The sequence below is a fragment of the Corvus moneduloides genome, chromosome 5 (genome assembly GCF_009650955.1).
Source record: "Corvus moneduloides isolate bCorMon1 chromosome 5, bCorMon1.pri, whole genome shotgun sequence".
In the NCBI taxonomy this organism is placed as follows: domain Eukaryota; kingdom Metazoa; phylum Chordata; class Aves; order Passeriformes; family Corvidae; genus Corvus; species Corvus moneduloides.
Window position 1 is genome coordinate 29935863 of NC_045480.1, and position 72089 is coordinate 30007951.

Genomic DNA, 72089 nt, shown 5'->3' on the forward strand with positions numbered 1-72089 from the left:
TTCCAGGATGATCCAAAAACAGCAATCCTACCCATAATAGCTCCTAGTCATAATGGAAAACTGGCAATGTATTATATTCATGTTTTTATTCTATAGAATTTTTAAAAATTATTAAGAAGAATAATACAATGGAAAAAAGTTCTTCCAATTACCTCTTCAGATGAACAAGGAAATAAAACACCTTAACTGAGTTTTGATAAGCTCTTAGAAAAGTGGTGACTTAGAAGAATCCTGAAAATTTGCAAGAGGTTTCTACAGACCTACTATGTAGCATGGAAGATAGAAAAGTACTTAGATGTCTCTTGAAGAGTTATCTAGTAATAGTATAGGTACCAATTAAAAACTGATGTTTTCCAAATGAAGAAATCTGATAATAGGTATTAAATAATTTGACAAACCATCAGGTACAATTGTTAATCTGATAAAACCAGATAAAAGCAAATAACACCAAGGTTCACAACTGTGTGCCAGATAAAAGGAACAGAAGAGCAATCCCTTTCAAGCAGTACAGCAGTTTGATCTACTCTTTTGGAGGAGAAAGAAGGAGGAATTTTCTACATTAAAAAGTTGAAGTTATTAAAAGCAAAATCTCTTACAGGAATTTATCACAATTTCCATTTTTTAGTCACATCTTTGTATAGCTATCTAAATAGGGTACACAGACCTTACCCTCTGCCGTCAAGAACCTCTGCTTTAAAGAGGATATGGGAAGGTAGAAGACCACTTGAATGTCTTCTTTCAGAAAAGGGGAGAAAGCTATACAAGTGCATTTTAAAGAAAGAAATAATATAAAAATCAAGCTTTTCTTTGATGTCTTTGTAAATAATCTCATTTTATTATGTATTATAATTATGAAACTTTTTTTAGCAGATAATGAATTTAGACTAGATCTTCCAAAACCAGAATTATTACATATATTTAAAAGTGAAGTTCACACACTGACTGTAAAGCAATTTTCCACTTCAAGGAGCCATCACATTTCTTTTATTTAGATCATATAAATTGTGTAATTGTCCTTCTCAGACATAGATGGTCTTGCTTACACTACTTATTCAGCATTATTTCCTGTAAAATCAGCAAAATACTGATGGAAGATTGATCCTTCAATCAGCTGATACAGTTTTGCAGTGTTAGTACCACTTCTAAGCCATCCTCATCAGTCAAAATAGCTTAATAATGCTAAAGCTAACACATTGCATTTTCTTTCTTTTCTGCTTGTTCACTTAACATGCTCTCTGTTTACATCCACTGATATGCAAAGTTATGCTGTAACTATATTTTACGGTAATATGTTGTAAGATAACATTGATATTAAATACCATCTCCTAAAATCAAGTGTCTGAATCACCCTTGAAAACCTGTTCCTATTCATTTTGTTCATATTGTCCCAAGAGAATTCACATTCTGGGTACCTGAATATCCTGCCAGTATAGTTCTCTACAGTACCTCAAGCCAAGTTCAGGAAAAAAACCTCAGCTGACTTTATCAGCCAAAATCCACAGCTCAGTTAATAGCTTATGAACAGGAGTCCAGTTTGAATAAAGAAACAATTCTGTATCACAGAGCTTTTGTATATTTTGATTGTGATTACAGAGTAGGTCATTTCTCAAAATGTCAGACAGTTTCTTATCAAAATGAGAATGACACAAGATGCACTCTGTCTTGTGTGACTTTGAGTCTCAGACAAAGTCACCGAATTCAGTAAATTAAAAGTAAATTGTGGTGGATATATTTTGCAAGATTTATTCCTTCCCTAAAATCTGTGCTCTAGGTTGCCTTCAATGCTTCAAAGTAGTGAACTACTAGCAGAATTATTACATGCGGACAAAATGCATCTAAAGTTAATCTCTCTCTTCTGCCTGGTCTTTTTAGCACCAATAATTTCACCTAAACAACAAAAACAACAACACAAAATACAGAGAAAATTTTGCACCACTGAAGTTTTGAAATTACTTGGTCAAATGGTGAGTAAATGTAGAATTCAGAGCCAGTGCTCAGTGTGGCATTTAAAATGTTATCTTTAAATCTTCCTGGGTTCTTTTCCAGTTCATACACAGCCCCCTAATAATCATGCCTGGATGCCATACGTGATAAAGCACAAATTTTAAGTTTAATTTAATGTAATCCAGAATGTTGCAGTTAGAGGAGAAACACTAGATGTTACTCATGGATTGTATGACATTCTTTTTAAACATCTTCAGGCTGTGAACACATCAGTGAACGTGTCAGACTGGAATACACCTGTCCTTTCAATAGTACTGTAGGTTGCAGTTTAATTACAATTACTTGCCACAAACTTTTGGCTTAAATTAGGCTACTGATAAATATGGAGCAAGTATACTTTCAAAAGCTGCTAGTAAAATAAAGTAAATAAGGTGTTAAGTTTCAAGAAGAAATTATTCAGTTTAACATTACAGAAGGTAATAAAGAAATTGTAATACTGTAAAAAAATTAGAATGTACTATCATACACTAATGTTCTCAGCAGACCTAGGAACCATTATTTTCAATGAAAAACTGTGATAATAGAATTTGAGATGGAAATACATTAATTTTTTCATATTAACTGAAAGCAGGGTTAACATACACAAATGCTACTCTGAAAATTTAACTGCAACTCCATTACCACATTTAACTCTTATGTCCACAGGATTTGGTCTGCCAAATAATTACACACACGTGCATGCATACACAATGGATTTTCAAGAGGAGTTTTATTCAAAGCCTGTTAAAGCACCTAATTTCATATTTCACACACGCATTCTCCTTAGGAGCAAGACAACACAGAATACTAGATTAAAAATAAGAAGATCAAAGATAGAATTATAAAGATATTTTTTTTTAATTTCCGGTGTTACTCAGAACTGTGACTCTCATAACTAAAAAATCTTATACCAGTACATTTTACCTTAACAGTATTCTTCATGCATTCAGACACATACCTCCCTGAGATGCTGAGTGATGCGCAATTCCTTTAGACGTTTCCTTTCATTATGTACCTTTTGTCTACACTGAACTGTTGTTATTCAGCTATTTGTGCAAAGTGTCTCTCCTAGCAAAGCAGATTAAAATCACTATCTAATCAGGCAACAGGTATTCAAAGCTAGTTTAAGTGAATGTCAAAGTGCAAAGCAAAATTAGTTACATTATTGTCACCTGCTAAAGAATTCTTAATTATTCCCAGTAGTAATGAAAGTTCAGAGAGGCAGCAGAGAGCAGACTCCAACTTGACCAGAAAGAAATTAAGTTATTTAATAAATACCTCTCTAAAATAAATTAATCAATAATCTATGTCTAATCCACTGCATTATCTAGTTATGAAAATTCAGTTTCTGAGGTTCTAAAGAAAGACAGTTTTCATTTTAGAGAGAGATTTGCCAAACTAAAAGCTGTATAAGGATTGTGGAGAGGGCTTCAATGGGTCAGAAATATTGTTGGTCCATTTAAGTGTTATTTAAATTCATTACCTTTCATTTCATTTATAATCTTTACTATAGATTAGAACAAAAATGGTATATAAAATTCAGAGGGTGACATCAAACTTCCACAGATAGTCCACAAAGAGATCTTAATTTCATATTTTGCACCAGTGTTCAGTTCTATTCCTGGGAGACATTTATTCATAAATATAATCTTACAAAATGGAAAAAATTACTTTGTCCACCAAGTCTGTCCCTTTTGGTTTTCTTATCTTAGCTCTCCTGTGTTCATACAACAGCCATTTATCATTTCTTTGTTTGAAACTTATCTAGCACTTGGCCTAACTTTCTGCATTCAGCATAACAGCCTGATATTTTGTAAAAAATGGAGTTTGTCCATTGTATAACACTGTTTAAATTAAACTTTCTAGTCTTTAAAAAGTCATGTATTTTGTATTACAACTTACTGTGACCTTGCCCTTGTGAACAAGTTACCTGATGTTCTATTTCTTTTGTCATATAAGGAAAATTTGTTTGAAAGAAGAGCCAACTGGTTCTCATTATAAACAATTAAAGGATAATAGGGCCATCATGGTTCGAAACAAAAACACTTATGCACCTGAACGTGAGACTGAAAATCTGCTAGTCAAGGCCCCAGCAAGCACAGGCAAATTCATAAAACATTTTAAATGTGGAATGGTCAGTGGGCATCCAAAGCAAATCTTTTTCAAACTGACATCAAACCCATGCATTACCTCAAGGGAGCTCTCTCCTGTAATCTTTAATTAGCAACATATGACAGAGCAAATGATATGACAGGAAAAAGTTGTACTGAAAGATAACACTATTCATTGCCTATAAGTGAGACTAAGGCTATTTTAATATTTATGTTGCTTTGAATTTCATACAGTACTGGGAAGTGTCAGGAACAATACAGCACTAGTTTTCTCACTCCCACTCTCATTTCCCTACCTACTCATCCTGCACTACATGCAGGATGGCCAGTTATTACAGTCACTGACAGTGGGACAAGAATAAAACGAGTTCTATCATTCATAGATTCAAAAGCTGGACTAAGAGCATCGAAGAGGAAACAGGTTTTTAATATCCATTTATACCATTCAACAGGCACATTTGAAGAAACTGGTCATTCCACTTAGACCAACATCTCAGGGTAAATGTGATTTCTGTAACTGAAACAAACCAAGCATTTCAGAACTTTTTAATATATTTCACATTATTCATTGAGGATATGATGCATTACAATTTGGTTTCTAGCCCAAGAAGTTAAATACTTTGCCTTAAAAGAAAACCAAGCAAAACAACAAAGCCAAACACAGAAACCACAAGGTTATTCCATATTAAAAATACTGCATTTCTTTAGTACTTTTCTCTAATTTATATGAGTAACTATATCCTTATCACTTAATTATCCTCAAACTGACTGAACATGAAAAAAAATTCAAAGAACCAACAAATTATACTGTATTCCTGAACTGAAATTTTGCCTTTAACTCATGTCAATGTCAATGTCAATTAACATGAAATTTATTTGTACCTCTAATCACTGTATGCAACAGTTTTAATGAAGTATATCACCCTTAAAGGCACTATTTTTCTCATAAGGTGGGACCCATTAAGAAAGCATAACCTCAAACATCTAATAAAATATATTAAAACCATTTGGCAGTGGTTTTTATTCCATTTTGACTGCACTACATATATTTCCAGAGATAAATATTCACCCCAAATAGAAACTGAGTACAGATTTGAAAGATGTAATGGAAATAGACTGCAATGGACAACCTCTCATATATAATAACATTAAAATTATCATAAAATATAATGAAAACTAACAAGTTTCATGTTTTTTGAAGACCTTACTTTTACAACAGTTTCAAAAAAATCCTCAAGAAAAGCATCAAAAACTGCACCTCTCATGGTAAGGATGCCCACAACTAAATTCTTGCATGTGCCCTGTTAATCACAAGTGGGTGTAGGATTAGGACTAAGGTATCCACAGAGTTTAAACACAGAGCTGAATATTTTCTTTCAAAACGTAAATTAACTGAATAATCTCTTTTAAGTCTGTACAGTATATGGTTCTGTGATTGTTAAAAATCAAATCCTAAATGTTATCCAAGCTTCCACTGTTAGTTTAAAAGCTCAAAACATTAAGGCTCATTCGGTTGAATACCACAGCTGTAGAAACAAGGACATCTATACTCCAAACACCCAACGATGGCTTTAAAATTAATTTATTTCATAAATTTTGCATGTCAGATAATTTTCAGAATTTTTACCTGAATAATCTTTTATGTGTGTATCTTTCTGTAATAAAAGATATTTTTGCAACAGTAATTTTTACCATAAATGGTAGCAATCACTGAAAACAGTCATGAGCATCCTCTTGTCTTAATTTATGCTACTATCTTTAAAATTAAATTACTGTCCTGTTTTCTTCCCACTCCCACTTTGTGATGGCTACTTAGTTCAAAATCAGATACAATAAAATGAAGAGGAAACAGAATTTCGTATGTGAACTTCATCAAATAATTCAGAAGATAAAGAATTCCACGTCAGCAATCAGTTTGAGTTCCTCTCAGGTATTTTTGTCTCAGAACCTTGGGGGACAGAAGACTCAGTGATTCTTTCAGACTTGAGAATGATAGCCAATAATAGTTCCTTCCAGAATGGCACTTTGAAAAGGGGGGGGCCGCGGAAAAAGCACACCTCTTGGCCATTGAGGTAGAAGCACCACCAGTGCTAGTGTCTACTGAGAGAAAGAGTTATTTGTTTCACTGGCCATATTCCTAAGCCAACCCCAAGAGAAATATTTTATTGAACCAATATTAAACCTGAGAACATCCAAAACTCCAAGAACCATATTGTTCTTTTAACATGAAAAATTAAGACTCTGGATTGTACCTGAAGTCTAAATAACAGTGGGATCTGAAAAGAAAGCCTTTTGTCAGATATAATGAATATCATTATGTCAGAAATAATGAACTATTTCCTTCTCTGATAGAATGCAGAGATAGCAAAGCAAATATACACAATGGGTTCATTTTCCCACCCATACTGTAACACGCTGGTGACATCTACAGCTCCAAAATTTCTAAAGCAACATATCATCATCCCTCTCACATACACCCCTCCTTGAATAAAATGTTTAATTAAGAAAATTTTTTCTTCCCATCTTTCCATACAGAAGAGATAATTCTTGCACTTAACCGTAAGAACATTAAATTATACATAAATGGATCTTTCTATCCTTTAAGAAAAACATCAAATATCAAAAAATATCAAATGTGCCAGTGTAATTTATATCTTGGTACATTACCTGTAGAAAAGTAATTCTTCATACCATATCTTCTCCCTGTTTTAAAGAAAATTTTTTCTTAATATTCTAGAATGCTGGCAGATCCTTTAGCTGTTATAACTCAGAATACTTAAATATAGTCCAATAATGCTGCACAATTCAGTAACAATGTAAACTTTCACACATTTCATAATTAAAGTTTAATCCTGTGATGCTCTGATTTACAAATACTTCTTGGGACTGTTATTGTTTTTCAATACTGGTTTGTTAAAAAGGTAAGAAAATTCACCATGAAATTTACATTATTTCTTTAGAATCATAGAATCATTAACTTTGGAAAAGACCCCTAATATCACCAAGTCCAGCCTATCATGACACTATCATGTCAACTAAACCACAGCACTATGTGTCAGGGTCAAAGAGGTCTTGAGTTTATTGTGGAGCAGATAGAAGAAATGGTTGCCTTTATTTTGTCCATTAGAAAGATCCATTAGAGAACTAGAACGTCTGCCAAAGGTCCTTCCTCTCACACTCTTTCATCTGTGTTTTTTTTCTTGAGGAACACGATTCTCCAGGGCTGCCATAGTTACAGAAGAGGAATCTGTACCTGGCCCAGCTGGAGACTACCCCCAGGAAACACCTGAACATCCCAAAAGGAGAAACATCCAAAGGAGAGAGCAAGGTGGGCAGAGGAACACCCATGCAGGTGGGTCACAAACCCCTGTCCTGCCATGAAAAATGGTTGTTGCTTGTTGTAACCGCTGGACTCTGCCTAGCAGGCTGCTGCTCCCTGAGAGCCCAGCGAGGGCTTCCCAGGGCCATGCGAGCAGTCGCATCCCGGAGTCCATTTCGGGCAGCCCCGCGATCTGGCTCCGGCAGCCGGCAGCGTTACAACGCAGTGGGGGTAAAGAAGGCAGAGAAGGGTCTCTCATGAGAGTTTGAGATGTCTTTAATCACATCTCGTCCCCCCGATGTTCAGAGGTGGAGAGACAATGAGGTCTGGGTGCGGGGTGGTTTTGTCAGGGGCGCAGGGGCGGTCCCTGGGCGGGGTTGGGGTACAGGAACAAATAGGGAGAAACCGAGGGAGTGGCCAAGGCTAGGGCAGGGAACAGGGGGAACATGTGAAATAGGAAAAGCAATGGATTAACAGATCCCCACAGTTGCTTTTCAAAACAGCAGAGAATTTATGATATATGCAGTTTACTTTTAAAACAGATTTCAGTAACCAAACCTGGATGCCTACATGAGCAGGTATTCCTCCAACTACATCTAACATCTAATATGACCTAACACAATACACTGCATTCAGATACAGATACAATTTACAGTTACATTCCCCCCAGTCTCCTTAAATTTATCTGTAAAAGCTTAGATCATTCATTGCAAGCTTAAGGTTTCCAAAGTGAAACAAGTCTGGAAAGAATTTTTAAAAACTTATTTTCCACGGGAAAATTTAAACACGAATGGAAATTGAATGGAAAAGGTGGGAGTGATAGGAAATGAAATAATTTTACAGAAAGGAAAATATCCTCCAAAATGCAGCCTCACAAGACAGATACATAAAGTGCTGAACACTGTTCAGCTAAGACAGAAGAAGAACTGTAAAGTAATCATTACAAAAATCTATCCTCTTGCAGCCTTTTTTAGCTGTTCATGTGAAAAATGCTACTGTGTCCCTTTTAAAGAGAAGGAGAAAAATAAAAGTGCTAATTACCTGTAAAAGCTACAGTTTGTAGGGAAGACAGACGTCAGAACTGACTGTTGATCAGAAACAAAACATCTGCTGCTACTATCATTCACATTCATTTGGAGTCTGCATTTTTAATGATTAGCAGTTTTTTAAACCTTTTTTTTCCTCTTTCTGCTATTGTGAGCTTCATAAAAGATAGAAGAGCTAAAGCGGATGAATTTTCTTTGAATTACATTCAGCTGAGAAGTCACAGCAGTGTCAGGTTTTCACCTCATGTAAGATATTTACCTTCCTGGTGTTCGGGGCTTGGTTTTTATCATGTTTTGGGTTCATTTTTTCCCCTCCCTCTCAGGGGAAGTCTTGGAAACCTTCATTGCACTGCCTATTTAAAATAGAAAGCTTTTTTGATAGCTGTTGTTAAACACTTCTGTGCTATACTATACATTAAATTTGAGTTCTTTTTCTTATTTCATTCTTTTCCTAGGCTCTTTTTCTTATTTCATTCTTTTCCTAGGCTTCTTGAGTCTTCTTGAAGTGGATTCATTCCTACCATGCGATGTTTGCATTAGTACTCAATCCTACTTTCAAATGAAAAAGCCTCAAGCCTCAATAGTTTCACAGCATTGTCCTCTGATATACTGAAGGAAGAATTGGTAAATCAGTCAAAATACTTTGTTCTGAAAAACTTCATTCACTTTCTACTGGTATTTGGCCTAACTTCAATTAGTGCAAGGCCAAGCAATCACATTTTTGAACTGACTAGTCATTTTGGGCAGCTCAGTGAGCATTTTGAGAGCATCTGTTTATATCACGCCTTCACAAAATGCTGAAAACCTTGACAAACCTGGTTCTATGGGGGCATTCAAACTGGACACCAAAACAGTGAAAGTGCCTTGTAATTACACTGCTTTGAGCAGGCAATTTCGCTTTCACAATTCTTGGGTCCACTTGGGGGTTGGGGGAGAAGCACAAATTGACGCTGTTTCCATGACAGATGTACTTTATACTAAGCATGGTTGATTTTCAGTCATTTTAGGTACTTTACCAGTGCATATTTCTGTCAAATGTAAAAATTAATCTTTTAATATTTAAGAACATGATTATGAAATGCATCTTCTCAAATAGGGTAAAATAAAACACTTCCTATCACTTACATTTTTTCAGTAGTGCCTTCATTGCATACAGTCACAAAACTGCCTCAGATAAAACCAACTTTATTACTGCACATCAGCAAAGAAGAAAAAAACAAATAAAATACATCATGTCTTCTACATTTGCCACCAATTTCACTCTCAGCAGGGACAATTTCTGTTAGCATTCAGAAAGTATTAACTACGCTACAGAACTGCAGGGAGGAGAGATCCAAAATTAACTGTACTCCAGTGCATTTCCATGGTTTGTCAATTTTTAGGTTTTTTTTAAATCATCCAGTCAGGAATGCAGTAATGAGTCTGACCCATTATACCCTAGATTTAAGAAGACATCTATGTGGTAAGATATTCAGTTTATTCAATTATTTGCATTAGAGTTGTCCCATATTTTCTCAGGTTTCACTGAACCCCTATAGCAAGACCTGACATTTCAAAGACTAAAATCAAATGATTGCATAAAAAAATACCTGCTCTCAAACCAATTTGCTATGTATGCTACAGCAATAGCCATAAAAAACCAATGAGGTCCCACCATGGTGGGCACTGTATGCATAGTATGAAGAGTCTGTACTTGAAAACAGAGCTGTTCACACCAAAATAGAGAGTGAGGGATTGGGCACTGATGAAAAACATGAAGGACAAAAATTAGAACCTTAAGGTAGTGTTCCTCATGTAAATCAGATCTGCATACAGGAATAAAGTCTTGAATCTCTAATTTGAGGTTGGAAGGGGAGCATGTCCAGGTGCAGAAACTAATGTTCCTATTTGTTAATTTACTTTTCACATTTCCATGAAAACAATCTTTCTGTGTATGTCTTCAGGGAGAAGAGAGGGAGGGCTGAATGAGGACAAATGCATGCATTCTCACATAGAGATACCTGAGTAAGCCGTCCATGACTTCTAAGGTATGCTGCCATTCCTGTGTTAAAGTCACACTGTTCTACTTCTTTTTACTAAAAAATTTTGTAAATACCAGGTTACCTGTGTGAATGCAAATTAACTCAATGTTAACTACTTCTAAAAGCCTGCTTGAAGTGTTGAGATGCTGAACACAAACAACAAATATACATGCACAGAGATGTTAAAGATACCTGTTGGTTTGCTTTAAAGCCTTCAATGTCAAGTTGATAATAGCTGTGCATCTGGGATAAGAGAGAGTTGCTGTGACTCAGTCCAATGGCCACACTGATAGACTTGCAAGGCAAAGCTGATAAATGATTGATCTTTTGGGGCCCTACATGGATGTGAGTGTTACAACCCACCCCAGAAGGCTAGGGTAACCCAGATTCTTGTTAATAGATCCCTTGGGTTTGATTAGAGTGAATTGACACTGAATGATTGGTGTTTATGAAAAAAAAAAATATATATATATATACACACACACACATATGTATATATGCAGGGTTTACTTTAGAACAATTTGGTTGCAATGCAAAGTAGGTATGTAGCCATTTTGGTTATTATTATCTATAGTAATATAGCAAAATGAAAACATAAAAATAACACGAAAAGTATAAGGAAAAGAACTAAAGAGGCAGAAAGCATAAGAGTAGAAAGATATAACCACATGTGGATCCAGAAAAGTGGGCAAAGTCCTTTACTGATCTTAACAATGTGTGAGATGCTAACCATTAACATCTCAGTCTTTCACAGTGAAATATATTAGATATATTAATCTTCCAATGTCATCAGGTATCTTCTTACAGCTCACTTCTGTTGATAGGTTGGGAATTGACCTTACAGATACAGAATTTGTCACCTTAAGAATTTGTCCCCTGGGTACCTCTGCAACAGAAACCCCATTGTGCACTATACCCAGTTTATAGAGATATCTGCTCACAGGTGTACACATATATAAATCTAATTGGTTTAGTCTCAGAACTGAAAAACAACAAAAAACTACACCTGTGAAAAGTGTAAAAAATTACTAAAAAATTAAGATAAAACCAAAAGGAAAACTTTTTAGATTTCTCATAAAAAATCAGTTATTTTTGAGACTTAAAATTAAATTCCTTAAAAATATGCAAAGATTGAATTTCAAATTAGCCTCCACTCCCCAAAACAGCATTTTAGTATCGTCTTTTAGATTATCCTGCAATGAGCAGCTTTACTAAAATCATTCAAAGCTGTAGAGATACCCATAAATATCCTTGTGAATAAAGAACCTGAGTATCTTATCACCTAGGTGAGTGATGTAACCAGGATATCATGGTCACTCTCACATGCTTCCGTTTTGCTCTAAAAATAATTTTTTGTTTCAAATGAAAAAGCATCAACCAGAGAGACAAGCAAAATCTCTAATTCTCGAGTTGACTACTTTCTTAAACTCTGCCTCTTACCCCCAACCCAAAAAAAACCAAAACCCTCAGAAGCCATCCCCAGAGAGCTTACCATCTCACTGAGAACACTATCCAAAAACAGGCTATAGTGTTAGGCCACTGGAAACAGATCAGTCGTCCTCTATTCCCTGGCTGAAGTTAACCATAACACAAGCAGTAACAGCACAGCACTGGGCAACAGATTACACCTGTAAAATAAAGCCTTGCTCCCTCTATTTAGAGAAAAAAAAAATATCCTGGCTACAGAAAACTCCTGAAAAGGATACAAAATAAAAACTAAATCCTTCAGAGCATTTTCAGTAAGGAGTTACCTGAAGTTGCTGATTGTGTCCTCCTCTCTGCTGACTTCAGTTTTACTTTTCTTTCCTGTACTGCTGAGATATCTGTGCTAACAAATGCTGACAGTAATTTTTTGTAATGGTTTGCATATTCTTCATAATCAAGGTCAGACAGACAAATGTAACATGGTGATGCCTGGCACCTGAATGCTGCAAACACCTCCTTCAGGCTGTAAAATGAATGTCTATTTTATACTTATTTAATATTTTACACTTTAATGAATGTCTATGTTATACCTTGGCTACTATTTTGTATTACTGATTTGGCTGATAAAATTTTAACTTATCTAATATGGAGTTTCTTTATTTGTTCCTTTGCCACATATGCCTGGAGGACATGACAACTGACTTCTCAGAAAATACTGAATAGCCATGAGAAAAAAACTACATTATTTCAAAAATCCAAAACCCTTAACTAAAAAATTTAGAGGAAACTTGTAATTTTCACTGTGAGATAAAAATCCTTAAGTGAGAATTATTTATATGTAGCATTTTGTGCTTCTGATTTTGACTGATCTGAAGATTTATACAGAACTCAACAGCTCAAAGAAAACACAGTAGCAGAAATCTAATTTCCCCACTGCTTTCTTGTAAGATATACATTTAAATGAACAATTATTCCGGCTTTTGGTAGTATCAGTACAAATCATTCACTTCTAAACACATTGTAAAGAAGGGTAATAAATTTAACTCCTGTTTTATTGTCAAGGTAATGAGTTGAAACTTGAGAACAAAAAAATCAAAATTAGAAATAGGTATATTTGTTTTCATTTACTGACTGAAATTCCATAGACATTCATATTTCACAACTGGCCAAATCTAACACCATTCTTCAGTTAATATATCCTGTTCTTTTTAAGGATATACTTATTTTTTTCATCTGTAATCAGAACACTTCTCTGACTCCATAGGATATCCTTGCAATATGCATTTCACTTTTTTTTTAATTTGTACATTATTTTATTTTTATCAGACACCATGTCAATCTTCACTTGAAAAATCAGTTAAATGGCAAGAACTCACTCATGTGGTCATGTCACTCCCATGGAAGAGTCACATAAATAGTAAGTCATTTACCAAAAATCTATCCTCCTTTTTCTTTGAACCCACGTTCTATCAGTCAGATATCTCATTGATTAGTCTGCAAAGAATCATTAATTATCAAGTAACAAGATATTTCAGGTGTTCAATTAGCCACCAGATGGAGGCCACATAGACTCAAAATGCAGTAGAAGCATAGGGTCATTAAACGTGAAAAATGAGTACAAGCTTTGTAAAGTGGCTGCAGAATACAACCTGTAAATCAAGCCAAGATCCATATGTGACTGGACTTCCACAGCATTTAAATTAAACTCACCATATGCTTTTAACCTGCAAAAAAAACAGTCTGTGGTTTCATCTGTATGATTCTGCTCTACCAATAAAACTTCTGCCGACATTGTTTTGCAATGTAAGGTTTTGTAGAAAACACACACGGATAATAAAAATTCTGCCTCACCAATCTTAGAATAGAATGTTTGACTCCATTTTAAACACAGTTTTCTCCAGTAAATGACCAGTGCTTGCCTTATTGGTAGGGGTCCTTTTAAAAGAAAATCATTTCAATGCTTAGATGAAGCAGTGCTTCCATAAGGCAATACAAAATACTTGGCACAGATTCACAGCAGAGTGCAGTAATCAGTATTATCTCACACAATAGAGAAAGTGAGACAAGCAGGAAAAAATTTCTTCCTATTCATTGCAAGTCTAATAAAAACGTGGGATTACAATTCATGAAACTTTGAGCCAAAGCTAGTGAGACTTATTTGCAACATAATCATATTACTCCAGGAATAAGAGGCTGAAGCTATGAGAAGAAGAAAAGACAAGAGATAGGAGACCAGACTTGCTGCGGCCATCACTGCTAGAGGGATGAGAAGGACTGGAAATGACAACAGCCAGCAGAGGGGATTAAAAGTTCCCAGAGATATGATCACTGATCTACTTCCCTTCCTCCCAGAGGCAGCAGTAATAGGCAGCTTGACTCTCCTGGACCTAGTGTAGAGAGCAGGCACTTTGCTGCAGGCAGCAGCCTGTTCCCCAGTATCATGCACATGTTGAGTCAAGACCTCTCCTGACTCGGCTTGGCCAGCTCCACAGCTGCTACACCTTGAGCAAGGAAGCTTGAAGAAAAGATTAAACAGTACCCCCTATTGCCTGCTTTTACATTCCCTACTTTAAGTAAAGCTACAAGTGAGCACAGTGAGTAGAGCTACGAGTGACCTTTCTTGGCTGTGATGAAAGTAACAGTAAAATGTGTAAGTTTTGCACCGCAGTTTGAACCACAGTTCAGTCACCGAAAATTCAATTCCTTGTGGGCAGACCTGGCTAAGCAATCCTAGGCCAGAACTAGCTCATGTTTCAACACATCACTTCTTTCACTTCTCAAAATGCAGAGCAGCCGGACACCAAAATCAGAAATGGAGAGGAAAATGAAGTCTTATGATTGGGTTCTACCTTTTGTTTCTCATATACAATCCTTTGAGGATCAAGATGTTGTACAGAAGGGGCAGTGCAAAATGAATTCTGAGTTTATCTGCAAAGAAAGAAGGTTTTTTTGTTCCCTGTAGGAACTTTAAATGTCTCTTTTCTTACTGAGCACTCTGAAATATTCTTTTCCATTGCTATGAACACCAAAAAAATTGTTACTAATGTCCAGTTTCTGTAGTCACACAGCCACGTAGTTCAATTTCAAACACGAAATAGTGACAAAAAGTGTTTATCCTTCTTATTTTTAGAAATTATGCAATTTTAATTTCATTTTATGCTTTGTCTCTGGTGCCTAATTCCTGCTGTGAGAGTGAATACTGCTGGTCTATAATTTTAATTCTCCTGTAAAGAATAGTATTAGGACACAAAGAAATTGAAGAAGAAAACATAAGTTTTAACGACATTTGATCATAAAAATGGACAAAATTTTAAAAAAAAGAAAAAGTTCCCCCTGAAAAAGTATGTACATGGATATTTATCATAGTTTTGGGGGGAAAAAATCCATAAATCCATATTATAAAATGAAGATTTATCATCAGTCTACAACTGAAGTTCTCATTAGAGCCTTAAAATACACACACCCACACTTAAAAGGCAGTATTGTCACTTCATTGGAAGGACACATGACCTTATTTTGGAGCAGGGAAGCAAACTGGGGTCTTCTATATCCCAGCCATTCTTAGCCAAGATACAGATGCCTCTGTCTCTCAGAAGAGAGGTGATCAGTGGTTGGTGGATCAACCACATCACTACATTACCACTACTCATCCTCTGTTACACTTGTGCCATCTGTCCACTCACCCACAGGACTATTTTGTTAGGCAATCCTTACTGATGGAGATTGTGGAACACTGGAGAAGGCAAGAAGTACCAGTCCTACTTCAGAGCATATAATTCTATGTGCTGTGCATTGTTTAGACTACAGGAAGCAATTGCATGTGTATTATTTTCTTCTTAATTCATAGCTATCTCTCCAGATACTGTTAACATGACCGTGACTTTAAACAGATTTTACAGCCAAATAACATTAAAGTGTGGCAATTAGTGCCTTTTAACACTCACGGTCTGATTTGTGAAACAGGATTTTAAGTAATAAGCCATCTGTTGCTCTCAATTTTAATTGTTGCAATAATTATGTATTTTTAATTGTGATCCTAATTTAGATCACAATTTATCACCAGGAAATAAAAGGCACTATTTATTTTCATCAATTTACTGAGCTACTTTTAATATTTTAATCTGTTCTGTTACAAAGACCAGTTCTTGATGAAATAAAAGCATACTTTTGTACTTGAAAGAAGTCTGCACACAACAGAAGCAAACCAAAATTATGTCAATAAACCAAATTCATCTTGAGGCCTCCATTTCTAGAAAACACTACTCAAATATTTGTGTCAAGCAACTGCTATGCTTGCTAAGACATGAATAACCAATAATCCACAACGTATATAGCCAAAATGACCTATAAACATTACAGATTTCTTGCCATTCCAGAATTTAAGCCCACAAATGACCAGACAACTACTCACAGGTTAAGAAAATCCTTTGACATAAAGAAAAAGAGGGAGTTGCTCTCTGTCTCCTTTGTTTCCTGGTAATGTGAGTAAAGCAGAGGAAACAGGTGATCACAAATGGAAAGGTTCCTCAAGAAAATATCCTAAAATCTCTGCTGTTTGGAAGGTGACACACTTTGGCCTATTCAGTAAAGATCCCCTTTCCAGGAACACAACCCAAAGTGATCTGAAATTAGACACAGCCCTAAGCTTAAGAATCAGATCACAATAACCTCTGCACAGCTTTAGAGAAAAAATATTATGCTAAGACCAGAGTCAGACTATCTACTAAAACAGGCAGTTTTAAGGGTAGAATATGGCTGCAAACTTCCTCTTAAAAGTCATGAAAGTTAATGTATTCCAGAAAGAGGCTGTATTGACTAGAAAACATACTTCAAACTAAATAGCTATATATCTGCTTACTAAAAAGCCTCTATACCATGCCTCCTATAATGCCATGACAGAAACTGAAGCACAAGAGCATAATATTGTATACATTCTAAAGACATTTAGCTATTTAAAAGTGTCTTAATTGCAAGACAGTATCAAAGATGTATAGGTTGTGCTTAGTAAATCTACTTTATATTTAAACCCTGAAATCTTGAGATAAACTTTATCAATATTAAGAAGCATTTGACCTTTGTTTCAGACCACAAAAAAAACTAAAAATATGCAGCCACCTAATTGAAATGAGGATGTCAGCATGAACCTTACTGTAATATAAAATAGTCCCTGTCTGAAGTCAGAATGGAGAAATAGAAAGGCTTAAGCTTTTTCCAGATTTATATTCTCAATGTTTCCCTTCATAAGCACAGTATACAGTCTCCACCTATCTATCCATGAGCAACAAATTCAATTTTCAGTGAAGAACACATTTTCCATATGAAAATCAGGACATAATGGGGATACTTAATTTTATTAATAAATTAAATATCCCCATGAGAACTGCAGCAAATAAAAGGAGATCATGTTCAAACTGATGACCAGATTGAAATAAAGAGAGCTGGTTTTTTTTTCTCAGCTGGATAATAAAGCTCAGCTAAAATACACCTCATGCTTCCGCAAAACTCTGAAAATTATTTCTACTGAGAAAAATTTTCCTGTTTGATCATGGGAAATACCCTGAGCCAATCAGAAAACACAAAAACCACTAAGCAGCTTTCACATAAATTACCAGATTTACCTTTCAAGCTGAATGCTAGTTTCACCATTAAAAGTTATAAATTACTCATGCTGAGAGGTATTTGAGATAGGCATAGAAAAACTCAGAAGGTTTCTGTGGTAACCACTGATAAACACTAAGTTTGAGTGGAATCTCCACAGGCTCAAGCTTAAAATACAGCAGCATTACAGGCAGTGGGCAGTGGAGAGAGAAGAAATCAAGCCATGAGAGGAGCTGGGTTGAGGTTATTTTTCCCTTTCTGTTCTTTTAACAAGGTTAAATCCAGTCAAAGCTCAAATACAAAGCAGGAGTGATTTATAAACATTTTCTGTGCAATTGTACATTTGGAACAACTGAAATAATCGTTAAATTATTTGTTTTATTCATATTCAGAGACAAAACAAACAAGGCATGACTTTATTATTTTATTTATTTTAGCCTTGTAGAACTGAAGAGAAATGAAGTGATAATTTTTGGTTCCTCATTTTTTAAGTCCTGTGTACAGGATTTAAACTGTTGCAGTGGCAGAGTGTCTATGTTGAAGTATAGAGCAAAACACACACAGTGCACACTTGTCTCTGCCCTCAAGATCTAACTAAAATTTAATTATTACATAGTCTATATGCTTCACTTTTAACATTACTTTTAGCTACATCTTTTAATTTGCCTCTTTGTCAGACAAGTACACAATCCAGGGGGAAAAAAGGGGGGGAATTCTATTATGCCTAATATCATTATTTGTTAAAAAGTACCAAATCCCAACAACAGCCTATCCCAATTTTTTGAAGAAAAAAAATCCCAAAGCAAAACAAGAATCCCAAAACCCAGCAAAACAGAAAATCACCACCACAGCCTGGCAGTGGAGCACAATTATAAACTTGATCCAGACAAAAGAGTAAGACAAGTATTAAAATATTCACAATCACAACTATACAGCTCATGTCCTCACCATTTCTTTTATAGCAATTTTTTCACACATGCACACTAATGTGCCCCACCTGGCAGGCTGAAACATCCACTTTTTATGCTACCCCTGAGCTCCAGAGAGAAGAGACCAGGAGGCAGCATCTATAAATTTTGCATTGCAGTGACTGAAATCACAGTTTTGAGACGTTGGTTCTTCTGCGAGTACTGAAGCCACACATGAGAACTACCTTCATGGTGCTTTTGAGAAATTTTAATAGCAGAGGCCAGTGAAGTTATGAGACAGAAACATCTTTATTTTAAGAAACACTTTTGCAGTGATTTAATAAAAAAGAATCAGCGTAGAATCTCATTGCTTTACAGTGTAACTCTTTACTAAGGACCAAATCCTCTCTACTTTATCCGTATGATAAAAATTGCATTTCTTTTTTTCTGGCTACAAATCTTAAACAGACATAATCATCCCTTTGGTTGCACACCTCTGAGAAGGAAGGAGTGTTAGTGTTTTTGGTAGAGCAGCACAGGCAATGCTATCACAACAAGATTGAAAACATTCACTTAATTGCTATCCCACTTCCAACATCCGAGTCATCCACAAAGAGGAGTAGCCACCTGTCCATCCCCACTGCACTCCCAAAGCACCACGTGCCTGCTGAAATCAACACCAGGAGGAAGTTTGATTAGTGCTTGGCAGTATCAGAGAACAGAGCATTCCCTATTTTCCCCCAAAGACAGGCAGGAAACTGGATTTGCACTAGTCTCCACAGGGCTTGTGGCAAAAGTAAAGGCGCCTGGCAATGTTTTCACTACCAACAGATTAAGAGCCAGGTTTCTCTGGCAGAATTGTTACTGATATACGTAGGGGTAATTTAAAAAATTGCTGCACAAAGCTGTCACTGCTCTGGCCATTTCTGCTGCAAGCAAACATTACCTCCATGAACTCTTTTCCTCTTAAGTCTCTCCTTAATGTTTTAAGTTGATTTTTCTCTCATAGGAAAGAATATTTAGTTCCAGGCCTGTATGCATTTAGAAAGTCTTGCCAAACACGGAATCTTTTGATGGTCCTCAAAGCAAAACTGCTTCTCTTGGGAAAACCTTACATTGGTTGAAGCACTGGAAAAAGTAAAGAATATATTCACTTTGATGACATGTGAAATGTAAAAAATACATCAGAATTAGGAGATGTTGCAAACAATACAGCTTTTACAATACCAAGAAAAGTACCCCAACGAGCAGCAGTCACACACACATCAGGTTTTATCTTTTTTCTTCTCACTTGCCTTCTGCAATAAACAGATAATCTTTGACAAATTTTGCCTTCTGGAATTGCACAAACACTAAAACTATGCAACTTCAGGGTTTATAAATTTACAATAATGATATAAAATGTAAAAATTATATCTTAGGATTTCATACTGCTGAACTTATAGCAAACTTTTCTTTTACTATGCATATTTTTCTGGCTAGTTTTTTGAATGGCTGGGTGTTGAAAATATTTCTGCACTTATTTAGTGATAAAGTGGCTGTTGTGCTTATTAAATATGTCTTATTTAACATAAAAAAATGTGTCTCAGTGCTAAAATTGAAAACATTTAAAGAAGTAGAAGCATAAAATCATAGAATTATTTAGGTTGGAAAAGACCTTTAAGATAATTGAGTCCAATCATTAGCCTAACACTGCCATCTTCAGCACTAAAACACTTGTCCCCAAGTATCATCTACGCAGTGTTTAAATGCCTGCTGGGACGGTGACTAAAACAGTTCCCTGAACAGCCTTTTTCAGGTGGTAGTAGAGAGTGATAAGTTCCCCCTGAACCTCCTTTTCCCCAGACTAGACCCAGCCCCCTCAGCTGCTCCTCACAGGTCTTGTGCTCCAGCGCCTTCCCCAGCACCAGTGTCTTTCTCATAGTGAGGGGCCCAGAACTCGACACAGCACTTGAGGTGTGACCTCACCAGTGCCGCGTACAGGGGGACGATCACTGCCCTGGTCCTGCTGGCCACACTATTGCTGACACAGGCCAGGATGCCATTGGCCTTCTTGGCTACCTGGGCACATGCTTATTCATTGCTAGTAACCAATTGCCAGCTAGATGTAGCTCCATGCACCGCCACTCTCCACCCACAGCCTTCCAGTCGATTTTTTATCCAGCAGAGAGTACATATATTGAAGATATGAGCAGCCAGTTTCCCCAGGAGAATGCTGTGGGAAGCTACAGTCATAATTTCATGCTAAAATTTTCAAATCATAAATTAGCATGAAGGAAACTCCATACTGTCAGCTAATTCAAAGTCACTGAAGAGAATCAATGCAGTTAAAAAGTTTTTGAAGGAGGTCATAAAAGGTACCATTTTTGCATCACTTTCTCAATCTTGGTTTCTTATACAGTTTCCCAACTATTACTGAGCCTGCGCAGAATTATCTAAAGCAACACAGGCTGGGTAAAGACGAAGTACCTACTAGTACTGGCAAGCATTGAAGGGTTAATAATGGTGCTGGATGATTACCTGGGGAGCACCAATAGGTGAAGAGTTCTAAATAACTAAACAAATTGATTCAGGGGGCTCAATTAAATCAAGACTTCATCTCAGTCAGTTTTTTTCTTCTTTTCATTTTCTCTCTGTTTCTTTCTATGCATATACACAAAAAGCATTCTTTTCTGCTAGAGATATTTTCTTTTCCATTGCATCCAGGCAAACCCCACTGGGACTCTACTGCACTGAAGGGGTGAATGACAAGTTACCTTTCCCTCTAGTGAGACTACCAGCTTCTCCAGCAGCTAGACTGATAACTTATCAGGAATCCTGCACCACACAACCACAGGATTTTGTAGTCTGAATGCAGACTAGAGAAGAAACACAAATCTTTGGACAAAGCTTGCTCTCTACTGTAAGTGTCACAAACTATCATGTGAAATCATCCACAGAAGGCATGAGACACAGGATAGCAGAAAAAATATTTCACAAACTCCTCAGTGACAAGAAGAAAATGAAATTACAAGCACAGGTAATTTACAGACAAAACCAAAATGAATATGAAAACTTTATTAATAAGAGCTTTAGCTTCTAGCAAATACCTGATAAAGATCAAACTTGCTGACAGCTAGCATCAGTAGTGGTCAACAACCAGGTTACAAAAGGTATAGAAATGGCTAGTGATTCTTAGTAGGTTACAAAGTGCTGATGAAATTCGGCCCCCAAGACTAACTGTCAGAGGAGTCAAACTCAGTTTTACTTTTGAAAATTAGGATGGGACTAGCGGAGTACAGACAATCCGAAAAATTACTTGGGTACCCTTAAAATGCAGTAAAAGTGGGTAAGAGCAAGAGAATTATAGACCAGTTAAATATTATTTCTTGGGGAAATATTGTCAAAAAATTCTAAAAATAAGCTGTAGGCACAGAGAAGACTGAGAGGCTCTATGAAAGACAATATGTTTAACTCATCTCATATCTTTCTGCAGGAGATTTATAGGTTTTGGTATAGGGGCAGATGCAGTAGGAGGAAGATATTTTGCCTTTATCCAGGTTTTTGACACTTGTTTAATGTAACATGTTCACACCACAAAATAGGGAAAAATAGTTAGAATGATAATGCTGCCCAGGAAGAGTCATCACTAGCTCATTTTCAAATGGGGGAACACACAAAGCAAGGTTTTGTGTGAGTCTGTCCCACTATTGGTACTACTCAGCATGTTTTTAATGATTAGTATGGGAGAGTACGTGCATTCAATTTGCAAGCTGAAAGCATCAGCAAACACATCAGACAGCAGAATCAATTGGGATTTGAACCACACAATACATTGGGAGAAGGCACATAGAAAAAGATGCAGTTTACTAAGGATGGAGGCAAAATTCCATACCACACTCTGTGGAAGCAAGGAAGATACAGTGAATCATAATTTGATCAGGAATCATGAACATCAAGCTGCTAAAATACATACACACAACAGAAACCTCATTTTAAAGTGTGAAATAGCCCTCCTACTACCCAGCTGAAAGCTTACTAGCAAAGATTAGCACACTTTCCAGTCTGGTCACAGCAACAGAAGGATATAAATCAAACGGCGGTAGGACAGTTGAGTGGTGAGAATGATCAGAGGTTCAGAATACAGAATGCATTTCCTGAGAGAGTTCTTCAATAACAAGAAAAAAACTTCAGTAGTAAGGAAAATTATATATTGAAAGAGAACATGGAATTTTCATCACTGGTTATTTTCAGAAGGGAGTTGAACAAATACCTATCACAAACACAGTTCATCCTACCTTTGAGCAAGGTCTCTACTTCAAGTCTTGTTTTCTGTAACAGACTGATGTGATTTCTTTTACAAGGAAAGGAAATTGATAGACAGAACTGCAGATGAACCTCATCTCCAGCTGGGCAAACTTTTACTGTGTAAAATCCGTTCATTTACAGCGGCACATGAAGACATGCACATTGCCCTGCCAACAGGATTTAAAAGTGGTCCTATTTCCTCTCCCTAGGAGAAGAATAGAAGCTGCAAAGAGAGGTTACACATACTTAAAATCTCTATATGCTAAACACTAAGTAAGCAGCTTCCAGTTATAAGAAGTTACGAATAAGTTACACAGATTTAAAAATGAATCCACAAAGCTGTTACTAAGACAATGGTTGGAATTTTTCAAAGACAGAGCTTTATTATACTTGTAGTTTGCATTTCTGATGCGAAATCTTCCGGTCATATGACTGAGTTACTGTATTCCTCTCCTTAGCAATGCAATTGACATTAACTATTGCTTGTAGGGCTCATCTTCTCTCAAAAATCAATACCAGCAGACCGTTTAGACTCAATTAAATAAACTGTGGTAGTTCTTTAATTTTTCTAGTGATACCATGCAATTCTTCTTCAGATGTAGTAGACATTTGGTCTCAGTGCTTTGGAAAATAAAACCAAAAATTAGTCACTTCTTGAACTCCCATTTGGGAACAATTTGCTTTTCAGGTGCTATTTTCCTGAGAACATTGTGAAGAAAAAAACCCACATATGAAAGGGCCTTCTTTATATAACTGCTTGCAAAATAACAGCTAAAACAGGTTTCCAGCTCTTTTCTGTAACCCTTGGTGACTCAAAAGTATGGCAGAAATGTTACTGAAGCAGGTGATTTTCCACTATGTATATTGCTTATAGAAAAATTGCTTTGAAAGTGCCTAGGCTGAGAAGCTGATGTATTGTTTGCTTGTCAAACAGCTTGAAGAGCTAGACAATACCATTAGACATGGTATTGAAATGATGAATGGATGGATGGATTATCCTCACCCGCTGTGTGTTGTTTGCTAAAGATATTTTAGTAAGACTTTCCTGCTCCTTTCTGTTCTAATTGTCTCCAAAATATGCAGCCATCTAATTTAAAAAACCAGACCCCCAAACCAGAAAATTAAAAATCCCAGTAACAAATACAGGTAGAAAAGTATACTGCATATTGCTTTGCTAGAAAAATTTTCTATATGACTTCAGCTCCAAGTCACCGCTGGAATATGAGATATATTCCCCTTTAAGGACCTGATGATTAAACTCTAAATATTTTGACCCCTTGTGACAGTCCATTGCTATTTCTAGCCTTAGCAGTTTCTTTTCTGCTTCTACTTCTGTTCATTTCCCTCCCTAGACATGAGCAGTTAACGCTTCATGGTTTCCATTCAGTCTTTGAGTGCAGTATATTTTATTGTCCTGATTTCTTAACATTTGCTATAATTTTCTGTCTCTTACAAACTTTATTTTGATATCTGAATGTCTTCACATGTGGGATAGCTCTTCTATTATGTTTCATCTCTTTTCAACACTAAGTTTTTCATATCGAATAGAACAGAGAATAAATGCTAACACTGGAATGAAAAAATAATTAAGAAAAACACTAAAGGAAATGACTCCTCTATTATCTTTAACTGGGCCATAGACAAACCTGATGTCAACACCTATGAAAAACTAGATAGCAAAATCACTAAAAACTCTCATTTTTCAGTACTGTAAAACTTTACTATTACTTGGAACTTTATCACATGAAGGTAGGCTATGGTTCACAGCCATTCTGGTGAAGTTTCTCAAAATAAGCCTCTATATTTAAATCAGTTAATGCATATCCATCTTGGCATCACTTTCCTAATCTTTCAAAAACTGTCCTCTGTAACAGGGTTGAGAAATCATTCACCTGGATGAATCTTCATAACAGGACTAAGCACCATTTGTATATCTGGTGGGATGAGAAGGTTTGGAAAGATGGACAGAAGAGGAAAGGCTTATACAAGTAAGGCTCATAGGGACACTTTCTCTGTTCTTACTTTCCTTTGCTGCTTTAAAGCTTTCATTAAGGTACTAGTAATTATCTGAGACCCAAATAAACTCAAAGACACAATATTTGAGAGACATACTCATACATTGTAACAACTTTGGAAAGGAAATCCTGGACTTACCACCTTTTATCGCAGCCCTGTAAACTTATTTTTAGAATGTCAATAGGCCCAACAGTCTATCAGAAGACCGTATTTCTGATTGCAGTTGTCATTCCATAAAGGTAATAGGTACCTTTTTTATCACTAGTTAATGCAGGTCTCTATGTCCTCATTATAACTTAAGAGCATCAAATGTCAAAAGGATACTGAAATTAAAGGAGGCATAGATTTTAATATTTCCACCAGAGAGATATTTGGTCATTTTTAACAGTAAAGTAGAGAATTATTCAAAGTATGATTCAAAAATAGACTGAAGACACGAGTCAACCTCTCTTTTGTACAATTCACTCCTCTCTGCCATTACCACTGTAATATTACCTTTAGTGAGCACTGAGTGGTCTGCTGGGTTGCAGCCTAGTGAAAGAATTATTCATATAGTTCATTAACCCACAAATCCATAATAGATCTTTTGTTATCCTTATACATATAATGAAAGTTTGCCTCCTAACATCATAGACTTACTCAAACCAGCTGGTTGTGTTTGTATAGTAGTGATATTTCAGTCTAATAAATCATTTTCTCTGCTATCCTTCAGTTACCTAAGGGCTGCAGTATATATTACAAAGTCTCAGCCAGTAAGATATTTTAAAATAAAAACCAGAGTTAAGAGTACAGTAGAAGAACTGAAACAGTTTTTCACTCTGCAGAAATAATAGCAGCTCAAATTTATCCTGACTTTAGGACAACACATGCAAGACCCCTTCCTCCATAAAACAAAATCTGTGCTAAGATCTGAAAGACCAGAGTCCCTCAAACATTTAAATTTAGCCAGTGCACTTCTCTCATGGGGTATTTGCCTCAGAGCTAGATATCTAATACAGCATTTTCAGGAATTCTTAGGCGTGTCTCTCTAGAGGAGGATTCATCCCACAATAAAACAGATGTTGACAAATTGCTTTCCTGTCGTTTTTTAGTAGAATGACCACAAAACCATTTTGGTTGGAAGGGATATTTTGAGAACATTTAGTCCACTCTCCCAGCTTAAGCAGGGTCAGCTGGAGCAGGTTACCCAGGACAGCTTGAGATCAGCATGTCTCACCTACACATTTGTTTTCATCATGTCCAGCAGCATCTTAAGAAAGGTAGCACTGAGCAGCTTCATATCAGCTTCAAATCAAATGCTCTGTGATCACAAATGCCTCTGTGATCAAATGAGGCATTTGATACCAAATGAGGTATACTCTATAGCCCTAAGACCTGGGCTACTGAGAGTCTGTTACTGCACTCCTACAGATTTCCAAGCCTTAACAGCTAGAGATCCACTTTTCATTTCCTCTGCTTTGACCAGTTTGCCAAAATGTACTTTTGCTAGGCGTTTAATACTTTGCAAGCATCAGAAGAGTGATGTGCTGGAACTCAGAAGAATTTTTTAGACCAAAAACCTAATCAGATTTGAAATGGAGGCTAAACTACTTCAAGTGATAGTGTCAGGTGGCTATGATTACAATGCAGGAGATCTATAGATCTGTTCTTAGTGGCCCAAGCATTCTCTTCAACACAGCAGTCCTCTTGTAATCCTGTGCAAAACTGAACACCTTTGGTGCAAATAACTAAAAGACATGAACTTCTCCCCTTCTAAAACAAACTAAACCCTTGTTATCAAATGGTTATGAAAGGCTGGCTTTGAGCATTGTCAGACTAAGGAATGTATGAAGGCTAAGATAGGAAAGAAGACAAAATCCACAACAATGTATAATAGAAAGGATGCACACACATCACCTGCTCTGTAAAGGGTCTTGGAGTACAAATCCTGCAGGAGGGCCTTCCCTGAAAAATATGAGTTAACTCCCTTCATCTCCAAGCTGGAGGCTTAAAACAGTATGCAATGCATCTTGCATTAATGTTTCCCTCCTATTATTTAGCATGGTAGACATCATCCAGTTCAGCATACTACTATGATCCACATCCTAGCACCTAACTGACCCCCATAACCACTCACTGCCTAAAAATTCTGGCCACCTACCAGTGAGCTGCAGAGTCCCTTTTACAAACAATGCACAATAAAGTTCACGAACAAGGCTCAGCATTTTTGAGTCTTGTCTCAACCTGTTGCCCATGGTGCTGACTTCACTTTCCCCACAAAAATGAGAATTTTTAGTGGGAACACATAACTCTCATTAGCGAAGTCATCTAGCCTCAGTAAGAAGTAGGTATAGATCACTGTAGTATTCCTTCACTCCTGCATGACCTGCAGTATGTTTGTATTTATGTGAGTGAAAACAAATTTTGGCTTTGTACAATTAATCAGCAAATATTTATTGAAAAATAGTTTCCGTATGCTAATTCCAAGCCTTCTCTTTGGCTCTTAATGTAAATAACAGAAACCCACTTGACAAACATATTTACACCCTACTTGTCTAAACATATTATCTGTCATCATTCCAAACCAGCACCCATCAAGCTGAATCAGGACAGGCCATTGATTTCCCCATGTTTAACTCTCTGCATATTTGTTTCTACATGATACAGACACAAATCAGCACACCCTTCAAAACAAGAGTGGAGTTTTTTACATATATATGTATTATTGCATATGTGGTACTGGTACATTTGTTACTTCCATCATTTATGCTGACAACATTTATACAGAATGGAAATCTGTAATGAAAGAGTTAGACCTCTGTCTCAATTCTATCCTTAGGTCCTGGCATCCCAGAAAAAAAAATCGGGAAATATATCATCATTCTCTTTCACAGTACATCTTTTCTATATTGTCTTCTTTAGGTCAATACTGTACTCCCATTTGTAGCAAGGGAATTAGGGGAAAATAGATTGTTAAGGGTTTGATTAAATATTTAATCAGAATATGCGCACCTCTAATTCCCTGGACAGAGCTCAAGAGACTATGAACTCCGCAGAGAGCTCAGTACATCAGGAACAAGATCAATGTTAATTAGAGCAAGATATATAAACTTCTTCCAAAGTGTAAGACACATGATAAGGAATTCAATGCATAATTTTAGGAGACTGCTATAGATAAGTTGAGTCCGGGGAATTGAGTCCACTTTTGTTCGCGTTTCCATTAGTAACAGAAATATTTATTCTGAGGTACAGCAACATCAGGCAGTAACTAAAATGCACAATAAGAAATTAAGAAACACTTCCATCATGTGGCCATTAAAAGCCAAGTAGTTTTTCTTCTGTTGGTGATTACTATAAGTACCTATTCATTGCAAAGAAATAGATTTTCTGCTCATGCAACAAATAATGGGATATCACTGCAGTAACTGTAAAGATTTTTTCACTCAGAGAAAAAGATATTTTTGTAGAGTAGCATTATGCTTAATAAGAAAATACTCTGAAACTGTCCTTTTTCTTAGGAAATGAGCCACACAGTAGAGGTAACTGTTAAAACAGTTAAAGGCCAAAAGAACTAAATAATAAAAAAAAATCCTAAATGCATATTTAATATCATGGGTAATTTAATGCCAACTTATTGACATAAAATCCAAAACATTTTTACGTCCTCAGCCATGATCAAAAAAATAAAGCTATAGGTTATAGACTAGAAAAGTCACTCTTCTTGCACTAAGCTTTGAAGTAAAAGAGAAAAACTGAGAAGAAAAACTTTGCATACAGTTGTGAGAATTTACACAAGGTGACCTGATGGATGCAGGACCATCTCTTTAGATACCCACTTTACATACTTCATTAGCTATATATTCGTTTTGCTTTATTGTTCTGGGACTCATACACTCCTAAGTCAACACAGGTATGTACACAGAGCCATGAGTCTGTGTTGTGCTGACTTTGAATAATTGCTACATTGATCCAATACCACAGAACTACAGAAAAAATTACAGTAGCTGATGACCTCCTTGTAACAATCTGTCTTGTCTTGTAAAGTTTATATGTTAAAAAAATGTTTCAGAGGGGAGTGCTCTTCCTGGGAGCAGTGTCTTAACAAACACAGAAGCACCGCTTTTGGCATCAAAAAGCAAATTAGATTGAGAGGCAGACAATGGAAGGAACAATACTGAAAATGATTTTAAATACTTCTGCTTGGATTCACCACATTTCAGCAGAATAAAAAGCCATCATCTGAACCTATATATGTCATGAGCTGGGGTTTTTTTGTTTTGGTTTGGGCTTTTTTGGCCCATCCAAGCATTAGTTCAGTTACATGAAGATATGCATTTTCATTCAGAGTTTGAAAAATTATGTCAAAGAGAAGAGGCAAGTAATTGGGCTATATCTTAATATATCCTTAATGAAGTCACAACTTCAAGTACAAATTCAAGCATTTAAGCTGCAACTCTGTCAATGGATCCATTGTTAGTAGTGCTGATAATAGAATTTATAAGAGCACTGCAGACCACCTCTGTGGTATACATAAACAGAGATTCAAAATGGATATTTAATTCATGTGCTTGGTGGTTTTAACACTGTTGACTCTGCTGCAGAGGCACATTATGGATTTGGGGCCCTCAGACCAAGTGCCCTGAGAAAAAGATGGCCTTCATTCCTATTCGCTGCTATTTAGTATGGTGCAGAGCACGTAAGTACCAATTACCAAAAGAAAGAACACATTTATTTTCACTGTAAAGTCCTCATATATTCTTTGTATAAGGAAATACTGACTAAAATAAAAAACTATAAAAGTTACTGAAATTTTAACCTGATATCCTACCCATATATTTATTTTGTGATTTGGTGCAAATTTAAAAAGTCAATTTCAATTAGTATTTCTACATGATAGTATATTAAATATTGTAAAAATACACCTTGAATTTATTTTCTTTTACACAAAAAAAAAAAAATCTGAGGGTATTTTGATAATGTTTTTATTAATTAATAAATTTATGGCTTTTTTTTCCTCCGTGAGAATTATCAGTTCACTAACTTGCACTGTTGCTATAATCTAATCTCCAAGAGTTTATGTTTATCATTACCAAAACTGACAAGTGAAAATAATTTCATCCAGAAAACTTCTGGTAAGCTTTCTGATGGTAACTTCTGAGAGCAAAGGCCAAAGATTGGGACAGGAAAATTGACTTTAAATTAGAGTTGAAATATCACAGCATCTTCATTACCTAGCAGTTACAATCCTATTCCAAAACAGATTGCTAAAGGGATAACCAGAAAACTTCTTAATTAAAATCTTATTGATGTGCTGTATCTACAGAGATAATTAACTACAACACCAAGTTTTGCATACAAAAACATATTTGTCTTGCCAAAGAAATAATTGAGAAAAATTACTTGGTGGCTAAGACTTGATGTAGATATTTTTTGTCAATTTGCTTCTATTATCTGCATAACATCTTAAAGAGCCTCAATAACTGCAGATTTTTTTTTTAACTAACCAAGAAACAAAATACAGGAGAGTAAAATAAATGTGCCCCTCTCCATAAATTAATTCAAGGAAGGTAAATTCAGTTGAACTGTGAAATGGTCTGTATAACTGACATTTTAGGTGCTACCCACATTCATCAGCAGAATCTGTAATATGTTTCCCTATTTTAAGCAATCAATGACCTACTAAATGTACTTTTATATTTTTAGCACAAGTTTCTCAAAAATTGCATGCAGACCTACCCTTGCTAGAATGTACATAAGCCTCACAAGAGAGCTACTCACCATTTTTAACCTTTGAGCACTGGCAGTATTTGTACCATTGTGTCAGATTTTATTTTTGCTGCCAGACAGCAAAATAAAAGGCAAAAGGATATATTGTAGAATTCATCCATCTTTCAGTGGTTATTTTAAAAAAATTAGTCCTAGAAAATACAGTATCAGGAAGTACTGAAAACACATTCAGTTCACAGATTATTCAGGGTCTGGTAAGAAACAAAGCTCAGCAGGAGACAGAATTTAACTACTGGCTGCTGAATGCATGAGTATCTTATGTTAATTAACACCAAGATGCAGCACATGGAAACACCTCAATAGTCTTATGACTATATTTGACTCTTACGATGGTTCTACTCTAAGTGTAAATACTGGGAAATATTTTCTAGCAAATGTATTATCATATCAAAAGTCCAGAAAACATACAGACTTGAAGAAAAGACAATTTTTCTATTTCAAACAGGTAAGCATGCAGTGGATTCTACATCCTTCTACAGTCTTTAAAATACTGACATTATGACTCAATATTGTGAAAATTTATTTGGACCTGTAGATAACCTTAGTGAATTTTACTGGAATGTTTTAAGCATAGGCAAGGAGAAATCAAACACATTTCTTTTTTCATATAAGCGCTCACTTATTCTTCAGGGATTGTGATTATTTTTAACAAGTTAATAGTTACGCTGTGTTAAAAAAAAAATTTAAAAGGAATGGATTTATTGGTGTAAAGCAATTCACTCATTTAAATTTATAGCTAGTAAATTCATTACCAAATAATTTTCAAGGCTTTAAAGACAAAAGTCTTAATTGAGAGCTGATTATTGGTGCAAGAAATATAATTTTCTTAGAAATTTTTCTTAGAAAAAAAAAAGGATTGTAGAAGTCCATTATATCCATAATAAATAAGCATTCAATGAGATAGATAAGATGTATAGCCAGAGGAACCTTTTTCTGCAGTTTTTATTTTGCCTGTGTCTTTAGTCTTCACAAATACAACACTATGCACTGTATCATCTATTTGAATGCTCTAAGAGCAACCTAACTGCAGTTTCCCATTCCTGATAGGGATGACAAAGTCATTATCTGAAAAACTTAAACATCATTGGAGCAGCAACTGACAATCAGAAGTAGACATTTGAAAATGGATTCTCCAAGTTTTTGAAGTAAACAGCCATACAGCCTATTCCATATCTACGTGTTCAAAATATAGTTAGAAATCATCAACAGAAGCAACTAAGAACAGGTATTCCCTCTAAACACCTTATTTTGCAGTTATTGGAACTGTCACATAGATGGGGGGAAATAAAAAAGAACAAACAGAATATTCTACCCCAGTGCCACCGAAAGAACCCACAAAAAACCAAAAAAAGATATTTTATTCTCCTATACCTTACAACGAAGTAAAGATTTACTGACATCAATAAAACAACCCTTTTTTTTTAATTAAAACCATTTTACTGTTCTTGATAGATATACGCATATGTATAACTCATCTGGGTTCTGGAGATGAGCAAAACACAAACACTATCATATGGACGGGAAAACGTGAGGTGATCTGAGAAAATCAGGCAAAACCAGGAAAGTATTTGAGGAAAAACCCACTACACCCCAACGACAATAAAGGAGATAATATCGGCATAAAAAAAGCTGCAGACCAACAAAATTATTCATACAAATTTTCACTGGACAGAAATATCAAGGGGCTCCATTTAAAACCTCTCAAATATGAAAGATCAGAAGAGGGCTGGAGAAAATTACACATGATCAAGTTAATATTTTTACAACTCCCAATAATAACATTTCAAAATGGTAATTTTAAAAGACGTACAAAGAAAAATATTGCAAAAGATGAGCATAGAAAGGATGCAGTCTGCTTAAAATTCACACTGCAGAAGTACAAATTTGCAGATTACACTCCTCCCAGAGCACGCCTGATCCTGAACTGATTGAAATGAAGAGTGAAAATCACAGAGGTGTCTGAGACCATTAAACACATGCTAAGCTGTAGTAGCTTTTGTAAGTACAGAGATTTATTTCATGGGGCACAACAATAATCCTTGGTATTATAGGAAAAATAGCTCATTCATCCTACTCTTCCTAACTTTCGGAGACCAAACCAGATTGCAAAGTTAATTCACCTAAGGATTTAGCCTAGACAGACTAAGAGTAAATAGGACTTCAAGAAGTTGGAGAATTTCCTGAGGAAAAGAGAAGGAAAAAAATGTTAGGAAACTTTGTGTACTTTCATAACTGTCTTTCTTCAACAAGATTCAAACCAAACGCTTATTAGATGCCTGTACCTGAAGATGAAACAGGAAAATAAACTGTTTCCAGTTTTTTCAGATCTGATGGAATTTGGCTGGCTTAGCTTAATGAAGAAAGATGGTTATTAACAGCTCTGTATACCCCGGTTTGGCATGTGATATCTTTTACATTTCTTCAGATCCTTTCAAAACAGTAAAGACATGCCGTATACTGTCCACCATGATATTACAGGAGCATTAAGGGATACACTGTTGTTTTTAATCATATTCCTGTGTGGTGACATTAATCCAGAGGCTGTGTTCCAGAGAGGTTCTCAAAAAATTTTTGAAAACTTATGTTACTCCTGGTGAAATGCATTATGGGAAGAACAGAATTTAGTATCATTGTTTTCACTAGAGTGGAGAAGTCTGGAACTATGTTGAAACAGATTCAGAAATTTGAGAAGGACATCTTGGAAAAAACAGAGTAATAGTTGTATTCAAGGACTTTGAGATAAGTTTGAGCAGGGATAAGCACAGTCACTTTGGAGACAAATGGATTTACTAAGAACGGCTGTTGAGAAATAGCAAATGAAACAGTGAATTATAATAAAATTTTAAAAGAAAATATATCAGAGCGCAAGGGAGGTAAGAGAAAGAGACAATGAGCAGAAAAAAAATAGGAAAATAAACAGAGCATTATTTCAGCACATCCAGCTACCCTCAAGCTGTTGGTATATTTTACTTACTAAGTTATTTGAGGAAATATTGAAGGACAACTGGCAGAGAATGAAATTATGCCACTCAGTGTTTAAATGTTAAATTTAGTTAATTTTTTTCAGCTCTATTATATATAACTCTAAGTACATCAGCTGAAAGTTAATGTGCTGATTCAAGTACCTATGTATATGTGTATATATATATTATATACATAACCCAGCTGATATGTTTATTCAGAGCAAGTCAAACAAGCCCATCACATCAAATTAACCAAAGATTAATAGGCTTTGAGCACAGAATATATGCATAACCCAGAAAGAATTAATTAATCAAGTATACACTGCATGATGCTCACATACATTTTTCTGAGAAAACCTTAAGTTTGATGATCTGTGACAAAACTGATGCTTTAAAAAGCTATGAAATTTCAGAAATTCTTCCTTCCTCTGCTGTTATGACTTACGAGTTTTCTTCACATATGTATTTCTTGAGGTGCAAAAGTCTAAAAAACCTGTGGATCCAGGATAAACTTCCTACAAACTCAGTGAATATCATCTGGTAAAAGTTATCTGAACATGCCTTATCTACCCTACCTGGAAACAACCATTGCTAGATACTTGAAGAATGGATCAAGCCCTCCATGTGTATAACAGGGGTTTTTTTGTTTACATACAAAGCTGGGTACAAAATTGAGTAGTTTCCTCCATCTCTTTTTCCCAGGTTAGTGAAGTTATTCATGTAAATTCCCTGACTGGGGAGTTTATTTAAAAGATATTCAAAATAGAGTTCCCATTTTACTGTTTGGACAGAAAAAGCAAAAATATTGTAACTATCAAAAAATGTGAAAGAGCATTTTGCAACTACATATTAAAAATCAGACACCAGGCTCAAGTAAGTTCTCACCAGGATCCAACACATTTTACCTATTTTAGTTTCATTAAGTTGAACTATGATCACAGCATTCTTCATGGCATTCAGCAAGGCATAAGCCATATTTAAACTTTTTGTTCACATCTTAAGAGAAGGAATTAATATGGCTTGAAAAGCTGGCCAAAAGTGAAAGACTAACCATATCCTAAAATGTAAATATATGCTCTCCTACAAAAAAAGTCATAACATAGCTAAGCACACCAAAACTATGCAAGATTAATCTTTGCAAGCAATAGAAAGAGCACATTGGGTGAAAATGTAGACAGATTGTCTTGTAAAATGGGACATTTTGCAAAATCATTTGCATATGGAAAAAATCCAATTTGGGGCCAAAGAGAAAGGCTGGTATTTTTCATATCTTTCATCTTAAGCAACACAGCCTCCTTGGTTTACCTAATTTTGTTAAAGAACTAAAGATTAATTTCTCCTAAAAATTCTGTGTGAGTGATTTGCCTTTACACAGAGAGCTGTGGAGTGCCTGGCAGCAATTTGTGGGTAATAGACTAGAGATGCCCATTTCAGTAAATTATTTCCTTAATGACCCTTTGCTTCACAATTTGATTAATACTGCTGCTTTCATTTTCCAGTCTCTGCAGCATTTTCTGTATAACCTGACATAAGTCAGGAATCCCTAGCCTTCCAATGCATGGTGCACTCCCTGGAAATTGACAAATAGAAGTAGGATTTGTTTTGTGAAATTACTTTCAGAAACAAGAGACTCAGTAAAGCAAGGTCTCCCAATACACACTGACAATATGGAAATCTGCTCTCAAGAAAGGTTTTTATACCAAGTATTCAGTTTACTCTACTGTTGGAATTCCATTGAAAATACCTGAAAAAATTATAAAAAAAAAAAGGCAAAAAAAAGAAAATAGTAAAAAAACTGTTTTATTTCGGGACTAGGAGGGCAGAGAAGCTATGAATTTGTAGATTTATTAATGTAATAAGCATTAGAATTTTTCCATGTGTATACAAGGTTGAGATATAAAGTTAGTCTTAGACAGAGGAGAAAAAAAAGGAAGAACATAATAGTAATTTTGTTCATAGAATTTATACAATTTTTTTCTGTTATTGTCTGGAAAGACAATGAACAGCCAAAAAACAGCTCACTGAATAACCCTTCCAGGTAACTTTTTAAATAAATATCACTTCAGGTAATAATGTTCTGTTTCTTTTCTGTATCCCACCTTAAGCTGATTTCATATACTTGAATTAAGAATTTTCTCTCACTGTATTAATTGAACGATTGTACCTCACATTCAATTTCTTTTCTGAATCCTGTACTTTTGGAAAATATTTATTCTATGAATAAGGAAGAAAGTCTTGAAAAGTTATTATGGTACATAAGCTACATATCTACAGTCTGTATTTGGTTCACAGTTTTAACATTCATTTTCAATTCTGTCTGTTAGGAATTTTGTGGAGGTCTAGAAGGGAGACATGAAAAATAAAAATCAAGTAAGCAGAGTGCTAGACAATAACGTGTGGTTTGTTTAAGCTTGTGTGATCTCCAGCGCTCAGTGTCCTCCTGGACCCAAGCAGGAACACTCACTGGATCAGAAACAGCACTTACAACAAATGCCTTTCCAAGCCATTTTTTTGTTGTCCCAGTGGTATTTCTCAGTGTTATAGCACATTCCTCATTCCAAGCATCTATAATATTTAGAGCCTCACCAGCAGCTCACCCCAAGGAATCTCCAGCTGGAAAAAAGTTTATAGTTTCCTTATGAACTTTTCATTGCTCATACTCTGTATTAATAATTGATAAACCTCAAGACTTCACTCTAAACTTCTAGCTCTACTCACAGTATATTTCTCTTTTTAGTCCTCAAAGAATTTTAATCTGAGCTTTTTGACTGTTTGCTGTATTACAACAGGACTTATACCTCTCTTGGACTTAATAACTGAAATTTTAGCTGAACTTATATTCATATTCTTGATAATAATTACATTACTTATGGGTTTCAATTTTAAAATTCCTATAAAAAAAACAATATGCTGAACATTGGGGAGGATGACCACTTTATGAATTCAATATCCTATGAGGCAAAATTTGCACAAAAGGAGCTAAAAAGTGCTCAGTATGTCTCTTCCAATTTTAAAGATCAGAATTATCCCTGTGCTTGATAACTTAGTCCTTCAATTGAAATAATTTATATCAGCATTAAACACATTTTGGTTTTAAATTCTAGTTTTTGCTTATGTTCCCATGCATTTGAAGATAAACAGGTAGGGAAAAAATATACAGGAAATAGTAATTCACTAAGCAAACAATACACTTTTCCCATGCCAGAGAGGATATGGAGTTACACAAGGCAATAGAGATATCAAAGTAGTCATTCATAGGACTTTAAATATCAAAAATGCACTTAGTTTTTTCATGGAAAAGAAGTCCATTTTCTTCCCAGACCTTGGTAGCTAGCAACTTCTGCTGACCAGTACAATGGGAAGGTCGAGCCAGTGGCCAAGTTTCAGTGTATCATCCAATGCCTCTTGCCTCTGCAGATAACCACATCTCTTAGGAGTGCCAGTACACAAGAAACTTTCCTCAGGGGCACCTTACATTTCAATGAGACACAAGACAGGGATAGCTTGATGACATGCCTGTGATCTATAGAAAAATAAAGTAGCTGATCTTTTTAATCTCTAGTTCTACTTTGTTATTAAAACTGTGCATAAGCTGTAGGGGAGGGAGGTAAAGGGAGTGGATATGTCCTTTGAGACCAAAACCTAGCTCACAACTTCAGCCTGGCTGTGACAACAAATAGAAAAAGAACAGAAAATAAAATACCTAAATAAAGTCAGGATAGCTTCAGGTTCCTAGAGCTTAATGAAATTCTGTTCTCAATCCTGAGCTTATTGCCTTCAACAAACTCACAGAGAAGAGTCTAAAGAGGATTTGAAAGATTTCATTAGCCCACAAAAGGACAGAGATAAATTTACAGACAAATTTCTTTTTAGAGAGGAAAAAAACCCATCAGTTGTGTAAGCCGTTTGAAGAGAAGTGACAAGCAATAGACACCACCATTTTTAGGGAGGAATCAAGGGGGGAAAGTTGTGGGTGAGCGATAGATCAAGATAGGCCTAATTAAATATGAATAAGAAGCCCGAAATCCTGAAATATGCTTCTTAAATTCCAAAGCAATTTCTGATTCCCTGAAAGAGCCACTGCTTCTTAAGGAGATCTTTACTCAGACGTACAAACTGGTATGAAAACTAGTCTTAATGATTAACACCACTGAGATCAAACCAGTCTAAATTCCTGACCCAATGGAGGAGAGGCAGCAGATGGGGGATATCTTTATATCTGCAGATTTTTTAAGCACTCACACATGATATTTCCATAGGCAATGAGGGTAACAGCTGCATGAATCTAGTTTCAAACAGGCAGTCATCTCTTTAGTCCTTATGCGTTCAGTTATCTGAAAGGACATACAGAGAGAGTGGGTTTGATCCATTTTTGTTCCAACACCACTAAATGTTGTATTAATATCTGGATAATAAATTTCATATTCAGATTTCATAATCTGTTAATTTGTAAAATTAACCTGTACTCCAAGTACTTTTGGAACGAAAAATTAGAAATGAAAAATTATGTTTATAAACCAGAAAAAGAGCTCAGGAAGATTCAATGGAACTCTCTCCTTCATAGTTGTCCCAGGGTAATAAATGCAAGATATGCAAATACGGGAAAATTTCATAGACAAAGTATCTTTCTCCTGGATGGAGAGCTATACCTCAACAGAAGGATCCCACCTCTCCTTTCTCATATTGTCCTTAGTAATGAGGTGGTAAGAGTGAGGTTATATGGCAGCATATGGAAATTGATACTGAAAACCAAGGAACAGCAATTTTAAAAGCACCATCTATTAAATATGAACAGGAGTTGGTTCAGAGTATCTTCTCTAGCTGTTCATGTTTCTCTCTACATTCACATATTGATCTTATATGATCTATTTGGTTGTCAGCCTTAAGCCACCTTCTGTGTTGTATAGGCACATCATCTTTCAGAATTACTGTTCCTCTGGACAATGGGGAAAGACTTGACACAATGTTGGTGCTCACACCAACAGCTAGACATTAGATGTATAACCCAATTTTGCAAAAGCCTGATGAAAATGTCAGACAGACAAAAAATATAAAAACTGAAATGAACCCTTCAGCCATATCAGTGGATATATGTTGATATTACTACTAAAATTGAGCTCCACAGTTATAGAAGATTGTCTGCAGTAAATAAACAGAAGCTCGTGGTTTCCAGGCCTATTGTTCTCAATTCAAAAGAAAAGCTGTTCTGTTCAGTTTTGATTTTCCTCCTAAACTCTGCAAAATTTTATACATTTTTTTGATGACAAATTCCAACAAGATCCAGTAATATATTTGTGATTACTCAAAATCTGAATTGACCCCAAACTTAGAAACATCCCATCCAATCTAATTTTAAATAAAATCTCATAAATACAAGATATGTTAAATACTAAATAAACCAAACAGCAGTCTTATTCATGTAGCTTAAACCTGGAATCCCTCTCACCTTGACAACTTGGACAGAGTATCTTTTATCAATTCCTTGTAACAGGGGAGGTAAAGGAAAACAAATTTCCAGGTTAGAAGGTTTGAGCAACTGATGGAGGATATCATAAGATATGGTGACTTCCTAGGCGTTTCCTGTTTCATATTCATTTAGGAGTAACTTTGCGTGAGCAAGTGAACATGAATCAATTTGTCTGATGAGCAAAATACCTTTAGAAAAAAAATATGGTAGATTTTTGTCAGGGGAAAAAGAGAGCATCTTTTGAAATTACACTACTGGCTGCTCTTGTGAATGAGGGAGTTGGGACCATTACAGGGACTGACAGAAGATAACACTGTTTGTGCTAGAGCACTTTTCCCTTTAACAACGTGAATCCTTTCTTCTATGCTATGTTTTCCTGCCACTCACATATACCAAAACAAGTTCAGTTTAGTTTAATTAATATTATATTAAACATGCAGCACCAGAATATTGAACTGCAAGAGTGTCATGAAGGACCATGAGCACAGCAGCCTCACTAATGTTAAGTGGGGGAAAAACTAAGACCAAAATGACACATCTGAAATAAGGAAAGATATTTGGGGATATAGAATGATAACTGGCTAAGCAGCTTTCTTTCCACTCTCCCCAGCCACCTTTTCCTTTTTTATTAAAATGCTGAATTATAGATACAAGTACTACATCCTAAGGGACTCAAAGGAGTAAGAAAATTCAAACTGCAATGAATTTAAAGCAGATAAATTGTGGGTATTTACATTTCACTTAGGAAAACAAAATGTCCTGCGTAAGTTTGGAAGCCCTGAGCCTCAAAGGTCGTACTTTTCTATCCCATCATTTTAATGGCAAAAGCAGTTAACAAAGTAGAGAAAAGGAAAGATAAATCACAATAGACTCCAGTATTTTCTACTCTCTGAAGGATTAGTAGATAATTAGTAAGGCAAACGAAAAACACTTCCAAAAAGAAATGTTGCTAATGGAAAACATGGCTATATTTTACAGATTTAAGCACCTTGCATTTTCTGAATATTTATGCAGCAAAACAAACACAGAACCCATTTGTGACAGAAAAGGAGCTACTCAGGCACTGCAACATTGGGTTTATAAGAAGTTCAGAGTAGAGAGAATATTCTCAGTTATTTCAGTGTCATAAGGAGGGGAACATCGTGGTCTATCAAAATAACAGTGTCAGAGCAAGGGTGTAGGACCAGAGGACAGTGGGAAGAAATGCACGATTCAGATTCGTAGATATTCTGTGCAACAAAAGCAAGAGAACCTGCACCTGTCTGCCTGACCAGACATTTCAGTATTGGGAAATGAAAGTACCTCCACTGTTTCAGAACTAACAAAAAGCATAACTCCTTTACCTGGAAGAGAGAAGATGCAATGATCACCTTGCAAGAAAGGCAGCATGCACAGTCCTATGTCAATGCAGAAAAGGAATAAAACAGAAAAGAATTATATTTGAAGACTGTATATCATGTGCACAGATGCATGAACTTCTATGGATCAGAAAACACAATTTTGGCTGAGTGATGAGAAGGAATGAGAGTTTTCCTTGGAATCAAAAAGCTTCAATAGTGTAAAACCAACTTGCCAGCCTGATATTAGTCTTCCTTCATTAAAAAATCAATTTGCTTTTCCACTGGAGTCAACACACATCAAATCAGCCCTCACATCTAAGGATTGGACTCATTATATCTAAAGAAGGTTTCAGGGAGGAACTTATATAAGTGAAAAAATTAATTTGAGGGAAAGCATAACACTGAAATTGCACAGAACTGAAAATCTTCCTCTCTAAGCAGCCTACGTGGCAGCAAGGTTCCATCAGGGAGTTTCACTATTTGAAAAGAGATTTCTAATATTTTATTTTAGAAATTTTTTACAGAAACCATCATTCTAAGACTAAAACCAAACTGGATTTCAGACAAAGTACTAGAATTAACTAAAATCAAAATATGAAAACATGTACAGAAATAGAAATTTTAAAAAATAAGAATGTTAAGAAACCCATGTTCTCCCTCAAAGATTGTTTCTATACAAGGTTTTAATCTACCCTTTCTAATAACTAGTAGTAAAGTCATAGATGTCCTTCCACCACTTCAAAAGGTGGGCCAGGTTTGTGACAATGAGCCAGGCTACTGAAATCCAAAAAAAAAGCATTAAGTGTGAGAAAAAGTGTCAAAAGAAGTAAGTAGTCACAATTGTCCATATGCAAGGAAAAAGTATATACCAGACACTAACCTGACCTCAATTCCTCAATTCTCTGCTGAATTGGTTCAAGTTTGCTCCAACAACTTCATTTCCTCAACTTCCCATCTGTGTTGACATCTGTCATGAAGCACTTTGCTTTTTTAGAGAAGACAAGGATTCAGAATAGCTTGATACTCTTACCTTTGAAGTCAGAGCTGAGTATCTTAAGAATAAAAGATTACATGAAAGGTCAAAAACCTTCTTTATCAAAGAAAAGTAAGTTCTTACATAGAATTTATATGTTTGCCTCAAAGTAGAGTGACAGGCCTACATGAATATTACAATTACAGTTCCCACGGTCTTATTTCTTCTCCCTTTCAATACCCCAAGCAACACAAGAACTATTCAACTTAAGGTTTTTGAACAGTGACAGCCAAAAAAGAAGAGCCTGATCTGAAATCCAAGGAGTTGGATTTTAAGTTGAGTAAAGATTTAAGTATAAGTTTCAACAAATCTTGCAACATTTTGGATGTGAAAGCTCCTAACAGCATATCAAAGACTGGATCTATAATTGCTTCTGACTCATACTAAGTGAAAGCACAAGACAACAATGCATGACAATGGTTTATATATATATGTGTCTATTTGATTGCCACTTACCAAACTCTAGACTCCTGGATGACAGGAAAACTTCCTCCATAGCATTCTCCAAGGCATCTAGTCATGCCACATGCAACAAAAGAGTTTTATGTAAAAGAGAAACATCTGAAGGTAAAGGTGAATAAGCAGTCTCAAATGGCCCCAGCCTTACAGAGCACCAGGCCACCATGTGCAGAGTTTGGGATACATCTAAGACGGGGTCTTCATATATGACAGTACTTCTACAAGCTAGTAGCAGCATGGGCTTCACAGAGTTCTGGAAGACTAGTTATGAAGCCTTTCTTGCAAACTGTGTAAGCTCCAAATAAAAATATTTGTTAAAAATTTCTTTTCTTGTTTCTTTCCATGGACAAGGAATAAATAGATCCAGAATCAAAGAGAGATTTCTATCAACTGGTTTTTTTCTTGTCTTTGTTTATGCAGTGTAGCTGTGCTAGCTCTTCATGGAATAAGAAAGCACATAAAAACCAGAAAAGATTAATTAAAATGCAAGCAAGCAAAACTGAACGCTCTTTTTAAAAATGGAAGGATGTTAAAATCTATGGCAACTGGAAGTGTACGTGCTAACAACACATTTTACATATGCAACACCTGAAACAACTGCTGTAAATATAGACATGTCCTTTCCCACCATATTGCAACCTGCAAAGTTCATACCCTCCTTTGTCTGCAATTAGAACCCAATCCAGGCATGTTTTTCACCCTGATATTGACAGGAAGTATTATAGATGAATCTGAAGAAGTTTTAGGTAGTATATTTACAGGGTGTTTTAAAACACAAACCACCCCCGTTTAGGCATGAGTGAAAAAAAGGAGCAGGTACAGAGGTATAAAAATCAGCAGTAATAAAAAAAGCCAAATAGCCCAGGGGAAAAATTCTCGTGCAACAAAACCAGGTAGATAAAAATAAATTAAAGTATCCTTTGTTTTCTGTTTTTCCTCATAAGGTAAATAATTCTTGCAAGCAGAGCAATGGCAATAACCTTTCCACTTTAGAAATTGAATATTATTAACTAATTCATTTTTAAAACTTAAAGTCATAATAGAAAAATTCCTCTTGATTAAATCCACATGAAATATAAATATACTTAACTTTTACAAAAACCATTCTGTCAATATAAAATATTCCCCATAAGAGGAAAAGGCGAGCATTTTTTCTAACCAGTAGTATACTGAAATAATTTACAACTTGGCCAAATCGAAAACAAAAGTTTTCCAATGTTATTGAGAACCAAGAGGCACCAGCTTTTTCCAAGTTTAAGACTTTGAGAAAAGTTCTTTAATACTATGTCACATATCTCTATCTCCCAACATTGAAAGTATCTCTATTCTTAACTACACAGGCACAAAATCTATCCACAAGGACTGAAGCAATTTCACCTGCATCACATCATCCTTTCTCCATGGCTGAGTACAGTGCTACGATTATTGGAATGTTTCCTCCTCTCTCCCATGAATGTCAGACTTGAAGTGTAGAAAAACATAAAAACACACTGAGGAAAAAAGCCACATACAGCTGTACATATTCAATACTTTCATCTACTGGAGGTGATCAGAGAACCAGCCATTAGCAAAAATCCAAACCTGGGCATTTCTCTTTTGTTTTAATTTTTATTCTGACACCCATCCTCCCCCCCAAGTTTTTTAACCAAGTCCAGGGCAATGGCACATATGTACAAGGACTATGCTCACTTACTCATAGCCTGTCTGAAAGGGCTGGAGGTGAATTATATTTCTTTGCCTACAAGATTTCTTCAAATAACAATAGGGCTATGGAATATAAATTCTAAGATATTATCAGGAGCATATTTAAATGTGGATTTCGTACAGAAAGTAATACTGAAATTTGTGTTTGTGTGATGCTTTGTATATGGGGACACATAAATGCTTATACTTCAGTCTGAAACAGTATTGTAGAAAGAAAAGTCAATTCTTTATTTCTTGTAGTATAAATGCAATAAATTTCTCAGACTGTCAGTTGCTTGGGAAAACATAATAATAAGATTTTGGGCATATATGCTCTGTTACAGAATTATAAAAACACGGATTCTGTATTTGAATCTTAGGTTCCTTTCTTCTTGTTCATATTACTAAATTATTATTTATTCAAAGACTCAACTTCTCCAATAAACAGTATTTTAAGAACTTTTGTTAAATCCAGATTTTCAACATTCAAGTGCTTTTTAAATTGATCCATAAGGCCTTTATTCCATGGTTTTATCACTAGTTTTGCATTGTTTGAAATCTAATAAATTATTGAATTCAGGCTAAACAAAGGTCAAACAATGACTCATTGCTTTTGATCTGGAAAATGTTGCTCTTTGATTTATTCTGTAATTGCTAACAGCTTTTTGACGTAAGTGATCATGGTATGAAGAATTGATGGCCATGTTTCCAGTGGTTTTGGATTCATTTGTCAATAGTCCTCAGAGTTTCAATAAATATATCATCCAGTGTTTTTTGTATTAAGTCTACAGTTCTGCAAAATAATACTGCATTGTTTATGTAATTACATCTTTTATGTACTGTATAATATTAACTTACTTTCATTGATTATTATGAGGTGTTAGGGAGAGGCTATAAATCAAAACTTAGATCAGAGTACAGGACACTCTGCTCTGGGTAACTTTATTTTTAATCAGAGCAGATGTAAAACTGCATATATAATCTCCAAATGGCTCCGTAGATGGAAGCATATGGAAACATAGAATAACAGCAGGGTAGAGTCCTTCTTAGCATTCTCACAAAAAAAAGAATAGACTAAGGCAAGTTTGATTTCCTACTTTGATCTCACCTTCCTCCCAAAATTTAAATTTGAGAGGTGTGCCACAAAGTTGCACAACGGATTCTGCACTTGTTGCCCTTTATTCTGTAGCTTCAGCTCAATTCAATTTCTCTGTACAAAAAATCAGAAACCTGGCCTACTTTCAAGTCCAGCATCACAATTCTGCAGAGGGACAGTAGTCACAACATGCCTCATAGCATAGATCCTCAGTAGAAATGAATGAATAGGATGATGTCTGGGTACCCTGCAAGTTAAATTTATATCTGCATTTATTACTCAATATCCCTGGAATGGAAGTAGTGAAATAAAAGAAAGATAACCCTGACTTTTAAGGTTTTGCCTCGACATTGCTGCCAATTTCCCAGATAACAAGAGTGCTTTGAAAAACAACAAATCAAAGACTATTTTCATGCCCACCTGTAGTCCTTGCAAGACCCTCAACGTCAAACTTTCCATTATAAAATACCTACCACCATAATAATATCACAGCAAAACACCAAGAGACTGAACGGTTCCTGCAACTTAAAAACCAGATTTGTCAGTTTATCACAGTGTCATATTAATTTGCCACATTTTTAAAGCTTAAGGCATCATAATATGAATTGCTAGAGAATAATAACCCCTAAATGGCAGGCAGGTTTACACCTCTAGAAGTAAGTTGTTCCCCCTGCCAGTGCACAAGCTCCTTCAAGAGGGAAAGAACTCTACTTTTAAAATGTGTTCAATCCTGATTAGGAGGATTATCTTTTAGAAACCTATCAATTGAGAAAATAAAGGAAAAAAGTAAGAAGAAAAATATAAAATGAGCACAGTTCGTATGACTTTAAGGTGGGAATAAAATCTCTTATTTAAAATCATGACTTTCCATGGACTTTTTGCTTGCTAAAAAAATGGAAGAAGCAAATTTATTGCTTCTACAACATAGAGAAAAATCTCTAGTGTCACTTTTTATTCTTTATTCAATATGATACTAGACTTCTGCAGGTTTGGGGTTTTATTTTTGCTTTAGTGCTTAAAAATTGACTCCATTGCATAATTTTTTTAAATGCCATTATGCAAAACTTAAGTGACAAAACACTCACTTTTCTCAATGTGACCTCATCAGCTACAATTCCATACTAAGCTGTCTAAACTGTTGAGTCATTAGGTTCTACTGTGGAAGATTATTTAGTGCTACAAGCCTTAGAATACCATGGGCGACCTTTTATTCATCCCTTTATATCCTGTTTCACACATTCTGTTTGGCCAGGGAGGATGTGGAGTGTCCATCGTGAGAATCATTCAAAAGGCATCTGGACACAGCCAGCGACCCTGTCTGAGCAGGTGGCCATACCGGATCACCTCAAGAGGTCCCTTCCAACCTCATCCATTCTAAGACAGGTACTCTCCATGACACTATCAAAAATATTTCTCATTTTAAGAGTAAAAATGTCTTTTCTCATCATATTTCTAGTTATAATTGAAATACTTTTCATCAGGACAGGCGATTTTAGGAAGAGTATGAATTTTCTTCCTTTCATCCCAAGCTGCAAGTTAAAACAGCCTATGATAATAAGCATAAATGTTTTGGGGAAAGAAAGCAATCTGGAGTACAGGTACTGGTAATGAAAACTTCTGTCTTTAGCATTGTTTGATGTTAAGACTAAAGACTAGATCTAAATTCTTTACTGAAGGATTTTTGCAAACAGTAAGCTAATTTATATATGCAGGTAATCTGCCAAGACACAAAACCAAACAAAACCCAGAATGAAACTCCTACAAACAACAACAACTGAGCTTAATAAATATCCCAAATTTGAGATACAACAGACCTACCAGTATGTCATTTGTATCCCCGGTTTAATACTTGTTTCAGAGCATTCTACTCAGCATATTTTCTTCTGTGGATATACTGTGTACATGAACCCATGAATTAGGTACATAGATTAGGAACCAATTTTGTAGGCTACTAATACTTACAGGTTTTGTTTCATAATCCTTGTGAAGGGATAAAAAGAATTAATTGCGAAATAAAACTAACATTAAAGACTCGTCAGGACAAGAGAGACATGGAGCTCCTGGAGCTGGTCCAGTGAGGGCAACAGAGTTGGTTAAGGGACTGGAACATCTCACTAAGGAGGGAAGGCTGAGGGAGCTGGCCTGTCCAGGGAAGAGGTGGCTGAGAATTACCTCATCCATGTCTATAAGGGTCTGAAGGGAGGGTATCAAGAGGATGGAGACAGAGTCTTCCAGGTGGTGCCCAGCAATAGGACAAGAGGCAATGGGCAGAAACTGAGGCACAGGAAGTTCCACCTGAAGAGGAAGAACTTCTTTACTGTGTGACCAACCCCAGGGCCAGCCCCAAAAGCTCACACATTGTGTGAGTGCCAAGCACTGGAACAGATTGCCCACAGAGATTGTGAAGTCTCCCGCACTGGAGATATTCATCTGGACACAATCCTGTGCCCTGTGCTGTAGGATGACCCTGCTTGAGCAGGGGGATTGGACCAGATGACCCACTGTGGTCTCTTCCAACCTCACCCACTCTGTGATTCTTTGATATAGAAAAGACAAAAAAGGTATAAGAAAGGCAGCTCTGTCTGTCTAGTTTTTCTAAAAGACAATTCTTATGAAGATAATTTGGTGTTCTAAAGATAAAAATCGTATTGAAATTCAATATAGTTCTGTTAGATAAACAACTATCTCTAGTACAAACACAAAGTAGAACAGCATTCCAGCTCCCTCTACTGGACTAGAAATGTTATACTAATAACACTTGAAAGCGTTTTCCTTCATCAGACTCTTGGACGTATCAGGCAATTTCTTTTAACAAATTATTTTTCTTTTCCCTAACACGACGTCTAAAAAAACATTTTAAATGATATTGTAACTCTGGAACACCTTGTTTTTCTAAAAGATAGCCTAAAACAGAAGGAAAGCCAAGCAACAAAAACAGATTTTATGCAACCATTCAAAGCTTACAGTGAAATTTTCTTATTAACTATTCTATAAATAGGTACCACAACTCACTAAATTCTTTTTGTATTATTGTCCCTGTAAAATTTATATATTTTTTGCCTCTTGCATCTTCTGGATAAGCTCTTTCAGAGAAGAAAACAAAAAAATGCAGTAGAAGGTGAAAGTCACCAGCTCTTTAGAAGCAAAACCAGAGGACTGCTACATAACTGACAATTAAAAATATCTATTTCTGTACACTGAAAGACTTTCAAAAATCCAAAACTAAAACAAAAAAGCTTCCATTAACTTACATCGTAAAATCATCCTCATCAGCAACCTAGACCATAGTCTTTTCTTCTTTCCCTGTCAGGAATGAAATAATCATTTTGTCATTTTTGCATTTGTATTTTTCAACACAAATCCAATCTGACTGCATCTCCCTTAATGTCAGTTTCTCTAGGTGAAATCTTTATCCCTAAACCACTGAAACAACAACATTTCTTTCTGTGGTCTTCAGTTATTATTTTTCTAATTTTAAAAATTGCTGAGAGTGAATCTGCTTAGGGACAAGCAGACAATAGACATCTCAATTACAGTCATCAAGAGATGAAAAATTCAGAGGAGCCCTGTGATACTTTAGTTGGTTTTAGCTCTACACTTAAATCCAGATCCACTTGTCGGGGGGGAATTCAAGACTAAAGGACAATTAGCACAGATGGAGGGATGTCAAGTCTAAAAAAGTCTGGTCCTTAGAAATTGCTTGAAACTACAGAGGTTTTTTAGTATAAGTGTGGAGGATGTTTTAATTTCCAACAAGGGAGAATTTGTTTCCATTGAGCCTCCTAATAGTTAAACAAAAATCACACACAATTGCAGCTGAACACAACAGACTTAAGCGAACACATTCTTCTCAAGTATACTGTGGTGTCTTGCCAGTTCTTTTTCCTTCTTATTTAATTTACTAATTTTCATTTCATAACTAAGGAAGAAAAGAAGACACTGGTTCAAAATAAGTACATAATTTAACAAATATTTCAGTCAGATAAAAGACTGGCATTTTAGCCAGCATGGAAACAGAGAACACATTGCTGTGAACCAGAAAGATTTTTTTAAACAAATAAAACAGTTGAAAGTCATTATTACAAATCACGAAGTCCGGCATGTGAAAGACAATGAAGATGCCCACCTAGCCAATACTTCAGTAGCGATATTTAAAAGCACACTATGAAACAAAATTTATATTGTTATCAAATACATATAAAAACTAACTTAAGAAATTTAAACATTATTTTTGTCCATCCACTGACACACATGTACATTATTATTATTATATCTTCAAGCAAGGAAGAAAAAATAAAGTGAAAGCAATAAGTAAATTTTGAGACCTTACTCTACTTCTTTACAGCTTCTCATCATGTTACACACAATCGAGGTATTATTTGTTTCAAAAGCAGTTTACCAATAAGAACTGACATTTTAAAGTAAATCAGTGCCCTCAATAAAAATCTTGTACCATAGTCTAGAAGATTTTGAATGTGGTGATATAATCACATCAGGAAAATAATTTCACTTCTTTGTTCTATATATTTTGCTTTCCAATATGGCCTTACCAGAGTGTCTGATAAACACGTATTGCAAAAAGGTCAAACAGAACTACATCCTGAGCAGTAAAACTGCAGAGAATTGAAAATATACAATGCCACAGTGTTGGAACTGTAAAAAGAAGAGAAGCCCAGGGACTCTGGCGAGGGGAGGAAATGCAGTCCAAACCAATGTGGTTGATAAAAGCAAGCTCCGTTTATTAGCAATCCAGAGGCACTTACATAGTATACCAGCTTGTTAACTCTTAAGTGGCTTAAAACTTATCAAAGCACATTTCTACTTCTACCTAATTGGACTTACATTGGCAAGCTTCTACAGTTATGTAATGATTAAAAGAATTCAAAGTTTACCTCCCTTCTCTCCCGGTCTTATCTGAACAGCTGCAAATCTTCAAACTCCCTCTTTGTTCCCAGCCCTGTCACACAGGGATTTTCTCATGGAGAGTTTTTCTCACACACAGGCCTTTTGCTTCCAGGCCTATTGCTTGTATAGTTCTTTTATTGATCCCATAATTCTATCAATGATCCATGTCCCTGATCCCTCAGTAATTCTGCAACACCACAGGTTTACATTATTACTAGAAATTCCACAATTATGCAGATATTCATTCTGGGTGGAGAACAGGAGTGGCTGTAGAGGAAAGATGGGAAGAGAAAGAAGGAAGAGAACTGCCAGGAGAGGACATAAAAATGATACAGTATTGAAATTTCCCACCTTCACATTTTAAAATCTTCACTGCTTCTCATCCTGATTTCTTGCAGATAAGATCAAATAATTTAAAAGCTTCCTGGGGAAAAAAAATTAGAGTACCTATGTGTGTTTATATGCACACACATTCATGGAAAAAAAGGGAATACAACTAAATTTTTCTCCAGACCTAATTACTGATAATAATTATGAATTTAAAACAGCTAAGCTCTGGTTACTTCATAAAAACTTAATGAAAAAAAATGCACTTTCACTTCACAATCCTTAATGTCCCCTACGTGCTGAAGTGAATGAACATGACAGAAGTATGTTGCACCTTGGGTAAGTATCTTCAAATACTACTAAATCTTCAATGTTTTTCCAAATAGAAACTAGTTAAATAAGACCCAATAAGATCTTCTATCATGTGGCTGATTTCCTCTCTGTGGACATTTATATCCATTTCTTTTACACAGAATATAAAGCTGCTTTCTGAACTGCTAGTGTGCAAATATGCTGCATAGAATTAAAAGCTTATGAACTCAAATAAGCAGAATGTCTAATTTTCAGAAACACTACAACAGTGGACAATAATTTTACTAAACTTTTGACAGCAACTGAGCAACTCTGCCACACTTTTGAAAAACCTGAGTAAACATTGAAAGTAAAATCTCTTTCCACCTCCAAGCTCATAACTCCTACAAATGCATTTGATACGAACTGCATTGCTTTTTAAACAGCACATGCCTTTCAATTATACAAAAAAAATTGAGCCTCCTATTCTCTTTTACACTTTTCTATCAAAATCTTTATATACACATTGGAGGCTTGCAGGAGTATTCCCTGAATTAACTATAATGAGTAATTTATAAGAAAGTATATCTGTGTATATGGGTCAGTAGGGAGAAGTTTTAGACAAGACTAGCCTGCTTGTTATGGTGGCTGTTCATGATTTATTAAATTTATGCAAGTGATTTCAGTTTGAAGACAGAAACTCTAAGTAATTTAACATGAGGCCACACTCATGATGAAGGACATAGTTTTACTAAGAAAAGAGAAAATCAGAAGAATGTTTGAAAGGTTTGGTTTTTTCTAAGTGAAGCCATTTCAATAAAAAATAATATCCACTGCAATACATTGTTGATGAGTTTCTTGAATTTTCTAACATACAAATATGGATAATTCCAAACTGCAGCAAGCATATCTTTCTAAATTTGAAATCAATCAGAAATGGCCCACTTTTTAAAAGTCACCTATTCTTTCCACTTGCAATTTGCTTCAAGGTGAAGTCAGACATCTGTCACAAAAAGCAATGTGAAAAAGGAGTCGTATCACAGCAACATCCACAAAACAACCTCCAGGAACTAACAGCACATTATCCCTTTTGTCACCAGCACAGTCATTCCTGTAGCTCAGAAGTCATTACACATATTAATTATTCAGAAAATATCTTGAACACATATATGCTCTGGAGTAATTATGAAGTGCAGTCTGGCAGATGTGGATGATGTCTAACAGGAAATTCTCTAAGTGTTTTGGAAATTTTCTGTCATCTGTCTTTCTAAAATTCAAGTCAAAGAGGAAGAGAAGAAGTGGCGCACAGATTTAAATAAATAACAAAAATTTATTAAAACAAATAACAAAAAGTGCCTTTACTCTTACTGAAATTCAGCCAATTACCAGGTTACAATATTTAAAAAAAAAAACCATATCTGTACTAATAAATACGTCCCATTTAAAAGATGTCCACATGGGTTTAATTCATACATAAGCATACACACTAACTTCAGTAGATCTGCAGGTTCCCTAAAACAACACAACATTGGCTGCCTGTCTGGACATCATGCTCACATTGCATTGAGGCAGAAGACTGTTACCTTCCTGGCTGTCTACCAAGGTAACTACTGATATTTAGCCCAGAAAATTTGCATCTGGGCAACATTCTCAGACAGAAAGTTAATTTTCATAAGATTTTTTTGTTTGTTTGGGATTTTGTTTGTTTGTTTACTCTTTCGATATATGTGGGATTAAAAGGAAAGAATTGAGCATGTAGCGTTAACCATAACAAAATTAATTGCATACAAACAGCATTACACATTTCTAGTTTATTTTGATTTTCCAGGTTTTCCTACCAGAATCCTAGAATTGTGCTATACTCAAAAACTCTTCCTGCCACAGAAATGTTTCTGAGTGCCACCTCCCAGCCTAGTGGGGGAAGCCAGGAAGGAAAGGGAGGGAGGGAGGGAGGGATGAAGAAGAGAAAATGAAACACGGGAGATAACTTTGAATTTATGCAGAAGTTCAGAACATTTTAATGACAATCAAAAGGAAATTATTTCAACATTGTCCTCTGCTCAAAAGAGTGATGAAATTGTCACAGTCCATCTTCAGCAAATATTTCCTTTCTTCTCACACTCCTTTACTCAGTTTTGATGATGATATTCTCACGAGGTTAAAAAAAAAAAAAGCAACAAAAAAAATCTCTTTCATAAGAGTGATATTTGCGCATGAAAGACTTGCTCCCTGTTAGACATGGTTAAGAAAACATTATTAGGAAAAATACTTCTGCCAGCATCTAAAGCCTAACATCTACAGACAGATCTGTCCTGCTCGATAAAAGTTATCCAGATCTAAGAATATTGCTGTCCCAACCTCACAACATATTTAGTTCCCAGACACAATTAATTGCTACATTGTAAAGTAAAAAATGGCTGACAGAAAGACAGAACTGGATGCAAACCCAAGAGGGGGAGTCATTTACCTCTCTTAGATAATCATTACAGCTACAAAAAACAGGGAGTACCCAAAGGGCTACACTGCATGGTGTGCCTGGGCAGAACCACATCAGTAAAGAAACTTCTTTAGCTACAAAAATGGGAGCACAAACATTTGGAAGGGGTGGGGGGAGCAAACAGGTAAAGATAGTTTACAGGTGAAGATAGTTTGAGTGCAGTCAAAGAAGGTGCAGAGGGATGAGCTCTATTGTGCAACTGGTCCGCTGTGCTGAAAAGCCTGGAGGATTTCTGAGCAAAGTAACTGGGAGATCCTGAGAAACAGAACCCCCACGCTTTTTCAGTAATAAAAGCTCAATTCAAATCAAAGACACAAGTTTCATTCCACAGTCTGTTCATTTTATATTAATGTTAAGTTTGTCTGTAGAGGACAAGTGGAAGTAAATATTTTGGTGGACTATTGAAGTTTTCATAATTCCCCAACTAATACTAGAGCTGACTTCAGTACTCTACTGTCTTGGGGTGACTTTATGATGTGTATCCCCTATCGCTGCTCTATGCCCAGAAATTAATTTTGTGCCTTTCTGTGCCTTTAAACTGAGCCTGAGAGGGAGGAGAGGAAAAAAACCAAGCAAACTTTTCAAAGCAGTTGTTCAAGGACACACACAAACTCCACTACTTCTGCAGCAGCAAGGGCAGAGGAAGCACCCTTGTTGATCTTCAGCCAGTTTTCAGCTCCTTTTCTCTGGAGGGAGACGGACAGTTGAACTTTGTTTTCCTGGGACTTTGGGGTTTTTTCCCCTTCTTCTCTTCTGGACTGTTTCAACATCAGAACACATCGGGAGAATTTTCCACCGAGGCCCCAGAGGTGGGCCCACCACGACCCAGCTCCGAGGAGGAGGGTAGAGACCACACCTATGGAAGGACTCTGAAATCTTCCCAGGTTTCTCTCCACAGCGAGAGGTTTTATTATTTAGCATTATTATCCTTTTCCTCTGTGTTTGTTACATAAATAGTTTTTATCTCTTTCACTTTCCTCCAAGGAAAACTTCTTTTTTTTTTCCCCAAACCTGGTGGGGGAGGGATGGTTGTAACCTGCCTTCTATCAGAGGATATTTTTCCTCCAAATTTGTCCAAACCGGCACATCTACATAAATATTACACCTACACTTAAAGGAATGTTGTATTTTTCAAACATTTTTTCATATGTTGGTGATCAGACACCAGATGTCTCAGGCTCATTGAAGTTAATTTGGAATCCCCAGTCAGGAAGAAAATCCAGGAATATGGAACATTTTGATGGAGCTGGATTCATAAAACTCTTCAGTCTGCAGACATATTATTAGTCTGTTGCCATAATATTTACATTTCTAAATGAAAACTCCCCATTAGACAGCTGGAGACACTTCGTCATCTTTTTTATGATTTTTTGTTTGTTTCATTGGTTTGAAAAATGAACATGTCCTGAAAATGTAAGAACATTACACATACCTCTAGACTACCCTGACACACAGGAGCCAGAAAGTCAAAACCTATGGTGTCTAAAACTAAGCCATTCAAGTTCTATTTTGCATCTCATATTCACAATGACTTGCCGAGGTCATACAGAAAGCATATAGAGCTGGGAATGGCACTTAATGTGCCTTTGGTTTAAATCAAAAGAAAGCAGTACTCTTACCCACACAATATCCACAATATCTTACCTACACAATTTACAAAACACACCTGGGCAGGACATAGGATGTGAAAAACATGGGAAAGATCTGAAAGATCCATAGATTTATAGTACAAATCTGTAGGAGGTGATTATGCATCACAGTTGGCCTGTCACCATTAACTCAGGAAATTACTAATTCACTAATTGCCAGAAAGAGCAAGGATGTGCTAGAAGTAGGATCATTCCAAAATGCCATTTTTCTTCACAGTTTCCCTAAGCATCTGCTCCTTTTCACTGTCCCACACAAACATGACTAAAAAGATTATTTGTGCTGTGTGGTTATGAGCTTCACAGTAAAGAGAAGGATAATGACCACACAGTGACAAGGGAAATCAAAATCACACAAACCTTAAAAGCATGACCATAATACTATTTAAATGTATCACAATCTACATGAAAGGTCTGCAAGTGTCAGCACTCTATAAAGTTAAAAGAAACTTCTTTTCTTCAGTAGAAGTGGTTCTGTCTTGGAATGGTCTGTTCAGTTATTGCTCATCTTAGCAGCAATAACACAGGAGCCAGTACAAGAAGAAATAAGCATCCTCATTCCAGTATGCAAGGCTGCCAGAGCCAACATTTGCACTACTGTTCCTATGAACCCCTTGAAATCTGGGCTCCCTGCAGCAGAAGTGTGAGAAGCACAGCTAGTGACTCATTGAGAAGTTTGATGCCAGTATACTCTTCAGCCGTTGAACAGAGCCACCAAACATTTGTCACTGTCACAGACGGTGTTTTATGGAAGAGGAAGAAAACAAAGGGATAGACTATGAAGGTTGGATGTGAACTTTGCAGCTGAATACAGGCAGAAGAAACTAGTTGAACAAAGCAGAAGAGAAGATAAAGCCTTGGCTGCACAGCAGAGATTAGAAGAGGGTAATAAGGTAAGAAACTTTAAAAGGCAGTCTTCACTGGCTCCCAGTTCATTATTTACTTGAAATTCCAGATTAAATCATTGATAAAACTGCTCACAACCTCAAAAAATTAGCTTTCCCTTTCATAGTTTTGTGCCAGTTTGGACAAATTTGGAAATATATCCTCTGATAGAAGGCAGGTTGCAACCAGCCCTCCCCCACCAGGTTTGGGAAAAAATGAATTTTCCTCAAAGGAAAGTGAAAGAGGTAAAAACTATTTATTTAACAAACACACAGAAAAAGGGTAATAGTGCTAAATAAAACCTCTCGCTGTGGAGAGAAACCTGGGAAAATGTCAGAGTCCTTCCGTAGTCTCTCTCTCTCCCCCTTCTTGGAGCTGGGACAGGGTGGTGGGCTCCCCTGCAGGGCCAAAGCTCGGTGGAAATTCCTCCCGATGTATTCTGATGTTGAAACCGTCCATCAGAGAAGAAGGGAAAAATCAGAGTCCCAGGAAAACAAAGTTCAACTCTCTGGAGAAAAAGGAGCTGAAAAACTGGCTGAAAGCTGGCTGGAAAGGAAGCAAGCAGGGTGCTTCTGCCCGCTCCTCTTGCCGCCCCAGAACCCCAGAGGAGTCTGTATCTCTGTGTCCTTGAAACAAGAAAACAAACTGCAAACTGCTTTGAAAGTTCCCTCATTTTTCTCTCTACCCTCTCAGGCTCAGTTTAAAGGCAAAGAAAGGCACAAAATTAATTTCTGGGCATAGAGCAGCGATAGGGGATACACATCATAAAGTTGCCCCAAGACAACTGTTTTCAATTATAGTGAATTTAAATTAAACACATTTTCCATATATGGGTTGGTGTTTTTTTTCAAAGATAATCAGGACTATTTGATCTGTGAAAATACTTTGGGGTTTATTTTTCATTCCCAAACAGAAAGAGAATAAAGATATTTCCTTAAAAAATACATTGACTTTGAGAAAAATAATGAATTGTCTATCACAGCTTGTTTCTCCTGTCAGTGACATTGAGGCATTAAGCTTTTCTGTTAAAAGAGGACAAAGTTATTAGGATTAAAACATTTTCTAATAACATTTTTTTGCCTGCTTCTGCCTTCAAAACATCTTACAGTTTTAATAAAGCAAACTTTTATTTGAAATTTGTTTTTCTCTTTATTAAACTAATCCTGTATATTCAACATAAAATGTTATTTTAATGAGCAGATATGTTATTGAGACCTCTAAAAAAAAGTAAAAAAGACCTATTTGTCCTGAGAAAATATTAACCCATCTCTTAAGATAGTTGATTATTATTCATTATGGGTAAAGTTTCCAGTAATAAGTGCTTTAAGGTTTTACTTTTATTTTTAAACCGTAATGTTATTTAGAAACAATTCTGCAACAGAGAGCTACTTTGCTTTGCAAAGTAAAAGTCCTCCTGGAGAGAAAGAAGTTGGCTTTTTAAATATTAATGTCAGTATTAATATGTATTTCTACGTGGTTCAAAAAAGAAATTTGAACATCACCCTTGTTACTATGGCACTCCACTGAGGAAAGTTATACAGGAAAAAGACACCCAGTGGGAGACAAATATGATCCTTTTCCATTGCAAAAATTGCTCTAAAAATTTGCAAATGTCTGAGCACAAACATCAACTTATGGCAAGCATTTTTTCTGCTTGAAAGTCCCATTAAAAGACATGAATAAAACACTGACCTTCAAAAAGGTAAAACTACCTGTTCAGTTAAGCACTGCCATGAAATGCTGGTTGTATAACTAAGATTACTTCATAGTTGTCTACAGGATGGGAGGAATGTCTGGCATGCTGGAAGCAATGGAACAGAGGCACATGAAGGGCTTATTTCTTTGACAGAAACGTTTACCAGCACAGAACAGAGATATAGCCCCAACATAAGAGAAACTTCCAAACAAAGCCTGAGTCAATCAATTCAATTTCATTATTCCTACCTCCACTTACCAGGTCAGTGTTAGTTCCCTTAGGTCTCTTCCCTTACCATCTCCCAGCACAGCTGTGTGGTGCTAAGCCACTGACGCGCAATGACGAATTGAGTGTCTGATCGGCACAGGTCCTCAGAGTAACTAGTAAAATACTGAGCTTTTGGGCAAAGGCACTCTAAAATTCTACATTTATTGCATATTTAATCTTCATATTTGTTCACAGAAAGTAGCACTAATAAGCAAAAAACAGTGTTGCTATTAAAACCACACACAGACATTTGCTTTCCTCAATTAATAGAAGCATTCTCATTGTACATTTGTGCATGACAATTAAAACTGTTCTTTGCTCACCGTGTCTAGTAGGCCTCAGATTATTAACATCAACCTTGCAAAAACATGATCCAATTGCAAAATTACATGAACTATTTTTCAGTAAATATTGCTTAAATTATAATAACATTAAAAAGTTTTTGTTTAGGTGGGAAGGAAAATAAAAAAGCAACACATGAAAACCAGCTAGGTTTAGTCTTAACATTGGAACTGAATAACAAATACTTGATGCCTGCCTTGTCTGACTTCACTATTCTTCCTAGGATGTATATTTGGCCAAAGATTATTTTATCAAGATATGTTTTTTGGCAAAACTTCATTCTATTTTAACCTCACAGAACAGAGAAATTAAATTCTATGTTTGAGTAAATAAAACGTGATTAATCAACAACAAGATGAGTGCAGACCGTGCTCAGTGAAATGAAGCAATATCTGCTTCCACTACTCCTTAAGTTGGCCTGATGTGATCAACGCAACTGAATCTGGGTTCTGCTGCTATAATTCGAGGCATAATTTCTGCAAGATGAAACCCTATTTTATTCTTCTTTTATTCTTCTATTTTATACTTTGAGTACATAAAATATATTCTATAGCATTAATAGTTATAAAAAAATAACATTACTTGCACATCTATTTTTGTCCAATATTTCTAATAAAACATGCTTTTGCCATGATTTTATCTTACTCTGAAATGTTTAGTGATGTCTGGTTTGCATCAGAAGCTGAAAAATACCTAGATGATATTTCTATCTCTTTAGCACGAACACTACTCTTAAAACACTACATCTCATGTTTGAAAATAAGAAAAAATATTAACAACAGTAGTAGCATATTTATACAGTAAAGACAGTATTTGCAACACCCACTACCACTATAATTTCAAAAAATGTAAGAGTTAGAGTTAGAAAAAGAGGTCATCTTCCAGAAAACACGCACAAAACAAGTTTGTTTAACAGCAACTCCAGTGCTTCAGGAACATAGACCTAGTCTTCATCCAAAAAAAAGAGAAAAAAAAAGGCAAATTAGAAAGATAAGAACAATTAGACAGATAGCAATACGTATGACTACTTCCAGTATGATTTAGTAGTAGTATTGGGTTCTCTTTGTTCCAACAGTAACAGGCAGAACAGACTAAACAACAAATACAGGTGTTTTACAAATTTTCAGCAAAAACAAAACCTGGTTAAGTCCTTGATTTAGTACAGCTCAAATTTGCAATCCACCTACTTGAAATCAGTTCCCATGCTAGAAGCTTGTACTATATGCAGTACCAAGCTTTTCCTAACTTTTTAAATGGAAAATCCTGAAGGTAAGGAACATGAATGAATAAATACTCCTCAAAATTTGTGGATGAAGGTATAACAGGAGATCAGAAAGAGCCAGATGGCCTAAGAGGGGCAAGAAAAAGCTAAAGTGTCTGATTTCTGGTGTTAAGAACAGATGGAGCCTGCAGATAGCCACAAAATACAGAACAGAATCCTCCTCAGAGATGGTAAACAAAAGATTACACTCTAATCATGGACCATTGGCCAGCAAAAAGAAATTAAGGTCAAAGAGTTACTAAGTTTCTAATATTTGGGAAGAAAAATATTTTCTAGCACTAACTGAAGGAATTATAAGATCTAGGAAACAAAAACATATATTAGTAATCAGTTTGAAAGCTGCATGTGCATTTTTGAATGTAGTTTTACTTTTTTTTTCTATTTTCTTCTTTAAAAGAACACAGAAATATTAATAAGAAAACAGTACTAGACCATTTGAATCAATGAAGAGGAAAGAATAAAGAAAAATATCCCCAAACAAATCATAGATGGGGATAAAGAGTTAAAAAATGCATGCTAACAATCTAATCAAAATGTGCAGCATTCTTTGAGAGATTTTTTTCAATTTTTTATTTATTTATCTATTTTTAAGATGCTGAGAGAATCCTGTCCCACAACGGGAGTCTTTGGTTCAAATGAATTATTTTCACACATTAGGAAGATATGCCAAGCTGTCTATCTTGATAGGTTTTGATACCTACTGAATCAAGCAAGCTCCCTACTAAATTGCAAGATTTTCAAATGCTCCTGTAAATAGGAGATGTATTCAATGCTCTCAACAGTAAGAGAATACTTTCTTTTTTTCTTCATCTTCTTTCTGCAGAAATTACACATTTCTGCAGAAAAGACAGCTTTGCTGTAATCATGGAAGATGTTTTTAGGTAGTGATTATCTGACCTTCTTGTCACATAAGAAATGAAGCAACATTGTTCTTTCCCTTTGCAGAGAAATGTGGCAATCATTATAAAGCCATTCCCAGGAATGCTAATAAGAATTTAGTCAAATGCACTAAAATTCTAAATTTGATATATAAATAAATAAACCCCAGAATTTCGCTTTACTCACTGTATTTGTGTCAATGTAGAGCTCTGCCACTGATTTATACAATTACAAGTAGCACCAATTTATGAAAATATTTCTAAATAAAAGTCTTACAAGTAGATGAGTCAATAATATACTCCTGAGTTCACTAACTCATTTTCATTTACTTTAATTAAAAGATATTTACTTGCAAGCATAAATGAGGTATTAGCAGACTGATTCCACTAACAGCTCCAGAAGAAAATTATCTTTATTTTTACTTACATGGATCATGAAAGTACAAAGAAAAGAAGTTTATCTTACTGATGGAACACAGCAGGTATCCATTTAAAGAAGAAGGCGTAAGGCATGACGATGGATTTTGAGTAGAAGCCTGCAAAAGAAGACCTGTTCTGGTATCAGACTTTCTGGGTTCAGACCAAGAGACAAGCACATGTGGGTCACAGAAAGAACACTGCTCACCACAGATATTCAGCCAGTACACTTACAGACCTTTCCTAAGCATAATATTCACAACTATCATCATCATAAGTTCAGCTAGCTACAAATACAAATGCTGTCTTTTAAGGCTCTGCTCATTAATACAATTAATTGCTGTCTGAAAAGTCTTTAATTGCTTCACCGCTGCCAGTGGTTACAAGAGAGTACTTGACTGGTCTTTGGTCTTTCACAAGTAATGTCATCTTGCATTTCAGAATCCTCACATAAATCTTATGACTACTGAAGACAGTAATATTTCCAAACACTCTTTTTACAGGGATTTCAAGTCAAGTTTTCTTGGTCCTTCTTAGTTTACATGATCTAGACAGTTGAACCTACAGCTATTCCCTCCTATAAATATATAAGCAAGGTTTGCCTTTCTCTTTCCCTCCATTCCTTTATGAAGTATTCAAAGATAAATATACAAATCCTTTCTGTGAGAGAACAAGAAATTCATTAGGCAACGTTCTATTACTCCAAATTGTCAAATGTTTTTCTTCATGTAGACAGTTTACAGTTTGTTACCTGAAAACATATTGAACATTTAGAACAGAACATTCTGCTTACCTATGTGATACTTTTGAATTTCACATACCTTTTTTCATTTTCTTTGGTAAAGCTTGGACTTCTCAGAATACCTAAAACTCATCGGTGTTGTGGCCAGTTCTCTTAAAGACATACTTCAAATGATGAATTATCTCTATTCTATAATCACACAAAACCATCAATAGCTAGGTGTAACATACGCATATTTACTTTGATCAAAAATAATTGATAATTCTAAATTTTGTGGTGATTCCTCCAGCCAATGTCTTATGGATCCTTCCATTCTGATAGGTATCTGTATATTTCTAGGAATGTCTGTATTTAAGATTAAATAATGTCCATGGTCAGTCACCATGTTCAGATCAACCAAGAAGATTGTGAAATCCTGGTGTTGATTTGGAGCATGTCTGAAAGGGAACACCCTGCAACACCTTTCTGCCTTCATAACTTTAATAGCTGCAGTAAACACAAAGGTGGTTATATAGAACAGCACACAAAATACCTTAGACTGCCTTTGGCTGTGTATTGGAAATTAAATATTTCCCCAGAAATCACAAGAGTTACAAGGGTTATAGTGGCCATGAATGCAGTCTTTTACCTAACTATGCCCAGCTCACAGAAGTGATTTGGATGTTTGTCTTTACCCCAAGCAAATATCCTGACCACTGAACTTTTAGAAAAGGGAATGGAAAAGATCATCATTACCTTCTCCAAACTGTTCTTTTAAAGGGCATTAAAGGCATTCAAACCTTCTAGGGAATTAGGCCTGAAAAAGTACTGTACTAAACATTTCCAAGAGGAGAAAAAACGTCCTCCCCTTTCCCTTTGGTTTTTCAGCCTAAGTTAAAAGATGGTTTCTCCACACCTGATTTGCCAGTCATCATCTGTTGTTAGTTTAGGCTGATTTCAAGGGAATTTCCACACAGCAGCCAAAAACAAGACTTCTAATTCCATCTTACTGCTCTTAGAGAATTCAGTCTAAACTGATGAAACGATGGAGCATCAAGAGCAGAGTGTGGCAAAGGGGCAGGACACAGCAGAGAAGCACACAAAATGAAGAACACAGAGCATGTTTCAATACCCACACATTTTAATCCTCAGAGACAAAGGAAGAAATAAAATTAAAACGGAGACAAAAAAAAGAAAAATTTCATAAAGATTATTAAAACACCTCAAACAAACAGGAGAGTAGAAAGCTAAAATGGGGTACTGTGAGGAAAGTTGAACATTAGTGGAAGAAGCATGGTTTATGCAATGTCAAGCAAGGTCTCCTATGTTCTTAAAATCAGGCTTTGTCCTTCTCATGTCATGAATCTTGTTGTGGGATGATATAAACTGGTATGTTAGAGGACCACTTATTGGCTCTCATACCCATGCTTTTAGTTGTTTTTACCTCAATCCAGGTCAGAAAGCAGATGTAGAAAATTCAGCTTAAACTTCATTCATAAAACAGGAGCCAGAAACTTAAGTTTTTGTTTTCATTTGAACCTTACCCAAAATAATTCTATTGTTTTCTGAGGAATATTGAATTCTGTCTCCGTTAAATAGTTATGTTAATGAAACTCTTCAGTCCTCCAACTGCAAGTTAATTAAGATTAGAATACATATGTTTTGTGCATTTCAGAAATAAATAAAAGAGGCAAGCATTAAAATAAGGGGGGAAAATAAACTGATGGAAGCAGGGTTTACTTTTTAATACAGAAAAAGATGAATTTTGGGGGTTTTTACTCTTCAGCAGTACACACTGCAAAATGTTATACTGTATATGGACATATACGGACTCCAGTAAATAAGGCAGAACATCAGACCCTTAATTTACATACTTCATTGGTGGCAAAGATGATAGTAAACTGTTTTATCACTGAGAGCAGCCTGCACTACATATGGTTGGGGCATGCTTTCATGCACTTATGCTTTTTCATATTCAGACACTATATATCTGTCCTTTGAAGCAGACTATCCAATTCATCATCCAACTTCCCATTCACAGTTTTAAAGATACCTCAGGCAAAGGGTGTTCTCTCAGTTGATCTATTTGTTGTTGCAGCACCAGTACATTTTCTATGCATAATACATTACTTAGGGCCAAGAGAATAATATAAATAATCATAATAATAAAAAAAAAATTGTTGTACAAAATTTTCCAGGATCCTCATAAACTTATCCAGCTGCATCGCAAGCAGTTTTCACATGCCTTAAAGACAGCTCTACATTTATCAAAGTCTTAATAAAACTGTATATCTTTAACTGACTTACTTCAAAAAAGTAAACAAGAATGTTTCCTCTAACAGTACTAAGCAGCATCCACAGAGCAGCAACAGAGTTCAATTGTTTTGAGCAGACGTGGTTTCACTAATATTTTGAGCATGTTTACAATCTTTCCTTGATGTCCAGGTTTAAGAGTTGCATAGGACTTTTATTTTAGGTTATCCAGCAAGTAATGCATATATGCAAATGTCACAGACTGTCATCAGAGAAACAAAGAATAAAGTTAAAACAAATTTCTAGATTTTCTCCCAATTCTAGCTTACATTTAAAAGAGTGCACTCACACATGCTTATTCACATGCACACATGCATAGACAAATCATACCGGGATCCCAAAGGCTTGCCTATTGGCTTCTCAAAGTTATCTCTGCAGCTCATGTAGTTTTACATCAGTCATAACAGTGGTCCTCCAAAAATTTTATCCATTATGCAACTGCTCGTGACTTTGTAAAAAAGCGTAACACATACTACAAAGTTAAATCAAAAGGACAACTTAGGGTTGTGCAATAAAATAATTTCTCTTGACTGTTGACAATTTTTCTTGACATATGGTCAAAGCTGCTTTCGCTAAAAATTCAAGTTTTCTTTGTAGCAACACAGACTGTCCAAATTTAGCCTTAATCCTTTCTTAAGTGGATTAGGAATGATCCTTAAGAGAAACTTGGCTTGAATATCCAGAGGAGCTACAATTTAAAACTAGTTAAAAAAAATTGCTCATGGATTACATCTAATTTTAATTTTCTATTTTAAAGCTACAAAGTAAAGCACCAATACAGGCAATTCACTTATTCAGTGAAAATGGAAGTGCAGGATGAAGTTACTGACTGTTACATCAGTGAAATTAGTTGCTAGAGAATTAGCCTGTGCAACACGTAGGAAAAAACACCTATTCCTTTAACCTATCCTTTAATTAGGACTTGTGACACGTTTCCACCACTGCCACCAAGAAACATTAGTGTTCCTGACTGATGCAAATGTAGGCAGTGTTGCAGGATTTTCACTTGTCTCTAGGTTAGGTCAACCCAGATAATCCAATTCATCACTGTTGGGGTCTCCTCCCCTGCCATGGAGCCCTGGGAGATGGGCCCTGGGGGGGAGACACGGGGTTTCCCTGCCCCTGGTCAGCCTTGTTCCCCACAGGTTGTTTTGTGTTCCCCGGGGTGGCCAAGGGCCCTGGGGTCCCGTGACTGGGGTTCCTGAGGAGAGCCCTGGCCATGCGGCTGGAGAAATAAACATCTCTGAAACATCTACCACGAATCTGTCCATATATACTTCGTTTTCACAGGACTCCTGGTTTGATACATGCGTGTTGCAGTATTCTCCGCTGTAACAACTGGTAGAGGAATGCGGGCAAGACACCGATCCCTGAGGAAGATTCGTGAGTAAAATAACCACTCTAGACCTCTCTCTTCTCATCTTGGTTTGGATATTCTCTCTGGACTATGGAAGAATCGTGGGAAATGGGGCTCTCTGAGCCACAGAAAAAAAATGTATCTAGAAGTAAAAGGAATCCTTGAACAACAAAACAAAAAAGTAATGCAACTGGGAGATCTAGAACATTTTTTCATCTGGCTTTTCAAAAGGTTCTATATTTCTCGAGACTTACTTTTTGATATCGAACCTCCTGTATCTTGTGAGGGGTGTTTCTGGGACGAGATCTCGGATAAAGTAAGAGATCAAAGAGAAGCTTTCCGTGCATACCTTATAATCAGGGAAGCTCTTGAGGAGCATTTGTATCGTCCCATTACCCCTAAAGCAGAGGATCATACTAATCCCGTGGCCGAGGCCGCGCGGCCGCCATCCCTGTGGCACATGACTGCAGCCGTGCCGGCGGAGGTGCCTGTGCTGGATGCGCCCGGCCCCCTCAGGAGCGCACGCCTTATGGCGGACCCCATCCCCGCCTCGGGGTCCCCTGCCACGCGGCCGCGAGTGAGGGAGCGATGCCGCAGGCGCCGTGGGTGCCGTGGGCTGCGAGCAGCCAGGAACCGGAGATCAGCGTGGCAGGCCGCTCTGAGCACACGGCTCGGAGAGCCCTGCGGAGGGAGAAGCGGCGATTTCCACAGCGACACGAGGAGCCGCGCAGCGCGGCGCTGAGCCGGAACGGGGCCGCACCCAAAGCAGCGTGGAGTTGGCCGAGTGGAACCGCTCCCAGGGCACGGAGCCAGCGGCGATGGCAACGCGGGGCCGTGCAGAGCCCAGACACGCAGCAGAGCAGCACCGCTCGGAGAGCGCGGAGCAGCCGCAACGCGGGGGCCCGGCCAAGACATCGGAGTCAGTGAGGCGGCGGCCACGCGGGACCAGCAGCCACGACGAACACGCAAGCACGGGATAGGAGAAGTTATAGCCACGAAAGTTACAGGAACTGTGAAATGGTACAATGTGAAAAACAACTATGGATTTATAACACGAGATGATACAGGGGAAGATCTATTCATCCATAGAACTGCCATTAAAAGGAATAACCCTAAAAATTACCTGCAAAGTGTGGGAGACGGGGAAGTTGTACAATTTGATATAGTGCAAGGAAAGAAGGGTTTACAAGCAGCAAATGTTACTGGGCCTGGGGGTATTCCAGTCAAAGGCAGCCGTTATGCACAAAATTATAAACAATATCCATCCCAGCAATTTCCCTACCCACAGCCTACTTCGCCCTTTTACCCTATACCCAATATGAACCCTTCTCTAAGTTTACCCCATCCCCAGTTTATTCCTAATCCATTTTTCACCCCATGGCTTCCCTATACAATTCCATTTCCCTACAATTCCTCTCCGATGCCAAGGGGGGGATGAAAAGAGGGAGGGAAGAAATTAAACCCTCTTCTGCCTCAGTTTCCCCACAAAGCATGCCCAGAGAGTTCTGTCTCCCTTCTGTCAGCCCTAAAATGTTCCACAGAATCTGTTTGGACATTTAAAGACTCAGGAGGGTGGCTTGTTTTGTCTTGAAACTGTTCTTGTTATGTTTATCCAGTTGTTTTCATTCTCCTTTTATTAAAATAAAACGGGTGACATCACCAGATTGGACTTCACAATAATAATTCAAAAGGCCCAAACTAATGAGAAACTGTTAGCTTGGTATTTAAGTCAAAGCTCAAATTATTAAACAGTAGTTCATTTCTAGCAAAAAATATTATTGTCTCACTTCTGTGCTTCTCACCTTCCCCATTTTTAGAAAAAAAGTTTGCAGGCAAGAAAGTTAGTACCATTATTTAGATATTTAGTTGCCTATTTAAAATAAAGGAGGGGGATGGAATTAGCTAACTCCATAGGAAGTTTTCATATGAATCAAAATATTTTATTTGTGAAGTTCCAGCGCAGCGGCTAAGATTAACTGAGAGTTTTTTCTTAAGAGCCAATATTTTCTGCAAGGAATCCCTTTACCTATTGTTTCTGCTCATAGTCCAATAGTTACACTTACAAATTTATGCCAGAATACTCCTCCCACAAAAGCACAACCTAAATGAGAGTCATCTAGGAAACAAGAGGGCCATTTACTTCACTATTTATTTTTGCCCCCATTCATTTGTGTGTAAGAATTCATGCTTACTGGCATGTTTTGGTACTGGTGTTTATTTATTTATTATACTTTAGGGAGAAAGATTAGGATATGCATCATGAAAACAGAGTATTTAACAATATTACGGTACTAAGAATTAAGTTATTTAAAAGCAAATAAATGTAGCTTGTACAGAAACAAAAAAATCCTCACACCTTTTAGCCAACTTCTATTCAGTCTTTAATGTCAGTTCTCAATTTCAATACTACCCTGTGGATACAAAAATGTTGCTAGCAAGGATTTTCTTGCTATTTTCTAAGTCCGTGAGAGACTTTTCTCTCTCACAGAAGAGGTAGTGGAGTTCTGTAAACAACCAAACACCTGCAGCCTTTAAAAGTCTTGTTTATGGTATAGTAGAAAAATATTTTGACAATGGGTGTTTTAGGATTTTAGCCAATCACCCCAAGGGGTGGCTGATCCTTGTCCAATTAGACTATGAAGAAAAAAGTCTATAAAAGAGTTTTTAAAATAATTAAATAAATCAATCTTGCTGCACAATTCCTGCCTGCTGGATCCTCTCTCCTCCTCCTCCCTATGGCTGCGGGACACGCTGATGTACCCTAGGGCCTAGGCCTGCAGTAATACTACCCAATTTCCTGAACCTGTATGAGGAAATGTCTTTATTCTGTCCTCAGCATATCTGTCATGTTTCCTTGCTCTCACAGGACAGAACAGAATCTGTTCCATGATCTTTCCAAGCACAGAGGTGACGCTGAAAAGTTCCCAGGGTTTTCTTTTCTTTTCTTCCTTTTTAAATATGAGTACTATTGTTTCCCTTTTAGCCTTTGTCCCACTTCCTTATGTCTCATATAGAAACAAATTCCCTTTCTCTCAAGGGAAAAAACAACCAAAAAATAGCCACACACTTTACATACTCATTGTACTGTATTATGCAAAACACATTAGATATCCAGGTTGTACTTGGAAGTTTTTACCAGCCCCAGAAATATATTCAGTGTGCTTAAACTGCAATGAAGGGGGAAAAAAAAAAGTGCTACTGCCTTTATTTCCCCAAGGCAAAGAGATTAATAGACAGCAGAGCCAGCTGAGACTTTAAGAGACAGAATCTTCTAAGAAAACTCTCTCAGGTGGGTACACAGAAATAGCCTTCAGTTCGGGATTTTTCTTTGCAGAACTAGCATCAAAGAAATTATCACAAGCAAGGTTAAAACTTTTTGGAATATACTGTCCTATATATCATCAGTTATCAAACCCTGTAAGAGAACACTGGACAATTTGTGAAAAAGCTGAGGACCCAGCTTTTCACATGGATGTACAGTTGACTTCCGTGAGGATTAGCACTTATTGGTAGCTACTGGAAGAAAACACGGAAATAGTTTTGAGAACAGTGTCTAAGTCACATTTCCCATAGTCACCAGCCTGTAGTCATGTTTCCTCTCATACTGTTTCCCCAAAAGACACTAAGCTTCTCCAGAGGAGTTTGGTGGTGGCCCTTCTACAGTCTCACCTTCATGCCATACCATGTGGCCATTCGTAAGTGGTCTAGCATAGTACTAAATAAAGGCAAACTATTTAAGCTCTCAGCTCACACAGGTCTTTCAATGGATTTCTTTTAAGTCTTCAGCTCATGACCTGACAAGAAAAAAAGAAAAGTGAGGTTTAAATTGTTGCACTAAGGGGGCCTCTTCTGCTACAAGAAATGAGAAGTGAATCAAAGTAGCCAAAACACTTAGGACTCCCAGAACAATGTAAAAACCATCTCCTCGCCACAAGCTGCTTAATCTTCTAGGAGGAAATGAGTAGAGATGCAGAGCAAGCTAAAACCGAGACGGGTGCGGATCATGATAACTTTCATGAGATGAAAAAACTGAAAAGGAAACAAGACACTGCATTGCAGAGGGAGATGTGACTAAGCCAGGCAGGTCACGGATGAACCAAATGAATAAAAGTGTGCTTTGATTAAGTTCATCCTTCAGAATTTATTTTTTATTTTTCTATGGTCAGAGTCAAAAGTTTATGTTCTTTAATTGATGTAAAAAAGAGGTAAGGAACATATGCAGTCAGTTGTAAAATTTGACAGTAAGCAGCTAACTAGTTTTGTACGTACGGTGAAATCACCTTAAGTTGGTTTATATGTACATTTCCTAGCTGACAGAATTTGCACTTGTAAAAATAGCTATTGCACCTATCTTGTAATGGGATCTGTGTAGTGGGCTCTCCTGCACAGCATCTTATTAAAACTTAATTTCTGTATAAGCAGATCTCTTTTGGCTGAATAGTCTTCATACACATAAGCTGTGCAAGGGAAAAAGCATCTGTAAATAAAGAGGCTGAAATCTCCTCTGGAAAATTCAGAAGACACTGTAAACTGTCAAAGGCAATTTTCCCTTGTTTACTTCTTCACAAAACAGCACAGGTTACTGAGGTCAGGACAAGCATGGGAAGAGCAAACAGACAGATCTGCTGCTTCACAATGATATGAATGGTTTCCAATTCAGCCCCACATTGTTTAACATGAACAATTTCTCTGTAAAAATTAAATTCAGTATAGAGACATGGATTTTAGAAATCCTAATGGCTAACAGTATGTTCCTAATGGTTCAAAGCATGTTTATTTTAAGGCGAATACAATTAAGTCTTTCTGGTTAGTAAGGACTAAAGTCTTGTTCACTTAACATTGTATGCAACCCAAATAAGTCACATTCGTGTTGGTGGGGAATATGAAAAATGTGAAAAAAATATACAGAAGTTTTAAAATATCAAAGATAAATTTAAATTGTATGCAATTTTTGCCTTTTTTTTTTCCCGATCATTTTAAAATCAGCAGTTCTGTTTATGTCTTCCAAGGAAAAATGTATGTCACATACAATAGTATTAGCTAAAATTGTCAGGGATTATTGAGAGAAAACTGCAAAGCACTAACAAAGGGAAAAGGGGATGAGTCATAACCTTACAGGGGTTGAGAAACAAAATTCATGAAGTGGAATGAATTGGAAACACCTGAGACTGTATCTAGGAAAAAAAAAAAAAAAAAAGCAGGCAGAAGCACAGAGAGGACTGGAACTCATCAAAACAGCACACCTAAATTGAAAAAGTTGCTATTCCTGTCACTGGAGATAGCAGCCTAACACCAGCCTAATTCATGTATTAATTTACTTTTTATTATATTAAACTTATATCTTATTGTCCTGATATTACCCAGCAAGGAGCTAAATACCATACCAGCTACTCTCCTCTCCCCAGACTACTTTAATCCCCTTGGCATCTACATGTTCCTAAGAGTAGACAAAGAAACTGTTTAGTGTAAGGGAAGAAGTGAACTACAAAATATTCCCAATCTGAAGATGTCTGCACAGGTCAAATTTTCTAGATATCTATCAAACAAATGAAACAAATGTAGACCAAAAATTCTGTCTGCTTATTGAGAAAGTATTGAGAAAGCTGAGCTACAGGAAAGGAGAAGAAAGAAGATTATCTGTTTTTAAATACTTCCATCTTTATCTAGGTTTATTCATAGAATACTGTCTTTCCAGAAAAGAGAACTTGTGGTTTTCACACGAAAAGCCAAAAGGTGATACATCTCTTAAAAAATACTGCTTCTTTTAAGAAAAAAAAAAGCAAAAAATAATAAAAATAGATACTGTCAAATACGTAAATATTAATAAAAGTGTAGATCATATTCAAAATTAAGGTAAATATGTCTTTTCAAAGAACTGGAAAACATACCAGTTCTATATTATTAGCTCTAGTATCCATTAACTAATATTTTCTAGATATATGCCTGCCAAACTTTTTTTTATCCTTCATAAAATTCATAAGACACTAAAGCAGATTCAAAAAAAATCATGATGGATTACAGATCACAGCTGGCAATTACTTACTTAAACATTTCCCATGAGAAAAGTCCTTCAAGCACACTTCATGAAGTTCAGGATATCCACTATTTAATGGTCTTTTGGCAAGGAGTACCGACTACTAAAAGATACTTAAGGAAACTGAAAATCTTTAGTAAATCGTAAGGTATCACCTTGGAAATTGAAGCTGTCATTTGATGAAGATTTTAAGATTATTATAGTAATGTAAGCACAGATGTTAAAAGAAACAAGGATATTGTAGGTTCATTCAAACAGCAGAGAGAAAATAGAAAATGTACTGAAATAAGTAATCAGGAGCTAAAAGATATGCAAATACAGGGCAGCATTTTTATTTGAGCACAAAAAGCATTACTTTTAGGGTAAACTGCTCAATTCTATGAAGGTATTAACAAAGAGAAGTCAAAAAATAAGAAGAGAAATATGTTTTACTGTACACTTTCCCATAGTATTGGAAAACCAGACAAGGAACCAAACAGAGCAACAAACTGAACTGAGAAAAACAAAGTTTAAAAGTCCAGGAAATATATATTGACATTATGACACAACATTTAGATATTATTCCCTGTGCCTTCTTCAATTATGCCTTTGTGTACTGCAGAGACACTAAAGAAAACAGACTGCACAGACTAGCCCTACAACAGTGTTAATATCTTTCTAAATTTTTTATCTATTCTATATATATATTTCTATATATTCTATCTAAATTTTATATTTTCATCTAATCTCCCACAGCCTGCTCTGGATTTTAATGTGTTGGCATGTGTTGGGGTCTCTTCTAGTACATCTGAAGTAAAAAAAAATGGGTGTTCTGAGTGCAGGCTCACTGAGATGCCACTTGCTCCCTAATGTTATGCATTTTTCATAAGCAGAGGCATTTTTAAATGACAACTATTACAAAATTTAAAAAAAAAAAAAAGAAAAGCCAAAGAACAATTAACATGTTCTTTAGGAAGAATAGGCATATATGTTTCTTCAACAGCCGACACACATTTCCTCAAAGGTATTTCTGCTACACAATGTGAATAATTATATGCCACTTTTAAAAAAGCATAATGTTAAACACAAGGTAATGAATTTCTCTTTGCATCAAATAGATTAATCTTAATATGGTTCATCTTTATGCAAATATCACGAGTATCTGGAGAGTCATGACTTCCTCTGGTGCAAAATCTGTGAAAGTAGTTTGTCTCAAGTCGGACTTCATGAAGATAAACAGCAACTGCTGCTATGCCAGCTAATGGCAAATCTCATAGAGGATTAATTTTCCCTAGTTCTGCTTTGCTATCTATGTGTGTACATGTGTGCATCAAAAAAATTCCTTTTATCCATCAAAAACATTCTCCCTTTCTACCATTTAGATCACTACAGAGAAGGGGATGAAAAAAATATCATCAGAGAATAGTGACTGCAGGCATATTGATACTTAGCTATCCCAAGCAGTTAGTTTGAAGCTAGTTTGGTCCTTCTTGCTACATTAAAATCAGAAAGGTAGTCTCATAGGGTAATAGGAATGCAAAGAAATGTGATTTTTGTGGGAGAAGTGCAGAGGAGTAAAGATAGTTACATGCTTAGATTTATCACAGGGAATTGTGAGGACTTCTGGCCTCCCTTTCCTGTGGCAAGTCGCACCAAAGCCTTCCCGCTATCTACTGCTTAACTCCTGCAAAGCCAGGGAGATGCCTCCCATGCATCTAGCAGCAGTAACCT